Source organism: Chanos chanos, chromosome 7 (genome assembly GCF_902362185.1).
Source record: "Chanos chanos chromosome 7, fChaCha1.1, whole genome shotgun sequence".
NCBI lineage: Eukaryota > Metazoa > Chordata > Actinopteri > Gonorynchiformes > Chanidae > Chanos > Chanos chanos.
The window spans coordinates 29,798,247-29,869,966 of record NC_044501.1 but is presented as its reverse complement, the minus strand read 5'-3'; the positions used below and the strand labels follow the sequence as shown (position 1 = coordinate 29,869,966).

General features: G+C 41.6%; 3 protein-coding genes and 7 non-coding genes across 10 annotated transcripts in view; 9 read left to right on the top strand and 1 right to left on the bottom strand.

Annotated features, from left to right (window-relative positions):
- The window catches only part of cacnb2a (calcium channel, voltage-dependent, beta 2a), a 22,662-nt gene extending 20,883 nt beyond the window's left edge, over window positions 1-1,779 (top strand). Inside the window, exon 14 of the mRNA XM_030779603.1 lies at window positions 1,018-1,779. Coding sequence (XP_030635463.1) covers window positions 1,018-1,779 — 762 coding nt within the window. The remainder of the gene's footprint in view (window positions 1-1,017) is intronic.
- Window positions 1,780-5,876: 4,097 nt separating this feature from the next.
- Window positions 5,877-9,816, bottom strand: nsun6 (NOP2/Sun RNA methyltransferase 6). Its single transcript, XM_030779156.1, has 11 exons — window positions 9,742-9,816; window positions 9,323-9,478; window positions 9,100-9,194; window positions 8,264-8,370; window positions 7,890-8,043; window positions 7,719-7,800; window positions 7,323-7,442; window positions 6,944-7,088; window positions 6,595-6,743; window positions 6,285-6,410; window positions 5,877-6,059 (listed from the first exon to the last, which is right to left on the bottom strand). The coding sequence occupies exons 1-11, from the start codon at window positions 9,814-9,816 to the stop codon at window positions 5,877-5,879; spliced, it is 1,392 nt and encodes a 463-aa protein (XP_030635016.1).
- A 2,250-nt stretch (window positions 9,817-12,066) lies between these two features.
- On the top strand, window positions 12,067-19,898 carry arl8 (ADP-ribosylation factor-like 8). Its single transcript, XM_030780247.1, has 6 exons — window positions 12,067-12,618; window positions 16,495-16,555; window positions 16,839-16,986; window positions 17,881-17,964; window positions 18,151-18,302; window positions 18,508-19,898. The coding sequence occupies exons 1-6, from the start codon at window positions 12,573-12,575 to the stop codon at window positions 18,554-18,556; spliced, it is 540 nt and encodes a 179-aa protein (XP_030636107.1). The 5' UTR covers window positions 12,067-12,572; the 3' UTR covers window positions 18,557-19,898.
- Window positions 19,899-25,222: 5,324 nt separating this feature from the next.
- trnal-aag (transfer RNA leucine (anticodon AAG)) lies at window positions 25,223-25,304 on the top strand. The gene has a single exon. It is a non-coding gene; the product is annotated as a tRNA-Leu (tRNA).
- A 1,636-nt stretch (window positions 25,305-26,940) lies between these two features.
- On the top strand, window positions 26,941-27,022 carry trnal-aag (transfer RNA leucine (anticodon AAG)). Its single transcript has one exon. It is a non-coding gene; the product is annotated as a tRNA-Leu (tRNA).
- A 1,028-nt stretch (window positions 27,023-28,050) lies between these two features.
- trnal-uag (transfer RNA leucine (anticodon UAG)) lies at window positions 28,051-28,132 on the top strand. Its single transcript has one exon. It is a non-coding gene; the product is annotated as a tRNA-Leu (tRNA).
- A 9,266-nt stretch (window positions 28,133-37,398) lies between these two features.
- Window positions 37,399-37,480, top strand: trnal-aag (transfer RNA leucine (anticodon AAG)). Its single transcript has one exon. It is a non-coding gene; the product is annotated as a tRNA-Leu (tRNA).
- A 522-nt stretch (window positions 37,481-38,002) lies between these two features.
- trnal-uag (transfer RNA leucine (anticodon UAG)) lies at window positions 38,003-38,084 on the top strand. Its single transcript has one exon. It is a non-coding gene; the product is annotated as a tRNA-Leu (tRNA).
- A 26,044-nt stretch (window positions 38,085-64,128) lies between these two features.
- Window positions 64,129-64,210, top strand: trnal-aag (transfer RNA leucine (anticodon AAG)). Its single transcript has one exon. It is a non-coding gene; the product is annotated as a tRNA-Leu (tRNA).
- A 479-nt stretch (window positions 64,211-64,689) lies between these two features.
- Window positions 64,690-64,771, top strand: trnal-uag (transfer RNA leucine (anticodon UAG)). Its single transcript has one exon. It is a non-coding gene; the product is annotated as a tRNA-Leu (tRNA).
- Window positions 64,772-71,720: the final 6,949 nt, after the last annotated feature.

Below are 71,720 nucleotides of genomic sequence, written 5' to 3'. Positions count from 1 at the left end.
AGGGAGAGAGAGAGAGTCGTCTCCACAGGAGAAATAGACAGAAATAGAGAAGTGAATAAAGACTGTCTCTTGGTGAGGAAGATCAAAGCGGAGGAATGAGAAAAAAAAAAAGGAGAGAGAAGAAGGGGAGGGAAGAAAGGCCCGGAATGGAGAGCGTAACGGATACTACTAGCAGCATGTAGACTTGGAAAATGTGTCTGGGTGTGTGTGTGTGTGTGTGTACATTTAAGCTGTTCGAACACACAGAACCATGATGCTTACTTCAGCATGTGTTTGTGTGAATTTGATTTACAACATACTGAATTTTATAATCATAATTTTAACCAGTGAAGCACCCAGGACTGACATTTGCTAAATTACTGATATATTTGATGATGTGATCATTTTTCTGTCATGAATGTCTGTCAGACTGATGGAGCTACTTGTCCTGATGAGTAGCTTAAACCATGGTGAGTGTGTGTGAGAGAGAAAGAGGGAGAGAGAAACAGAAAGAGAGAGAGAATACCCAACACACTCTATTCAACCGTAATTTCTCATGAAAGGTCGTTGTAAGGTCAAGTGATTCAAATTTGTGGTTGAGTATGAGTGTTGTTGGCCAGACTGTTCTCTGCTCTCTTGGGAAGGTTTGAGTTTCAGTGTGTTTTTTTTTTCTGTGGCATTGCAGTGGTTTGTATTAATGAGAACCTCAAATTCATTTTTTGAATTTAAGCTTCAGGATCTGAAGACTTCCAAGAAGCAGAGAATTTTCTTGAAGATTTTTCTTTTTGTTTTTGCAGGGGGACATTTGCATGAGTTTGTTTGTGTGTGTGTTTGACAGACAGAGGGGGGAATCTGATTGGCTTTGACATGCTGTGTTTTTTTTTAAAGTGGTTGAAGTGACATGTTTGTTCGCCCATCTGATTTACCACGTTTGTGTGTGTTTTTGCTCCGTTTTCACATATTTAAGCGTGTTTTTCTATAACTCCACTAACACTCCTGCCTGCCTGTCTGTGTCTGTGTGTGTGTGTGGCTAACCAGGGCTCAGGGGGTGAGCAGAGAGCCGACAGGTCGTTAGGCGAGAGGAAGACTTCGCAAGAAGATCATCACCACCGACACCATCATCATCATCATCACCAACAACACCAACAGCAACACCAACACAGCGTGGAACAGGCAGACGAGGAGGAGGAAGAGGAGGGCGGCGAGGAAGAGGGGCCAGGGGCGGACGAAGAGCAGCGGCCTTTACGGACGGAACGGAGATCGCAGCACACTCACCACCGCTCTTCCTCCACACGGACTGACCACCACAACCACCACCATCATCATCATCATCATCACCACCATCACAACAGGACCGCGCGCACCATCTCCCGACAAGAGACGGTGGAGAGCAGAGACTCTGCGTACACGGAGCCGCGGGCCGGACACGCCCACGCGCCTCCGCCCTCGTCCCGCCAGCACCGCGCCCAGGAGGAGGAGGAGGAGGAGGAGGACGACGACGAGGAGGACGAGGAAGAGGAGGAGGCGGACGAAGAGCAGCCTCTTCGTCACAACCATCATCATCATCACCACCATCAGCGCGGGGAAGACGGAGGGGGCGGGCACCAGCGGGCGAGGGAGAGAGAGCACGACCATAACGAGAGGAACAGACAGCGAGGCAGCGTGCATCAGCACAGGGCTCAGAGAGACCATCATCATCATCATCACTATGACAGGCAGAGGTCCACTGAGGGAGAGGGCGCGGCCAAGAGGAGGGGAGAGACGGGAGAGTGGGCCAGAGAGCCTTACATCCACCAATGAGACGCGTTGACTCATGCACATACACATACACATACACACACACACACACACACACACAGACACACACACAGACACACAGACATACACACGCGCACAGACATACACGCACACACTCACACACTCACAGACACACACACAGACACACACACACTCACACACACACGCACACACACACACTCACACACACACACACACACACACACACACAGGCATACACACACTCATATGTGTAAGCCTACAATTATAGAAGCCTAAAAGTGTGCATACATACACTCACAAGCCTCCAAACCCAGACACACATACACACACACACACAAACACATATGAGCCTAAAACACACAGTGCATTCTTACAGTCATAAACCTACAAAGAAGCACACATAAACACGTGCGCGCGCACACACACACACACACACACACACACACACGTAACTCCACAAAACATACAAAACACACAACTCTGTCATCCAGTGTCCTCTCACTCGCGCACCCTGAAACACGCACAGGTTCATCAGTAACATGTTTAACATAACACACACACGCACACACACACGGACATCTCACACGCCCATTTTAAACACACACACACATACATTCCTTGTGCTGCTATCCTCTCTTTTCCTGGACCATGGTAACTATGCCTCCTTTGTAAGGACTAGTGTTTTTAAGGATTACTACTACATTGGTGTAAATACACACACACACACACACACACATACCACAAACACACATGTGAATCCATACGTAGCTACAATGCAGGTTTTTTCTGTCTGTGTGTGTGTGGAGTCTGGATGTTCTACAGAAAAAAGGACTACGTCAGTTCGTTTCAAAACATGAAAGCTGCGAATCAACCTCTGTGGAGTACTGCTGTTTTTTTCCCCTTTAATCTATTCGGTTTCTTTTTTCTTTTTCTTTTTTTTTTCTATTTTTACTTTCATTTTGTTCTGCTTGCTCAAAATGATCCACGTTTGCAATTCTGACTACTGTTTCGGGGGTCGATTTAAGGGATTAGGTAGTTTTAGGATGTTAACGGGGCTTTTTTTTTTTGGCTTGCGTTTTTTGTTGTTGTTGTTGTTGCTGTTGTTTTTAGAAATGTGGGTTTGTGATTTATTGTTTCTTTCCAAGATGCCTCTGGTTGCACAAATCAGTCTGGCCTTACATACAGGACAAAAAGGAACACAACACAAGCTCCATTTTCAACATTAGTTTCACCTGGAACGTTTTGGTACATGTTCGGTTTGCTCACACTTGTGACGGTCAAAATATAAACATCTAAACAATCTATTTCTGCTGGATTTCCAGCGTTCAGAAATGTTCACTTTGTCTTTATATGCTATTAACTCCATCTTCTTCTGTCTTTTAAAATGTGTTTTTATTATGTTAACATGCTGTTAGCTCTGTCTTCTAATGTCCAGAAGCATTTTTGTAACATTTGTTTGTTGACGAACCTCATTTTGAATATGCTGAAATGTTTTGGTCCTACAGACACTGGTCTCTGCTCTGAGAAAACAAACAAAAAAAAAAACTTTTACCTCCGCCACTTTTGACTTGTTATGAACTCACGATGGAAAAACGTCAGCCAAAATGACTTCTACAAACCCAATCTCACACACACACACACACACATTCAGTCACTCTCACAGTCTCACACACACACACACTAAAGGCCTGACCTTACCCGACTGTTAGCCAGACCTCACGAGCATTAATGATTGTTAATAGCAGGTTTACGGTAGCTTTGTGACACTGGGTCTGGATTGTTCTCTGCCTTACGGGCAGTTTTAGTTCACGTGGGCCCGTCCTCCGTGCAATGTGTGTGTGTGTACCTCTTCACGTAAACTTGCGCATGCCCGTGCGTCTTTCTGTGTGTGTGTGTTTCCACAGAGTGCTATGAGTTCTGAAGGCCAGTTTTGGATAGATTTCTTTTGAGAATGAACTCAGACTGTTTGTTCAGAAAACTTCCTGTCTTATGTAAGCTTTGTCCAGCCATTCACAGTCCCCCCCCCCCCCCCCCCCCAACACCCCCATCCCCCCCCCCCAACACACGCACACACACACACACACACACACACCTCCCCCACCCCTATGCTTCACAAATGATCCATTTTTCATTTAAACACAGATTTTTACAACTTTTCATTCATCAACGTGCTTCAAGTTTAGCACAATACATTTGTAAAACCTGTAAATTAAGTTTGTACATATATGTATAAAAAAGATTCAAAATAATAAACTAAAAAAATTATATGGAGACTAAGAATTGTGAGATCAAATTGAGATGTATTCTTTTTCTGTTGTTTTTTTTTGTTTTCTAACATCTTGCTGTTGCTGTGCTTGGTGAGAGAGATTGGACCTGTACAGTAAAATCCTGTGAATTGTAATGCATTTTGGTGTAATGACAGAGTGAGGGTGAGTGAGTGAGAAAGAGAGAGAGTAGGAGAGAGAATGAGAGAGAGACCAAGACCGTGTGCTCTGTTCTTTTCTCTTTTTTTACTTGGTGGGGGGAGTTAAAAGCATGAGAAATGAAGACAACTGAAGGTCTGGAAATAGAATCTTCAAAATCATTCCAGAATGTCCCAGGTGGGGAGGCCCGCCCCTTTAAGTCGTCATGACAACGTGAATGACAGCAGCAGAGAGCGTAGATGGGACTAAATTTGGCATAGTTCTTCCTCTACCCACGCGTCTGGACGCACAAACAGATGACACACACACACGCACACACACATACATTCTGTGCAATTACAGCAACTTTTCCCAAGTCTCTGGAGCCCTCAGTTCATCTCCATTAATAGTACTACTACAAACGCAACACCCACCTCATATAAACCTTCAATACCACCATATATTAATTACACTATAGCATGAAAAAAAAAGAAAAGACACAACTCGGAAAACCACTACAGTTTATAATGAAGATCTCTGCTTTATCTCGGAAATATGTGTTGCTGTAAACATTGGTATCTGATTGCTGTATTTTTGGTTGATTAATTTGCAGTTGCTCAGAGCATTTGCGCTCAGATCGCTAGCTTTCTAACAGAGAGCTTGATTTGTTTACCACATGCTTTAGTAACTTCTGTGCAAAGCTTCAGTTCTGTTTCTTTCAGGTTATATAGTCTGAGAGCAGATTCTTAATATTAATGAATGTTTATGCCATTATTACACATTTGGATAATACACTGAAAACACTCATTTTAGAATAGATGTGCAGTAGTCAACAAAAATGTATGTCTGATTGGCTAAAATGGTTTCCACTGAGGTGTTTCAAAAAAACAAACAAACAAAAAAAAAAAAAGACATTTTTTTTATTAAAAACACTGGACAGTTTTATTATGCCAACACTTTAAAAGGTAGAAAAGAATGAATTTAAGGTTGTCTGTTTATGTGAGAGAAAATACAGACGTGAGTTCATTTTCGTCATCCTACAACACGGTAAATTGTTAATATTCTCCAGAGCTGTGTGTGTGTGTGTGTGTATGTGTGTATGGCAGTAAATCGTATTTGAGTGAATGTGTTTATGTGAGAGAAAATTCAGACATGAGTTTGTTTTTGTCATCCTAGAACACGGTAAATTGTTAATATTCTCCAGTTGTGTGTGTGTGTGTGTATGTGTGCGTTTGTGGCAGTAAATCATGTTTGAGTGTGTGTGTGTGTGTGTGTGTGTGTGTGTGTGGTGGTAAATTGTTAATACTCTCCTGCCCTCTGCTTGTAAGCTACTTCCTGCTCTTTACCCAAGGAGCATGCAAACCCGGCGTCACCATAGCAGCTGTGCCGTCAGTGTTGTTATGGCGACGGTAGCAGAGCTGCATACAGAAACATTCTCCTTTCTTTTTTTTTTTTTGCCTCATTCACTATCTCTCACTCTCCTCTCCTTGCTTCATTCTCTTTTTTCCCCTCCCTCTCTCTCTGTTTCCCACAATGCTCTCTGTCCTTCCTCTGTTTACATAGTCAGTGGTCCTGTGTACACACAGGGCTTTGTTGGAGAAGGATCTGTGTTCAAGAGTAGGTGAGTGTTTAAGGAGGAGAGCTATGCAGATGTATGTGTGTGTCTGAAGAATATTTGAGTTTGTGTGTGTGTGTCTCTGTGTGTGTGTGTGTGTGTTATGTCTTGCTAAATTTGGCTATGAAAAACCCAATAGTGTCACTGTTTGCCTGACACGGAAAGTTCTGGTAGGGGTTTTTCACTGCCTCCCATCTAAGTTCCGGACGGAACCTTTGTAGGAGGCGGCGCTGGTCACATGACAAGCCTGCTCCCGGCATTCCTTCTGATCCTAGATGAGGTTCCTGGGAAAAAGTAAAATAAAGATGCAAAGATTCCCTCCACTGTTTTCTTAGGTTTTTTTTTTTTTCTTATCCCATCAAATCTTCACATTGTGTTTTTTATGCTTTTTTAAAAAAAGGTGTGACACAGTTATTTTCCTGTCCTCTTTATAGATAACATTATAAAGGCAGCTGTGAGAATTAAGCAGGAGTCGTGAAATGTGTGTGTGTGTGTGTGTGTGTGGTTACCTGAGGCTCCAGTTTCAAGCAGGGAAATGTTTTCAAGGCCCAGGCCACTTGCTCTTCATTCTCTGCGAGTGTCACAGTGCAAGTGCTGTACACCAACACTCCGCCTCTCTTTAACAGACGCACCGCCTACACCACGCGCGCACGCACGCACACACACACACGCAGAGCACACACACTGATACAAACTCACACAGTACCAGCTATCTAGTACACATAACTAAGTCAGGGGCACCATCTATTGGTCATGAATGTCAAGTGTCCAGACACAGTGTGAAGATAATGAAGAGTGTGTGTGTGTGTGTGGACATACTGTAGTTAGTAGTTTTCTCTGTAATGGCTGATATGAACAGACTTCTTTTAGACTCCAGGTGATGGCCATGTTTGGTCTCTGGCCCAGGCCACTACAGGGAGCGTCTAACAAAACCCGATCAAAGCTCTCCTCAGGAAACGGGGGTTCGTCTACAAAACAAAACAACTCGGGGTAAAGCCCCTGTATACCATTATTCTAAAACCACACCAACTGCACATTAAATGCCCCAAGTATAATTGATAATGGGAGCAGAGTTTGAGCATGCTACGACATGAGCCAAAATGGTGCTTACTTCTCCTGCAAGTAATATTCCATTTGAGCCAAAATGGCTTCTGTGAGCGCGCCATACCTGCAGCTTCCTGGTCAGGCTTTGTGCTTACAGCCTGAATGCTGTTGTAACAGTGAACTCTGATGCAGTCTAATTTCAGGATTTCTGCATTCTGGCAAATTTTCTCCACTTTAGACTTGATCTTGTCCAGAGCCACTACTTCTCCCTGCAGATGCAGAGGGTTAAGACAGAGGGCTAAAAATCAATGTAACAGTGCCCTCTACTGGACAACATGAGATGAACAGTACTGCATCTTTCCTGTGAGAGTGACATGACCCTCTCCAGTCCCTTGAATCCAGTCAACTGTCCAGTCACAACAGATAATAGTGGCCCTGTGGGAACTTACAGACATTACTGCAGAATGATTCAACTGCGTCAAATTCAGACACTCATCTCTGACCTGGTTTCCCATGAGGGCAGCAATGTGTGTGGTCTTGCCTCCCGGGGCTGCACACATATCCAGAATTCGCTCTCCTGGCTGAGGACCCAAAATATGCCCCACCAGAACTGACGGCAGGTTCTACATATAAAACACACACACACACACACACACGAAAAGAATAAAAAAAAAAAAGATTTTGAGAAGCAGAGTAGAAGATTTTAAAAACTTCAGTAGCTTTAAGTTTACTTAACTGGCCCTACGTGTGTTTTCAAATTAATGTTTTTTGAAATGTATATCTCCCAAAAGTCAAAGAATCACTATTCAACCAATCATAAGTTTTGCAGTGTCCAAAGAGTTATCATGTTTCCTTAAAACACTGAATGGAAACAAATACTAGAAGACTATAGGACATACCTGGAGGAACACCTTATCCAGTAACACCCCATCAAAGGAGGGGCTTGCATACAATGGTTCAGTCATTTTAATAGCCACGCCCCTTGGAAACAGTGAAAAGGTCTCATATCAGTTGTATATCCTAACTTGATCACAAGTGTCAGTTTCAGTGGCTGGTATGGTCCATCTTACCTAACAGGACCTTCTGAACAGAATATATCTGAGCGGTCCATCACAGAGACTCCATTTCCCAGAAACACTTTCTTTCCATGAAACTCTTTGGCTCCTCGTGTGCATTTTCCTTCTACATCCGAAAACACAGAGACCAAATCACCTGTCTTCATGTCTGAGGAAAACACACACATACAATCACCCACAAATTGAGAACAAAGAAAGAGAACAAACAACTATTAAAAAACAGCGGTTCAAACTGTATTAACATGCAGCTGTTACCTGTTTCTGAGAAACAAATGATGAGTGACTTTATGTCTTGACTAATGTCATGGTAGTAACTGGTTTATGCTCTGACTGTATTTGGGGGAATTGTGTGTGTATTGTAGCCTTACATTTGGGTGTGCTGAGAACTCCAGGGGCAAAGACATGAGCCCCTCTGAGAACCGCACTGCCACACTGTGCACCAACTATGACCTCTGCTTTTAACACACTCACACTCCTGCAAAGAGGAACAACAACAACAACAACAACAACAACAACAACGATAATGCACCTTTTATATAATGACAGTGGTTTAAAGAGATTTATAACAGTATAAAACAGTGGGAAAGGTAACATCAGCGTCAAGATCATGTATCAAAATAGAAGTTATAAAGTCAACAGAACTGAACATGACAAGGAGGCTTTAAACTGGTTAAAACAATGCATTAATAAAATGTGAGACTGAAAAGATCTTGTGCTGCTCCATCAAAAGGCTAACAGACTCTGTCTTCTCTTAACTGATAAAGGAGAAAGTTCCAGAATTGAAGAGTATGCTGTACATGACTTCACACCTCTATACAATGGGTTACTACCGTTACTGTCTGATGATGTATATGTTGTTTTTTCCCCTTTACAGACTGTTAAGAGTGAAAGCCACATACACAGACACTGTGTACAATTGTACAAATATACAATTCCAGCATATAACCACATTCACAGAGCAGTACATGTGGGAATTCAGACCCTGTAACTATTACATTCATGAGATTCAAGTGCAAGTTGGCTTTGGATGTTATTCTATCTGGGCTGTTGGAGTTTTCTTCTACTGACAACTATAGTGTCTGCCAAAACAGGGTTTAACAGCAGAAGTGGGAGATTATATAATATATCTGCAGACTGTGTATGTGTGTTTTGAGGTCAAAAATGTTTAGCAGTTTGGAACAAATAGCCAGCATTCCAAGCATACCTGGGGCCAACCACCGTCAGAAGCAGAACATCTGGAATCCGCGGATGAGGGTAAACAGGGACCAGGACGGCATCTTCATGAAAATCACTCGTCTGCTACCAGGACGCATGTGACAGTACAGAACAACAGTGCTTCATACAATCTACCGTTACACAGACAGTTGAGTAATAAAAGGCATTCACGCTCCCTCCGTCTCTCACACACATCACAGTTGTTCACTGACCTGTGAGAGGTGCTGTTTGAGCTGGTGCTGGACGTCCTGCAGAGGGAACAGGTGTGTGCTGGCCCTGACACAGGTGAAGGAGGGTGGGTGAGACAGACAGGTGAGCAAATTCTCAAAAGCCCTGTCAGCCTCCTCCTCTCCTACCTCTGCCACAAGCTGAAACAGAGAGGGGGAAAAGGGCAACAAAAGAAGAAGGGTGGGGTGAGAGAGACTAATGTCTTCCAACGGTCACAAATTGCACTGTTTTGTATGAGAGTACATTCAAATGAAATGGGAAGCATACGTTTGGATAATGCTTAGAGTTAAGCAATGCAACACAGTTTGGCAAAAGTGGATATGGAGTTGTCTTGTGCGTTTCTTTTGCCGTTTAGTGTATTTTTTCATTCATTACGAGAATTGGAATTTTCAGAAAGGTGTACCTCTTTGTTTGTGTAGACATTCCGGAGGTATTCTCGGACGTCAGGTTTTAAAGAGATCTGGGCATAAACCGACATCTCCGCATTTCTTGGGTAGTTTCTCCTACGAGAAGACACAAAGGAAATGAAAGAGCATTTTGTCTTTCTCTCATGACACTGGTAGCAGGTGACTGCAATCCGCCCGTACTATAGATATATACATAGTTAAACACAGAGAATAAGCCGCAAGACTGCAGGTTTACGCAGCGGTCTTTGTAAACATGTGTAGCACGTGTACTTGGAATTGCTAGTTTGCCAGTTAGCTTTTTAGCTACTTACTAAGCGTCACCGGGGTACTTCATTGCTTCACACGCAATGTCCTCACACATTAGTGTTTAAGAAGGTTTAAGGAAAAGAAAGAAAAGTTTATTCCTTGGAGTTGCTGCATTAATAGTCGCCTCCAAAATCAATGACATGCCTAGCAGCACAGAAGAACTTCCTGATACGTCATCGGAGGAATTAGTTTGAGTAGCGCAGGGATTTGTAGTTTTGTTGTAGTTTTAGTCAGCACTCGGCCCTTGAAACTGTAGGGAGGGGCAAAGGGTGGGCTAAAGCAGACGGTAGTGACGATGCTGTGGGGGTGCTGATGGCTCAATGTTAAATTCACTTTGTTTAAAAGCTCGAGGGGTAGTTGAGAAAAATAATTTGGGTTGAAAAGGTTTAGCTGACCAAAAAAGCTTAGGAATCTCTGGTTTAAAGAGAGATAAGTGAATACCAGATTTACATTTACATCACATCATACCACATTTACATTAAACCACATGCAGCACACCAGTACCATGTTAATATTTACCGATTTACCACTGAGTATATGGACAATCGGATAATGTTGTACATGTTCGGAACATGTTGACTATATTTATTTTAACTTTGTAAAGGCTGCATGGTGAGATAAACTGGAAAGCAAATAAATCTTCAGTAGAGACGCTCTCCGAATTGACACATGGGATGAAGAAACAATGATCCAACTAGCACTTACTCCACAAACAAATGAATACGTCATCTAACGAAATACCACACCCTACAGAAAAAGATACATACGTAAGACCATATCTGATGAGAGACCATATCTCTTTCTGAAAAATTCGACACATACTATAGAGCAGGGGTCTCAAACTCCGGTCCTGGAGGGCCGGGGTCCTGCTGATTTTTGTTTTACCTGTTGATTTTCACCTTGAAAACAGGTGTGGACACTCTTCAGCCAATCAGAGATTTTATTTAGTTGGTCTACAAGAAAAACAGCAGGACCCCGGCCCTCCAGGACCGGAGTTTGAGACCCCTGCTATAGAGCATGTATAAGACATATCATCAAGTCATATTAATCCTTAGGTGTGTGTCCAGTGTCGCCGTTAGGTGTCGCACTTTCGTGGTTTGTGTCATGTTCAACTTTATGTCGTATTAAAATGATATAGATGTGCAAAACATTACCCTAGCTGTGTTTACAGTATTACACATTTACAAGACAAATACAGGGTGGTTCCTCTGAGGTCACAGGTAATACAACTGCATATGACGAGAAGTTCATTTCCTTCGTTGGGATATGTTAGAAGTTATTACACATCTCAGGTAACATGAAGATACATTAAATGTATATTAATAATTTAGCAAATAACCTGTAAAGCGTAGTAATATCATTCTAGTCACGGCAGGCAATACCATCTACAATTACCCATTTTCATTCACGACGAACATGAACACGAAAGATTTACAATAAATAGTTTGTCATAAGGGACCAGTTGAGCTACATTTTAATTGCCAGTTAATTTCATGTTTATGCATGGAAATCGCTCCTTTAGTAAAGATTTCGTGCAGTAAATCAACTTTCCTCAAGTTTTACATATTTCCAAACGAATAACTATAACCAGCATTCACCTCGGGGTTTCATTTTATATGGCCTCTCCTGGCAAAACAGAGGGGGTAGGGGTCTTAACTCATAAATTTCATCTGATCTCATCTTAAAATTATCTCACAACATCAATGAAAACTAAACGAACTCTTCGTCTTCTTTAGCTTTCAACGAAACCTGTGAACATTCAGGTAGACCTTTAATCATTGTGCCTATCAGACATCCCTTCTGGCGCCGACAGGCGCCTTTCTCGAAGATACAAAACTGCAAACATTGCCAAACGTATGTGAACAAAAATGAATATACCGATGTCACACCTTAGACCACTTCGCCTGCCGGCTTGTTCGTGGAACGTCTACGTCATCAGTGCCTGTAATCTGAGACTGATGGGGGATGGTTGTGTTGCACGAAGTGACTAGAGTACAGCAGCACGACGGGTTCGTGCGAGTAGCAGATGGAATGAGACTGGCCTTGTTGACAATTCACGTTTAAGGAGTTGTGCGGCGTTAAAAACGGCATTCTCTCCTGACAGGTCATTAATGTGGAGGTCACTCGTCAGTAGTAAAATGAGTAGTTAGAAAATGGTAATGTTGTAGATAAAACATCAACTCTGCAGAGCCACGAAAGGGAATGTTCAGTATAACGGAATTCATGGATTGAAGAGGAGACCGTGCTCCAGCAATTCCATGAATCCTTGCGTGTGTTGAGATTTGGCTTTTCTCAGACAAAGAACTGATACTGGAGGTTCCAGTGAGTCGCTCGGACGGGCTGCTTGATTAAGAAGGCCCTTTATGGAGCAAACTAACGTTAGCCGGTTGAGGAAAATAGGATTTAGGTGACCGAGCCTTTGTGGGAAAACTAACGGGATAGCAGAGGAAGATTGTTGGCCGCCCCGGTCGTTCAAACTGTCAGGTCTCGTTTTCTTAAAGGATTTGAAGCAACACACACCATGGGTCTTATATTTGCAAAACTCTGGAGTTTCTTTTGTAATCAAGGTAAGCAGATTTCAACATTTTCAATTATTCGTCAATCTCTACCGCCTTCTGGGCGACTGATCCTGTTAGCTCGAATTAGCATGCTGAACAGCATATGTGTTAGCTAACCATCACATTGACGCGTACCACTTGATCCGTCTGTTTTCGTTATAACTAATCTGTCTTTGGCACGAAACCTGTCATTTGGGTCATAACAAAATGCACAGCTAGCTCACGGTGCTGTGTGTAAGTTACAGTTGCAAAGCTAATCAAGTTAGCCAGCCCATAAGGTTACAGAGGTAGTCCACCTTCTCTAACCAGTTGTGCTACAAATTGGACATTCCAGCCGCGTCGGAATGTCCATCATACTCGTTTTTGGCGACTTTTATTTATTTTCATTTATTTACATGTGTTTTTCATATTTATACATTTCAAATATATATATATATATATATTTAAGTCAAGATTGTTTCTCTTCGAAAGCAAACAGACTTGTCTTCGAAGAGTCTGGTTTATATGTGGAGGCTTGTCGGCCAGCTGTCAAGCAAACTGCTTACGGGTTAATTTCTCTTAATGAAGCCCAAGTCAAGACGTCCTCGCTTCATTTGCGTTTTTACTGCAGCGCATATAGCGTTGACTTTGTCTAGCGTTGACTTAAGTTACTTAAGTTGATTGATGATAAACAAACGAAGATTCCAGGTGAGATAACCCAGGCTGTTTGGTTGTTTTCAGCACTTTTCAAACAGTAAAAACAACTTGTTAAATTATACATAGCTAAGCGTTAACCTGTTTCAGTTGCATAGTGACAGATATTGTCGAGGTTTGTAACTGCAAGAACGGGCAGGCAAAGCAAATTTTGTCTTGTTAGGGTTGAGCTAACATTGCTCACAATGTGACCGTTTCCACCTCGTTTTTGACACTACGTTAACGAACTTCCACTATCAAACGAATTGGATCTATTAATAGCCTTTTATCAACAATTTCAGCAAGGATATTACCGGGTAAGAGCATTTTTTAAACACTGGCCTGGGAAAACTGCGACAGATGTTCGCCCGCTCAATAGGTCGGTCAATGGGGTGTCCTAACCGCACGCTATAGTGGAGATAGAGCTCGTGTCCACACCTCCTGTGCTTTTGTTGTTTCGGGACAGACACGAGGTTATTCTTACTCAAAGAATGTGACAGACGGACTGATGCCAGGGGTGCGGGGTGGACCAGAGAACAAAAGACGTGTGAGGTAGCCGTTTTTTCCCCCTCTACTGTTGTATTACCCTCCCCGTTTGCGGACGACCTTTCAATATGTATGACGTGGGCCTCCCATAGAGACCCGCACACCAGCTACCGTATGTTGCTAAACAGATCAGTGTACACAGCGATCACTCAAAGACAAGGCCACGCTACCTGTTGCACAACCTGTACACGTGGTCTAATTGTTACGAAGGTTTCCACAGTGATCACTGACCGCGCGTCAGTAAGGGACTTTGAAAACCCTCTAACTTTTGCGGTTTTAGTGTAGGTGGTAGAGTGGAGCGAGACAAAGGAACAGCCTTTTCCAGTCTTTCCAAACGGAATCTCCTGATCCTTGGAATGTCAGCCAGATGTCTCTTCAAGAACAGTCGTTCACAGTGGGAGTCAGTAGGAATGCTCTCTCTCTTCCTCTGTCCCTCTCTCTCCGGCAAGATATTACAAAGGCAATATAGCCTGAAAACATGCATTTATTGTTATAGGATAAGATTCTGTGTCAAGATTGTTCACACTCCTGATATCAACAAGCCACAGATTCAGTCCTGTGTGTGTCTGAGACACCCTGTCAGCTCAGCACAGCTGATGATGATAATATCATCTCCCGTGAATGACTGAATTAATGGTATTATTTTTTTGACAGTACTCTGGCTGTGAATCATCACACCTGCTGTGGGTGTTCCCTCAGGCGGACTGAAATGCCATGTTTAGGCACCTCCCCGGCAGGCGGGTTCCAGCAAAAAAAAAAAACCCACAGGGATTGTGCTTATGCTCCCTGGCAGTGTTCCTGAAAAGTCTAGAACACAGGGATTACTAATCCCATCCTTCCTCCTAATTCCCTGGATTACTGTCTCCTTAATTAAACACTCACTCACTCACTCACTCACTCTCTCTCTCTGTCTTTCTCCCTGTCACTCACACTCTCTCTCTCTCTCTCTGTCTGCCTTATTTCTCATTCACACACATACACACAGATGCCAAATGGCATCTGGTCAGAAGCAGTTTCCTTACAAAACCCCTCCAGTCTCATCTCCTGTATTGATCCAATCTCAGTTGTGCTGAATCAGACCGCTGAGCGCCTGATAGTGGGAGAATCCCTCAGGGATAAGGATTGCGTTCCCGCTCTAAACCCTGGGACACTACCTGCTTTTCCCAGTTCGTAATTCAGTGTCAGATCAGGAACGCTGGAGGCCTCTTTGTTATCCTTTTGTCCGATCTGTCTGCGTACCAAAGAGTAAAAGGAGGAGGAAGAAAGTCTGCGGAAGAGAGAGAGCGAGAGAGTAATATAAAGAGTGCGGGGGAAGGTTTTAACATAGTGGTTTGATCCACAGCTGGTGAATTCAAAACTTGATCATGTGGGTGGCAGTGTGTTTACTTTTGTGGTAGAAAATGTGTCTTTGTTGTGTTGGATTCAGCGTGTGTGTGTGTGTGCGCGCATGGATGAATGACAGGATGAATTCAAAGCCTTTGTGAAGGATATTGGCCTCACAGGAAGTAATTACAGTGTAACATCCTGAGTTGCGCTGCAGGAGTGCACTGATGTCAGAACATGGTGTCACAGTTGTCAGAGTGGACTTCCTTCCTTTTCTGTCCAATGAAACCCACTGAGTTCTGAGGTGCAAAAGTCAAAGCACTCACAGCACACACAAACACACACAAACACACAGGCCTGTATGTTGATCTATTGAGAGTGGTCTGCTGAGTTCTACTTTACCCAATGTAAAGAAAACGAATCTACTGAGTTTCTGTTTTACCAATTAAAGCAATAGCCTATATCTTATAAAAAGCACCTACGCTTCTGAGGTCCGGCAGAGAATTTGTCTTTCTGTATTTGTGAGGACCGTCCATCCACATTTATTATAGGAAAACTGTATACACACACACACACACACACACACACACACTTGTTCTCTTTCAGGTTTCCTCACAGTCACCTGTCAGCTTTGATCCTGTTTGTGTTCCCCCACATACCTCATTTAACTGACACAAGAGTGTTACCATCTAAAGAGTGAAAGAGAAAGAGTGTGAGTGTGCGTTTGTGCCTGTGTGTGTGTGTGCGCGTGTGTGTGCATGTGCGTGTGTGCTTTTCCCATCAGACACTTGATGGTGAACTGTGTTGAAAGAGCTGAGCGTTTTGGACCGGGCTAATGGATCCCGCAGGGCCTGGGGATCTCCGGATCACTAATGAGCTTTGTGTGAGGATGGGGAAGGAAGTTCGTCTCGCTCCCAGTTAGAGAGAAGAACCCCTCTGTTCTCTCACTGTCTGAGGGGAACTATGAGAAAAAAAAAAAAAAAAAACTAATATACTTGAAGCATTTGTGTTCAAGCCTCTTTTTATATTTATATACACACTGGTCACATTTCCTCTCATAACTTATCTTTGAGCAGTGGTTTATTGTTCTCCTCTAAGTATGTTATGACATCTGTATGTTTCTGGAGCTAAATTGGGACATGTTTGTCATGTCCAAACATCCATTGATGACCTTCTGATGTATATAAACACAGGGCTTGGATCTGTTCCATAGGATAGCTAATATAGCTGTGCAACCAGTGGTCACTGCTGAAGAGATGCATCCTGGTCTGATTAAAGGCACCTTTTACATTTTAACTCATGTTTTTTTTGTTTGTTTGTTTCTTTTTTTTTCTCCAAACGTAGAACACAAGGTGATCATTGTAGGCCTGGACAATGCTGGGAAAACCACCATACTCTATCAGTTGTAAGTAATACATTCTTTACATATCTTTTGTTCTAGAAAAATCCCTCTCCCTCCCCCGATAAGACATTTCCCCTCTTAACGCTTCATACATGAGTGGAAACTTTCCGACACCACCCCCAGTGCGATGATATCTCTGGTACATCTGGTTGTCTGTCCTGTCATCTTCCTTTAGAGAGTTTTCCCCACCTGTGCCAAGTCACTGAAGCTGTGTTGAGTTTGATTAAAAGGTATTAGAGAAGTGATGTGGAGATATGACTGGCGTCTCGTGTCCAATTGCCTGCAGTCTCATGAACGAGGTGGTCCACACGTCTCCGACCATTGGCAGTAACGTGGAGGAGATCGTCGTGAAAAACACGCATTTCCTCATGTGGGACATCGGTGGACAAGAGAACCTCCGTGCCTCCTGGAACACGTACTACTCCAACACGGAGGTAAACTCCAAATAAGGTTTACATTAGTTTAGACAAGGCTACAAAGACTGCACCTCCAACACTGAAGGGACGCAGCCCAGTCCAACACCAGCTGTCGGATAACGTTTGAATAAGGTTGTTTGGATGTAGTCCGGTTCATGCACCTCCGTTCCGCTATTGAGAGAACACTCCGATTATTAAATGATGAAACACTGAACACAAATAGCTAACTTTTTAACTTAGTTTAACTCTGTCAGCCAATTTTGGTTAAGAAGTCATTTGTGGTTGTTGACAAAGCCGTAAGCATATGTGAGTGACAGGCTGTGACAGAATTAGCCGTGTAAGGTCGGTGTTAGTCACTTTAACTCTGACTCCATTGTGTGGGGCTGACATACGACCTGAACAGAAGTTGAACCCTTGTGGTAATTCCTGCAGAGCCCAGCTGCTGGTGTGTGTCTGTGTGTATGATATATATATTTTAGTGTGTGTGTGTCTTGTTTTCTGTGTGTTTGTGCATACAATATATATATATTCTGTGTGTGTCTGTGTGTGTGTGTTTTGTCAAAGGTCAGGGGCCGTCAGAGAGGCCCCCTGTGAAAGGGGAGGGTCATAGTTGTCATTCTGTGGTGGGGGAAGGGGGTTGTGAAAGAGAGAAAAGGGTAGTGGATAAAAGGGTGTGTTTTTGTGCTCTGTTCCACACCAGAGCACCTCTCGCTCTCTCTCTCTCTCTCTCACACACACACACACACACACACACACACAAAAGCGATTCCCTTTCTGAATTTATCCCCTACCTTTCTCAGTGTGTGTGTCTGTTGACAGAAGCTGGACTGCCCTTATAGCAAAACAGTGACAATCAAGTCTTCAATCTTGTTACTCTAACTCTAACACTGTGTATGTGTGTGTGTGATGCAGTTTATCATCCTGGTGGTAGACAGCACAGACAGAGAGAGACTGGCTATCTCTAAAGAGGAGCTCTACAGAATGCTGGCTCATGAGGTAAGACTTTATTTACACTACACACACTCTCTCCCTCTCTCTCTCTTTCTGTCTCTCTCTCTCATGACCGTTCTCTCACACCTACACAGTCACACAAACATGCCAAACGAAATTCATAGCTGGTTAAAATATTGTAATAACAAAAACAGTATAAAATACCTGTCTCAACTACTCTCTCTTTCTCAGGACCTGCGTAAAGCGGCCGTGTTGATATTTGCCAATAAGCAGGATATGAAAGGTTGTATGTCTGCTGCAGAGATCTCCAAGTACTTAACCCTCAGCTCCATAAAAGACCACCCCTGGCACATCCAGTCCTGTTGTGCCCTCACTGGAGAGGGGTAAGAGACACACACGCACACACTCTCTCTCTCTCTCTTTCAGTGCTTAGCTCAACTCCTCTTACTATTAGTTGTGGAACATACTTGTTCCTCCAGTGTTAAAATTTGAATGGGGTTTTATGACTATTCTCTGCCTTTCTTTCGTGTATTACCTTTCCCTGTTCACACTACATTATCTTAACTCCTTTACATATCCATATTTCAGACTCTGCCAGGGCTTGGAGTGGATGACCTCAAGGGCGGGCCTCAGATAGCCCCTCCCTCCCAACCAATGGACTGACTGACAGCCTGTTCCACCAATCTGGTGGTGCTATGGTCATAACTAACTGGCTGCATCTCCTTTAGCCCTTGGGGTTTTTTTATTTTATTTTTTTCTTTTTACCTGATCAATACTGGCCTCTGCAGCGGGCCCATCTGGACAGCTACCTCATCTCAGTTAGACTGACTGCTTAATTGGAACTGCTTTATCAGACAGCACCTGATACTGGATCACCTGGACTGGTCCAAGAATGGATACAGCATCACCATCTGAAGTATTAACTGCACACGCACAGACACACGCGTTTGTGTGTGTGTGTGTGTTTGAGAGGGAGGGAGAGAGAGAGAGTGTTTTGTTAATTGTCTTTGAATTGATTTTGGGCTGTTTATTGTGTTGAGGTCTAACCCTACGGTCACAAAGCATTAGCACAGTAAATGTTGGGTGAGTGTTAGATGAGGTATTTAACTGGATTGACTGGACATGAGTTCAACTGGTTTTCACCATAGTTAATGACATGGTTTATAGGGCATCAGTCCTGAAGATGTCAGAATGGCACGTAAGGAGCTTAGAGGGATATTTCCATATTCAGGCTTAATTAATTACGTGAGTACTTCGTGCTTCTTAAGTGCCTGGAGTACCTACAACCACTATATGTCACAAACATATCATAATTAAATACATTACATATCATGTGCCGTGCCTCAGATCTCCCGTACAGTAGGGGCCACTGTGTTACACACAAGCCTGGTCTTCTACCCTCTACCAGCTGCATTTTGCCAAGAGAGGAACTCTATGTACCTTTGTAGAGCACAGACCAAGACGTTTTTTTTTTTTTTTTTTTTGATGTGGTCAAGGGGAATTAATCATCTATAATCAATACATGTAATTTGAAATATTGTTATTGATGGGTCATATAATATCTTCATGCGGTTGCTTGGCTTTTGGCTCTCGTGTTGTATGTTGTATGCACTCGGTTCAGGCCTGGATATTTGGTGCTGTGCTAAAGGGAGCGGGTAAATGTTTTTATTTTGTTTATACGTGTTTTTTTTTTTTTTAAAGTTTGATTATAATATTAGACATGGCGTGACAGATTACGCAGTTAGGAGTTCAGTCGGCTGCAGCTGCTTTGTTTGGGGCTCTCTTTTGCTCTAGTCACATTATAGAAAGCATCAGTGACCACTCTGCCAATGGGGATGTGTGTGTGTGTGTGTGTGTGTGTGTGCATAGGCAGGCGGTTAATTGCTGTTTCCTGCTATTGTTACCTGTTCTGTTTTAAAGCAGACATTGTTTGTTGAAATCCTGCGGAGAACGGAAACGACATCATCTGTGTGTGTGTGTGTGTGTGTGTGTGTGTGTGTGTGTGTGTGGGGTGCTGGGTGTGTGTATTCCACCAGCTCAGTTAGGAGGAAATGATCAGAATGGTGGCTGCGTGTTTGGCAAAGTGATGGAATATTTCAGAGAAACTCAGTGATTAAGCTAACAGTGTTGGACACGGTCTTCAGTTTTTTGTTGTTGCTTTTTTCATGTTTTAGTTTCTTTCTTTGTTTCACTTTTTTTTTTTTTTTTTTTGGAACACGAGTTTGTAATCCGTTTCAGATTTTTATGCAGTCTAAACAGGTCACTGCTCTGTGGTTTAAAACACACACACACACATACACACACCAGGGCAAGGTATGCAGAGCAGTCCTCTGGGTGCCACCATATTTCAAGCTGACCGTCTTAGTGTGCATGTGGGTGTCAGTTTTATTATTGTGTGTGCAGATATGGGAAGGGAGTCTAGAAATGTGGATATCTCTGCTCTACCATATCTCTCTCCTACCTGCTCTACCAGACGAAGCACCGGGGGGGGGGGGGGGGGGGGGCTCACCGTCAGGTTCTCATGCTTTTCCCACAAAGCAACTCTATAAATCAGTGTCTGACACGTTGCACAGGCCTGGACAGGTGAATTTCAAGGCGCTAATATTAGATTCCTTTATATCTTGCAGCAGTAGCAGTATTGTATTCGGCGTTATGGTCTGCTATGTTTTAATCTCGGTTCTTATGCTTCTGGTACTTGGAGCTCTGTAAGGAACCTGATGATAGCACCATGAAACTCAGCTGTTGAGACCGGTGGAATGCGTCAACGCTGATCCACAGAAACACTCTGGGGCACGCACACAAAGCTGACAAAGTTTCATATGAGCGAACGCGTTACTTTTCATTTTACGGGCTTTTACATGTTCAGTCAACACAAAAAGGTCAGATGATTTCTTTTTTAATGCATGAAAGGAGAGGGGAAAATGGCCTTCTTTGTTTGTTCTAGTTTTATTTCGGACGATGTCCTCGGTCAATTTAAAAAATGGTGTTTATTTACGAACGCACAACAGCAGTTTGATACAGTACAGTGTAAGATGTTTGATACGATACAGTGTAAGATGACCATCCATCTATTTGTGTGTACCCAGTGGCTAAGTAATATCGGCTAAACTGCGAGAGATTCTGTGAGAAGTTGGTTTTAAGGATTTGGATCTGTATGATGGAAAAAGTGGGCTTTCAGATGCAGTAGAGATGCCACAAAGATGGGCTCATGAAACACCAGCTTTTGGGCCAAGTTGCTAGGAGTGAATTTTCCTGGTTAAAACTCGTAAGACGTGAACAAGAACTACAGCTCTGTCAATTTTAACTGAAACGGAATAAATTTATTTCAGGTTTCATAAATCTGTATTTTTTTTTTAATAAAAGCTTTTATTTTGAAATGCGAACTGGCTTGTGTTGATTCTTCAGACGCGTTCCGTTTAGTTGGACTGTGTGAAATGCGACTTTTTTTTAAGATGACACACAGATGATTGGAAACAATTCAGTCTTAGATTTATGGTGCTCAGTCATTCTGAGCAAAACATGACGGAAAAATTGATGGAGAAACAGGTGAAAGTACATATAAAAAGGGATAAAGACGACAAGGCCGGACTCACTTTTTTACAGTTTATTTCATCATGTAGCATCCTAATTCCTTTCAGAAAACCAGGGGTAAAATTACAGCAGGGGAAAAAAATATGAGGAAACCATCCTGTTATTCTGCACTGATCAACGCCTGTTTGCCTTTGTGCACTGTTTGCAGACACACGCGTACAACTTTTTTTTTGGTCTTCTTTGCCTCCCAGCTCAGGGTGTCCCTTTATATACCTCACACCAAACAGGATCGGCTCCCCAAGTGCAAACTGACTCAGGGCAGATATGCACACCCGCTGTGTCAGGGATTAAGAATGTTCAAAATTGCACGATAGCGCACGCTCTCCTAATTTCACTCTTGCTGTTTCACCCGCAGCTTCCTCCTCCATCCTGAGTTAAGGTGACTTGAACTGAGCTTTGGAACACCTGATTCAAATTATAACTCATAAAATCACATGAAGGCAGGTGAGTCGACTTCAAACCAGCGCACAAAACGGGAACAGAGCGGGAAACCAAACCCTAGGACTCTACTTTAAACCGCTGCCAAGTACAATTCGAAATTATCTAAATACGTCAGCTAATTAATGAAGTCAGTGAGTTCTGGGTTAAAGGAAAGAATTCAGTCGTTTAGCGTCTCCTGCTGACTCAGTGTGAGGATTGGAGAATGTGGTGTCAGAAAAGAAACGAGTGCCAAACTTCGTAGTCACGAAAATATAAAGGAAGAGGAGGACATATGAAAGGAATTAAAATATCTCAGCGCAGCGGTTAATGATTAGGACAATAGCCTAAATAAATAAATAAAAAACACACCGTTATTCTGTTTAGTGAATTGGCTCTAAGAATCTCATGGTTTATGATCACAGACACACTTATGTACACTGTAAACTGGAGAAACGTGTTCAGAGCTGACTGTGAAAGTTTGTGTTTCTGACGAATTTGTAAGAGAAATGGTCTCACCGCTGTGTGTTTACATGTGTAGGCTATATGAGACCTAGAAAGAACGTTTCAGGACCGTTAATTGTATAAAATGCGGAAATATCGTGCTTTTTCAAAATCATCTTTCATGTGCAATGCAGTGTGTAAACAAACGTGCAGTGTCATGTATCGTGAGCTGTTTGGTGTTTTTGTGTCAGTTTAGCGCATGGTTGTCTTACGTATTTGGCTCCATGCCCTTCTCAGATAAAGGGCAGTGAGGTACAATTTGACCTCTCACGTCCAGTCTACCGAGTAACTTACACACAGATACACACACAGAGGCGAGAGTTGACCTTACGGTCACTATACACATAAACTCTCTCTCTCTCTCTCTCTGTATGTATGTGCTTAGACTGTTGGTGTCAATTGATTCATTCAGAACTAGCTGACTGTAATGACTTCCCATTTTGGCCAGTAGGGGGAGACATTGATCCGTAAGAATGTGGAGAAAGGTTGAGGAGCTGTATTCATTGCTGGGGGCAATGGAGGTCCAATTGCCCTTTTTATGAGGGTAAGAAGAGGCTGACCCCTCTCTCACACTCTGTGTCTGTGTGGCTGGAGCACTTTCTCTCACACACACACACAGACTTTTATAGCTCTCTCTCCCTCTCCTGACCCCATGCTACCAAGGTGAGGTGATGTGTGTGTATTTCAAATAGTGGTGTGTGGAGACGTGGAGGGAGTGCTTTTCCCCAGAGCTATTAAACCTGCCTTCTGTCAATCATCAATTCAGTGTGTGTGTTTGTTGTCACTGTCTCCCTGTCTCTCTCTCTCTCTCATATATCTGTGTGTGTGTGTGTGTGTGTGTGTGTGTGTGTGTGTGTGTGTGTGTGTGTGTGTGTGTGTGTGTGAAAAATGGGATGCTGTGCTTCATTGTCCAACTCTACGATATCATCAATCACTTCTGTGCTTTCGCCTTCACTTGCAGACCTCAGACAACCAGAAAAAGGCACAGACAGACAGAAAGAGAGAGCGAGAGAGAGAGAGAGAGAATGAAAGAGAGAGGAAGGAAGGAAGGAAAAACAGACTCTACAAGTGAGCAGACAAAGAGAGATAAAGGTCTGCAGAAAGAAGCTCCTTTATTTTTATCTGTTCTATTACTCTAATGCATTTAATATGTTTTGATTCAACATCATTCTCATATTTCTGATAAGATGTACTAGAGTGTTTGTTGATGGTGTTGTAGTGTGTGTGTGTGTGTGTGTGTGTTGAAGTCTTTAAGTTTGAGTTTTTTTTATGTATGTTGAAGTGCTGTGGAGCTGGGTTAAGATGCACTGAATCGATTAGCATTGATCTGATCTGAGTTTCCCTTCACCTCAAGCTAAGCTTAGGACAGGTCAGGTTTTGATTGCTATGTAGATAATGGTTTGATTGTGTAGGCAGAGACCAAGCTGACATCATTTTATTTGCTGTTGTGTAGAGTAATTTTTGCACATTGCAGAAAAATATGCTGTGTGTGTGTGTGTGCGTGTGCGTGTGTGCGTGTGTTTGAAGTGACATAAGAGGGTTACGTTACTTCACTGATGACTAATAAGGTGACAGCTAGATATTGTGGAGATGTCTTAATTACAAGGGCATTAAAATGACAAACAATGAATAATCTTTAAAAGTGTGTGTGTGTGTGTGTGTGTGTTTAACAGAGAGGGAGAGGGAGGAGATACTTATTGTTCTGGGCGTTCACCAAGGTCATTAGTAAAATATCAATATAAAGTATAATTGGCCACCTGTTTTGTCTGTTGGAAAATAAATCAACTTAAATCTCTCAGAAAAAGGCTGAGAAGCAGATTGTGTGGAGCTAATAAATGAAGGAAATATTCTTCATAATTGACAATATTCCTTCACTCGATCACTGGAATATGAGTATGTAATTATGCCCATTTGTTTTATATGACCGTGTAAACAAGCAGACTGGAGTTCAAATTGTGCTCAGATCATGTGTTAAATCAAGCCAACCCTCGCCCCCCCCACAGACAGATGCACCAACAACATAAGTTCAGAGCTATTAGACTGTTCATCTCCAATCTGCTACACTCACATATAAGTGTTGTTTTGACCTTTATTGCATACAGTTGTTCTGTTTCAAGGCTGTCATGCTGGAGGGAAGAGGAGGGGCATAGGACAGACCAGAACTGGATGTGACCTTAACTCTGGAGTAACTTGTGCCTCACACAAAGACAGCAACCGGACGAGAGGCAGAGTCCTACGAGCCAACAGTTGCCTACTATTAAATCAACATCTCTGTGTGCCCTGAAACAAGGATTCCAACCTTTTTGGCTCCTGTGATGGAACCCTAACCTGCTTAGGTCCTAACATTTTTAGTTCTGGGCTCCACAGACAGAAGGAGTGACAGACGTAATTCACTACAAACATGGTGTTTTGTTTTCTTCTCTCACAAACAAAAGCATTACAGGATGCCTCTCCTGCAAAGCAAGGCCCAAGCAGTGGAACTCTACCATCTGTCAGAAACTGCAATCTCCAGCTCCTCAGAGAATGTTAACAGCAATCATCCATGTGTGTGGTTGAATCCAGACAGGGGATAGTAATGTCATCTGGAGTGGACAAATGGATTGTGAAACATAGGTTCCTGCCCTAGTATCCTGGAACAATATCTGAGAGTGAAGTTGCACAGATTTCCACTCACCTGTGATCATCACACCTGCTTACTCTTCAGTTTGACTCTAATATCTCTGAACATTGGTGTGTATGATGTTTGAGATGTCAGGATCTTTTTGAGCGATCCATGACCTTATTGCTTTAAGGTAGTGTGGCCGAGCGGTCTAAGGCGCTGGATTAAGGCTCCAGTCTCTTCGGGGGCGTGGGTTCGAATCCCACCGCTGCCAGAGGCATTATGGTATTTCTTTCGTACTTGAATGGCAACGGTCCTGAAATGGAACGCTACGCGAGATGTCCTGACAGACTATGGCGGTGTCCCAAATGGCATACTACATACTAGTCTCATACTGATCTTGACGTAAAAGTAGCATGCAGCGCATGAAAAATAACTTTGTCGGCTACTACATCCGATGATGCAACGCATTGATTTCTGCATATTTTAGTGTAATGAGTCTTCATATGTTTTCTTACAGAGATACTTTTGATAGATGTTTGTTCTAGTCATGTACTATACTGTATAGTAGGATGGGGAGTAGTGTGCAGTACACAGTGTACACTGGGCCAGTATGCAGTACACTAGTATGGCATTACATACACAGCCTATATGAAGCCTACCCATCCAACAAAGGGCGTGTGTGGAGATGGCAGTAAGCTGCATTTTGGAAGTGTCTTTAAACCAGTGTTAATTTGGTCAACAGAATTTGAGATGTCGAGGACCTCTTACTGACTGTCTTAAGGACGAGGGTGTGTTGTCACCGATACACAAATGCAACCTGATAGACACAGACTTTGACAAGTAATTTACTTCACAATTAAAGCAAATGCCACGCTGGTGACGAAAAATGGTTTACAAGAGCCCCTTCTGTACACACCACTGCTGATTTCAAGAGGTACACTATGGGCCTCCACTGACCAGGGAAAAATATCACTACACTTATCACTACCATTACGACATTCATTTATGTCATTTTAAATTGCACCCTGAATTGGAGTATAGGTAGGACGCAGGTAGGTCAAACTACAGTGCCATCTAGATGTTAAATCTCAAGAGCTGACAATCTACAAATCAGATCTTTTGAGCGAAGTCATGGCATTAATGATATTCAAAGGCAACCCGGTAGAGACGGACTTTGACATGAAATTGACCTCTTCCACAATTAAAGAAAACGTTGATAGTTGTGTTGGGAGGGACACCACCACTAACTAGAGTCAATAGTGCTGGAGAGTCAAACTTATACTTAGAGGATCAGTCTTGCACTGGCTGGAGAGGGCAGGTGGATGTCTGTACATATTACAGCTGACCAAGTTACATTTCTCAAATAAATGATAGAAAATAAGATCACTAAAAATCTGAGGACAGCATTTTAAAAGAAACTGGCAATTGCATAATTTAAATTGTTTCACAAACGACATTGCATCCCATATGACTTAAGTTCATAATCACAAAAATGATCCAAATTCAAGCGATCACTCCAAGGAGAGCGTCTTCAACATTTGAAATAAACCCTTAACAGTTTTTCATGATACGTTATCTTTCATTGGCATGCTTGTTTCCTGCTGTTGTTAACCAAGTGATACATGGGGTCATGTGGTGGAATTAGACATTTGTAATGTCTCTTGTTGGCACAAAAGAGTCCAACGTTACTTGGCAGTTCATTACTATGGTACTACTAGTGCTGCTCCTCAATATATCCAGCTATCTGAGCTACGATAGATTGATACCAGTACATATAACTATAGTGCCATCTACTTGTTACTCCCGAAACTGCACAAAGCTATCTAAATTAAACTAATATCCCAACCATTGCTGCCACCAAAATCTTTGACAGCCTGTCAGACGTTGCCCTTAAAAGACATTTTCAGGGTAGCGTGGCCGAGCGGTCTAAGGCGCTGGATTAAGGCTCCAGTCTCTTCGGGGGCGTGGGTTCGAATCCCACCGCTGCCAATTTGTTTGTTCTTCCTCACACTTTGTCACAGAAGTCTCCCAAGTGTTATGAGAATGAAAGCTGTCTGTGATGTCCAAAAAGGGTTGCCCATCTAGCTGAACGTGTGTGTTCATAAGCAGCTGCATGTTTCCTTCTCTAAGGAAATTTATGTTGCTGTGTTTTTAACCTGCCAAGCCCTGGAGCTAAATCAGAGACTTTAAGCTTGATATTGAAAGAAACAAAATCGGCATGAAAAATGAAAAATAGAACATTGGCATTGAAACACCTGTGTTGAAATTAACTTTGGGCCCTAAAAAGATGTTTTGACGCTTTTTCGACGTTTATTCTGATGTGCTTTTCAATGACTAATCATTTTTTTGTTTCTTCAAAAACACGCCTGGAGAGTTCATGCATTCACTGCGTCATGTAGCCTAGTAGGACAGACTACTGCGCGTGTCTATCTAACCACAGCTAAACTAACATGAACTAGCTACAGTAGGCGTTAGCCTTGCTCCAACTGGGCATCTACCAGATGGCACAAAGTAAAAAGTTAGCTTTATGCCATCCCCGTTTATTTGGGGACAACAAAAACCAAAAACACATACTTATGGTTTAGGTTGTCTATCCCAGAAGTACACTCGGTGAAGTCGAAACGTAGACGATTACAGTCGGAGCTGTTTTCAGTGCCTATGCTCTATTTTTACTTTAGTTTTCCTTAACCAATGCTGAGTTTTTTATTTCAATGCCAAACTTAAAGTCTCTGATTTAGCCACATACCAAGCTATCTTAGAGTTACAAGTTTACATACATAAAATGCAAGAAGGCTGGACTACAATACCTGACACTACTTTGTTGACAAAGCAAAAAAACTCACCTTTGGCGTTCAGTCTGTAGTGTACGTCACATCTGTTTTTCATCTGTTTGACAAACTTGGTAAGAATTAACGCCACTTGTCAAAACAATGAGCAGAACATCTGGACGACCTCGGGAGTGTTAAAAATCTTTGACTTTCATTGAGAAATCGTCCTTTACAGCCAATAGAAGAAAAGGTAGTGTGGCCGAGTGGTCTAAGGCGCTGGATTTAGGCTCCAGTCTCTATGGGGGCGTGGGTTCGAATCCCACCACTGCCAAATGCATTATCCTATTTCTCCTGTCATCTCCTAAACATTATGGTTTCTGCAGTTAGAACTAAAAGCTCCCTACTAGCTCCTTTCCGCTGGTTTGGCGCCAGTTCTGCTTTGGTGTCTTATGAGAACCGCCCTGCATTCGCACGGGTTTGGGATCCGAACGTTAAATAGCGAAAGTTGGAGTACTTTCCGTGGGGAAAAAATCATGGCAGACAGAACACAATTTTTATAAATTTACTTTTATGCTAGGCTTCCACACAGCGAAACACCTCGCAAATTTCACCCCACCACATTTCACTCTGGGGGCAAAATTCACGAAAACAGCAAGCCTGTCACCTAGCTCAAAAGTATAAGTGCTTAAATGAAGGTCTACAGTGGTCTATTTGAACCAGCCAGAGCCACTGAAAGAGTTTTTTCGACCACTCTGGCTTCGCTCTACCCATCTACACTCAGGTAACATGAACAAGAACCCATGTGGTCATTCGGCACAAAGATGCCGGTCGACACGCTTGTTTGCCTTTCAGCCCCTTTTAACAAGTTTGCGAGACCAAGCATTCGGAACGAACTTGTACCCGCCTATTTCATCAACGTCAGAATGTCCACAGTGCACTCGCCGTTCTCAGTGTGAACGTACATTTAGGCCATGCCCACATCGTGGGTGAAAACAATGCTGCATTTTCCATTGATTTGCACTGTACAGCTCTTTATTGTCTTAAAACTAAAATCGCAACCATGCTACAAAGCTGTTGCATAGTGGGTTGAACAGCAAATAAGATAACTAACCCTGATTTAAGCTTTTGCAGGATTCCAACAACGCAAACCGGAGCCAAAAAGACGTAATAGTTAGCTTAAAGCTATTAACAGACAGGAGGGCTCCCTAGCCACGGGGACTTTGTGCTCCACCTACCCAGATAGAATGTCATGACAACGAAATTAACGCTAATAGTAGTGCCAGTAATATGTAATACTAGGCTTACACTTGAACATTTGATATTGTATGACAATAAGTTCATACAACATTGATTCAGATTGAGGAGCTCAAACTGCAATCTCATATGAGAAAGGCAGCTTTATATTTTGGGCTCCCCCCAAAAGAGGTAGGAATGCAATGAAGACTAAAAGTTGAAGCACCAATAGGAAAAGTCAAGGATACAGCACAATGTTAATGGTCAAATAAGCCAGCATCAAAGACACGTAAAAGTGTTTTTGTTACACAGAAATGTTGTGTTCTGTAAATAAATGAACCATTTCATTGAAGTTAATTATGAAATTATAAAATTAAACAACTTAAATTATACTAGTGCAACTGCATTATTAAGTTATTTCTTTATTGTTTCAGGTTTACAAATTGGCCTTTGAACTGGCTAGTTATTATAAATTGACATTTACTTCTCAATGGACAGAAAATGGCATGACAAGTGAAAGTTGGATGCTAGACAACCACTCCTCCCATGTGCAGAGGTGGACAAAGTACACAACTCCATTATTTGAGTCAAAGTATAGATACTCCTGGTCAGTGGTGGAGGAAGTACTCAAACACTGTACTTAAGTAAAAGTACAAATAAACAGACAAAAATGTACTCTAGTAAAAGTAAAAGTACCACATTAACCTTTTTACTTGAGTAAAAGTAAGTAAGTACCTGCTTTTAAATATACTTAAAGTATTAAAAGTAAAAGTATTTGCTGAATGTATTCCCTAATGCAATGGTCTACAATATCATTGTGTGCCTACTGTATGTATATTTTGTTTAAAACATCAATAGTATAGGCTGTGCCATTTTAATTAACAATGCTGCAGATGATGCTACTGATAACACTGGCAGACAATCTCTTATCAATTATTTGAAAGGTTATTGTTTTTATTGTGTTTACCCTCTGTGACACAGTTCACAGAGGAATCAGAATCATTCCACACTTGGAATCAGAATTTCAGGGGTGACCTGCAGAGTTAAATGCCATTAAGCAAAATAAGAGAGGACTGATTATACCTTTGAAAGTTTTTATTTAACTGTAAATAAACCAAACACTGCAGTAAACACATTCAAGTCAAAGTTGTCTGCCTGAAAAAAAGGGGCATTAAACACACCTAACAAAGGAATAGGCACTGATCCTAACACAGGATTTCAACATATTATCTATTACAAAATTTATACTTTTGTGAGACGTCTGTTCTTACAGGAGATGGAAATTTGGTTTGGCTCAATATAAGCATGCCAAGTGGGGTTGACAGTCTGACTTTTAAATTCCATTTTATTGTAATTAAGACAAAGGTATCTTTAAAGTAATTACTACGATGTTAATCCTGTCATTCTATAATACCAACTAATTTTAAACCTTAACTCTGAAGGAGCACAGGGCTAAAGAGCCCCTAGCCACACAAGCAACATAAGCACCGCTGTTCCCGGGATCTAGCATCCAAGCAAACACCCAGGACCAAGACTACATTGCGTTAGCAACATGCATGTGGTACTTGCCAGTTAACGCTAGTTTATAATTATTTAATCATGTTTACTTGTTGCTATGGTGCATTTGAACAAGACTCTAGCTGAGGTTACATAACACTTCACTAACCTAAATTAATTTAACATGCAAAAGTCAGGTAGCGTTAAGCAACCTAACTTACCTCAATATGTTTCTTCAAACTTGACGGCGAATTTTTGAAAGCTAGTATCTCGTGTTTTCGAGGGAGACCAAGATGGCACCGGAATCTCCATGAATCATTTTTAGAACCGGTTATCTCAAACAACTCTTAAATAAGGCCATGGGTGGCGCATGTCTAATGGCCGAATCTCCTTGCTGGCCTCTCTCGAATCCATTTTGGGTGTTTTATCACCGGTTAGTGGTGCTGCTGATGCTGCTGCTGCGGGCGCGCCCCGCTCGTGTTGAAGGAGGGTCTAACATTACCTGCCCGCTTTGATTGGTTCAGTAGACCAATTCCCCTCTCGCCATTGATTACTTTAAAACTAACAAACAAACAAAAAAACGCAATGTGACTGTAACGTGTAACGCAACGCATTGTAGAAATGTAGTGGATTAGAAAGTATAGATACTTGCTGTAAAATGTAGTGGAGTAAAAGTCAAAAGTACCCACAACTAAATCTACTTAAGTAAAGTACAGATACATGAAAAATGTGCTTAAGTACAGTAACGAAGTACATTCCACCACTGCTCCTGGTCAAATATTACTCCACTAGTAAGTGAAAGTTGTTCAGCCGAATTTTTACTTGAGTTAAAGTACTGGAGCACTTGCCTTTAAAAATACTTAAGTATTCAAAAGTACATTTTCTTTTTAATGTCAGCACATTGTTGTATTGTTGCCACAATGCATTTACACAACCTAATGACTCTGAAACAACCTACTGAACGCACTGACTTGTTTGTAGAACCTGTAGGATAAAAAGCTTGTGCAATATGCTACAAAGCCTATAGAAACACAGTTGAATCGACAAAAGTACAGCCATTTTTGTTTTCATTTTTTTTATTTAACACCCCCAGTTGTCAGCAGGCTGCAGCAGAGCCCCATCATGGTCAGGAAGAGGGTCCTTAATGTAACTAAGGCCTAAATCAGAAACAATGACAGTTTTTTAATTATTATCTTTTTCATCATCGTTGTCATGATCATCATGATTAAGCAAGTCAGTAAACAAGTATACAAGTTCAGTATTTAAAAAAGCAGAAATGAGAACCGACCATAGAACATTACGTTTTTTTTTCTTACCTAGTTTGAGGACGTCTTTATCTCTGGTCCAGGATGTTTTGAACTTTGGATTAAGAATGGCTGCAGCAACCAGCTCTGGGTCAGACATCATTTCCCCAAACCGTTTCTTCAAACCATCTTGCAGGACATCAACTAGTGGCTTGCAGAATCGCAGTGACACTCTTTGTTTTCCCAAGCTTGGCGATCAGGGTGGTGATTGTAGGGAGCAGCCATCCCATCTGAATGTTAGATTCTCCCAGTAGTATGTTTTTCACCTTAGCAACTGAACTCATTGTGGTGGTATATTCACCCAAAAAGGCAATGTCAGCTGGACTGTACCTAACACACACAAAAGAAAACAAAACATTTTTTCCAATTCTTCCATATAGAACCACCATTCAGGCATATTTAATCTAACAGACCGGTTATTTCAGATTATACAGGATGTTATGTGATTATTCCTTGTCCTTTGGACAAATCATGCACAAAGGTTCAGAACTAGAGCTAGCAGGGTAAGTGATTAGTGTAATAAATCTAACCATTACAACTTTTTTCAGTCACAGGACTTCAAAAAGGTAAGTACTATGATTCGTTGGAAACCTTTCTACAGGTTCAGCGTAGAGGAACTGTAAGTATTAGTACTGTAGGTAATGAATCAGAAAGAGAACACACACCCATTCAGACATTCACTACTTACATGGGAACACTGAGTGCAGCACAGACAGCTCTAACAGCCCCCTCTCCTTGGTCTTTGAGTACTCTCACGAGGCGCTCCACAGCCAAATAAAAGGAGTTCCATCTTGTTGCATTAAGCTGTACCAGCTGAAGTTTGCAGTGCTCTTCAACCACCTCTGCAGCAGTAGTGGACCTTGCAGTCTTATTCCAGAGAGTCTGAGACTTCGAGATGGCTGACCTCGACAACTTCTTGTAGGCCTGTGTCCTATTTGCATTACTGGCATCCTCTGTAGAAACCAAACTTAGCAAATGGCAAGCACACCGATGATGCTTCGGCAGTTGGTACTGAAGGCCATCATCTTCAGCCATAATGTCTTCAACACTGATGAACTCCGCTTCCATCTCCTCATTATCAGGCCCATCATTTTGCTTTTCTTCTTCCTCGGTTACCTCTTCAGCAGTAACATTGTTGTTTTCATCTTCTTCAAACACACAAAATGCTTTCATGAAGTTTAAGCCATTATCAGTTGTGGTTCTGACTATTTTCTCACGGATTTCATACTCTGAGTGCATGTTATTCATCGCACATGCCAAGGCATCGAATGTATGAGTGCCCTTCAACTGCCTGCACGCAAGACCAACAAAATGCCTCTTAAAACTGCTGGGATCCAGCCAATGTGCTGTACCTCCAATAAAACTCCTTCTCCTTGCAGTCCAGTGTAACGGAGTTAGAAAATGAAGTAAATATTTATTATCATTTTGCTATATAAATTTCATAGAGTTAAGCATAAAGAAATGGTGTTTAAGAGCCCCCTAGTGGTGTGTGATTTGCCGCAGATTGTTTAATTTTGGTCCCTCCGAGTTGCCGTACCCCAGTAGAAGAATTCCTCTTGCTGCGGGTACGTTAATGCATTTCTCCTCATTTCATTTTTAATAAGAATTTGAGAAATAATATGTTATAATCTAAAAACTTCACTGCACTTTGACCATTGGTTATACTAGCAAATATATTGAAGATAAAAGTAATGTTTTGTTAGATAGTTACAAGTTCATGGGCGTTTTTCATTTTACAATTTAGTGTGTAGTTAACTGGCGCCAAATTTTTGTTCCGACCGTTCGCTTTGCTAGTATAATGAGTGATTGATTTTGTCTTATAGTGCATGTGTTTTATGTTCTCTCCCCCTTTTGTCTACTCAAGGTCTGCGGTAGTCACACGCCATTGTCTTTTTGAAGAAATTAAAATTTTCTGTTAATTGCCTTCCAGGTACGTTTCATGTATATAGTTTCTTTACATTTTTGTAACATGCTAACGAATGTATCAAGCTAGTATAGGCTGGTAATAAGAGTGTTTCTGTGTTTTATAAAAAAAAAAAATGTTTCTTCTGTATTCTGGCATTGAAGTTGTGGATTGAGTGGAGTGTATGATTGTCGTTGTCGTTCGGTATGTGTGTGTGGGAAAACGCCCCAGTAGAAGAATTCCTCTTGCTGCGAGTCTGCGGTAGTCACACACCATTGTCTTTTTGAAGAAATTAAAATTTTCTGTTAATTGCCTTCCAGAATTAAATACAGATTGAACCAGTCTCGTGTTCGCTTCCATTTCTTGGAGGAGAAGAGATCCGTTACACCAGCAATCAGTTGTTGTGGCAATGTATGCAGTCTTCCTCATTGCTTCTTTCATTTGCTCCTTCATCACTGCCGTGGCTTTATTAATCTTGTGCGGCGCAGTGGTTCGAGATAGGACACTGCAGTTTGGCTGTAGATCTTGGATAAGGCTTTGGAATGACGGCTGTCCAACAAGAGAGAAGAGCTGGAGACTCTGAACTATAAAGCTGAGTACTGCATTGTCAACACTCTTCTGAGAGACTTGCTTTGTTTCTTCAAGCCTCATCTGTTTGATATTTGAGGAAGATGTCCCAGCCTCAGCTTTTCTCTTGCAGGCAGTTGTAGTCAGTTCACTATATTTCTTCAGGTGACATCCATGCTTCCTCTATAAAAGACAGTTATATTTAACTGTATTACTTCAGTTAAATAGTCTGTAGGTTAACTCAGATTGGTGATAAAAGGATAAACACTTCATGTTGTAGGCTAGCTGAAATGTGAAACAGTTGGATGACCCTCACTTACCCCCTCCCCCTAACCTTTTTTTTTTTTTTTTTAAACTAGGGCTGCGTCCTACATGCATCCACTGCCCTTGCGTGACGTTACTAATAGTACTGTGTTTATTTGACAAAATTAAAACATATATTTCTGAAAGGACAGCAACATTAACTCAGCATTTTCGCTAGCTAACTATTAGTATGTGTCAGCAGTGGATTCACACAGGACCCGGTTACCCGTTCACGTGCTGTGTTAGCAGCACTTGGGGTCTGACTCTGTCACCATATTCGTCACACGTTCACAAACATATTACTCGCAATTTTCAAGTCGCATCACAGCGAATATGATTGTATAAATGAGCAGTGAGCACTACATCACAGCCACCTACAAAAAAAAACTAGCATGTGAACACTTACGGGAGCAAGTTAGCTTGAAGACCGGTTGAGACATAACATCGGTCCAATTTTTATGGATTTGCCCGCCAAGTCGTGTTATTGATCAATAACACGACTTGGCGGGCAAATCCATAAAAATTCATTAAAAAGTCATTTGACCAACCAAAGCATAAAATCTGCAACCACAACAAGCAGAGACAACTTTGTTTAAAATGTTTACTGGATTTAAACAAATGTTTACATACCTCGACATGCTTTTTCTCAGATTGGACGGCGAATTTTTGAAGGCATTGATGTGCAGCAAACAGAGCAAACATTTAAAACGATACGAATCCTTCCTCATTTCAGAAATCTCAAACATGGACTCCACATATGGCCATGGATGCTCTGGGGAGGAACCTGTATTTTTATTTTCATCTTTATCTTCTGTAGTAGTACTCATCATTACAACTGCCAAGTTCAACTGTTCAAAAAATGCAGCACGCACTGAATTTGACTGACAGCGTAGGAATAATTTACTGTGATTGGTTTTTCCCTGTGGCGAACACAATATGGCCTATCGCATTTTAGAAAAGAAAATTTGTCCGCTGACTTCAAAGTGATGCCTCCAAGTAACGAGTAACGACAACCTTCATAGAAATGTAATGGAGTCCAAAGTACAGTATTTGTCTTTCAAATGTAGTGGAGTAAAAGTGATAAGTTTCCAAAAAAAGTGATACTCAAGTAAAGTACAGATATCGAAAAATATACTTAAGTACAGTACTGAAGTAAATGTACGTCGCTGCTGTCCACCCCTGCCCATGTTCCAGTTGAGGCAGTTGATATCCGTCAGGAAAAAGGGGTGGTTCTCTTGTCATTTCCACCACACTGCACACACCATCTGCAACCACTGGATAAAACCGTTTACGGACCTCTGAAAAGTCACCTGAACAATGAGATGGACAAGTGGCACCGGCAGCACCCAGGAACTACAGTCACCATCTATGACCTGCCAGAGACAGCGAACAACATCTTGCTGCTGGCAGCATCCCCTCAGAACGTAAAGCACGGATTTCGCTGCACTGGAATCTGGCCATGTAATGGAGAAGTCCTCAGTGAAGACAGCTTTCTCCCAGCTTCGGTGAACAACAAACCCCCTCCTGCCGCATCTCCTCCTGACCCATCCACTGCCTCATCTCCATTTCCCCCCAGGCCATCCACTTCTGCATCGCCCCCGGGCCAACCACCTCTGCTCTATATGTCCCATCCCTGGCTCTTCCTGTGCCAAAAATGCCCATTAATTCAGAGGGTCATGAGGAAGTAAACCTCACTTTAGCTCTTGTTCTTCAAGAGGAAGAAAGTCACCACTGAAGTAAGCGAAATTAATTCATTTCACTTCTAGTAGTGTATGCCCATCAAATTTTGAAGATGAAATACTGATGCCTGTGTGTGTGTGTGTGTGTGTGTATTGATGTTCAGCAGGAGTATGTTCCAGATTTCTTACCAGAAATCCTAAGGCCATACCCCAAAGCTGGTCCCCAGAGGGCCAGTTGCCAACGGCGGAGGACAAGGGTCAGTGATATTCTCATGAAACACCTGTAAAGGAAGCCCTTGAGGGGGAAAAAAAGCGTTCCTTAAAGTTGAAACGGAAAATCTTACCTGAACAAAAGAGGGGAGGAAAAAGGCAAAAACAGAAAAGTACAGAGGACACTCAGTGTCTTGTCTGTGACGAATGGTATTCAAGGTCCCGGCCAGGGGAGCAATGGATTTCTTACTCCATCTGTGGCATGTGGTTGCATGTAGAATGCATGGATTGAGGCCACAACTACATTTGCCACTACTGTGAGTGACTGAGGTGACTAAATGAGAAAGTGACTGAATGACGTTATTTGTTTGGTTTTTATTAGGCTACTGTTATTGTTTGTATTACATATGTAGTTGTGCCACCTTCTGTGTTATTATTGCTGTTTGCAATTGCTGTTCAATGTTTTACAAATTCACTATTTTTAACTGTTGCTCAAAAAAATAAAATGATGAACTGACATTAAATATTTTGTAGGTCATTTTTTACATTTTACACTTGCAATGAATTGGTTAGGCAGCTTTGCAGCTTTACAGCATTACGGATGGGTGTTTCAACTGTACCTGACATGGGTGCAGTTGGAACAAAAATGCTCATTGCTTTTATGAAAAAGAGTCCAACGTTACTTGGCAGTTCATTACTACAGTACTACTAGTGCTGCTCCTGAATATATCCAGCTATCTGAGCTACGATAGAGTGATACCGGTACATATAACTATAGTGCCATCTACTTGTTACTCCCGAAACTGCACAAAGCTATCTAAATTAAACTAATATCCCAACCATTGCTGCCACCAAAATCTTTGACAGTATATGAAACCGTGCCCTTACGATACACTTTCAGGGTAGCGTGGCCGAGCGGTCTAAGGCGCTGGATTAAGGCTCCAGTCTCTTCGGTGGCGTGGGTTCGAATCCCACCGCTGCCAATTTGTTATCCTAATTCTTCCTCACACTTTGTCACAGAAGTCTCCCAAGTGTTATGACAATGACAGCTGTCTGTGATGTCCAAAAAGGGTTACCCATCTAGCTGAAGGTGTGTGTTCACAGGTAGTTGCATATTTCCCTCTCTTAGGAAATTTGTGTAGTTGTGTTTTTAACCTGCCAAGCTATCTTAGAGTTACAAGATTACATACATGAAACTCAAGGAGGCTGGACTACACTACATGACACCCCTGACAACAGAGGTGCTACTTTGCTGATAAAGCAGAAAACTCTAATAATGACAATGAAGAAAATTACGGGTATTTCCATTCACCTGTGGCTTTCAGTTTGTAGTGCTCATCACACGTTTTTCACACTGAATGTCTTTGTTTTGACACACTAGGTAAGAAGTAACACCACTCATCAAAACAATGAGCAGAAAGTCTCCAAGCTGTGTCTGGACGACCTCGAGAATGCGAAAAATCTTTGACGTTTGCTGAGACATTGTCCTTAACAGCTAAAAGAGAGGTAGTGTGGCCGAGTGGTCTAAGGCGCTGGATTTAGGCTCCAGTCTCTTCGGGGGCGTGGGTTCAAATCCCACCACTGCCAAATACATTATTCTATTTCTCTGACATCTCCAAAATTATGGTTTCTGAAGTTGGAACAAAAGGCTCCTTAAGATGTCCTGTCAGACCTGAGGGCTGTACTATGAAGTGAAGTAACTGGCGTATCGAGGTAACTCCTGTTTAAGTTAACTCAGAGTAAGTAATATACCTCCTAATAGAAGAGTAAACCTATGGCTTTATTCTCCTACCAAAACAAAGCCATAGGACTCTTCTATTAGGAGGTTTTCTACTTAGTCTGAGTTAACCAGAAGTTACCTGGATGAGCCAGTTACCTCGCTTCGTAGTACAGGCCCCTGAAGTCCACCCATCTGTTTGAAGGTGTGCGTTACCAAAGAGGATCCTGCTTCCTCGTTTAGTCCATTGTTAGTATTACCGGGGGGCAGTTGTTGCGATGATGGCTAAGGTGACCTGTTCAATGAGTAAATTAACAGTTAGCTAACTAGACATTGTCACATTGCATTGCGCAAATTAGTGAAGGCAAATACTTTAGCATTAATGAAAAATAATATATATATTTGTTAGTGACATCTCAGGCATGACTGTGGAAACAACTGTAAACAATTCTACTGGTGTTGGCATGCAATTAACATGAATGTGACCATTATGTACTAAGTCCCTTAAGTAAAAGTTTTCTCAAAGTCCCAAAGCTTGTGATTTAATTATGCTTTATTGCATCCTTGAGAGTATGATGGGTCCAGACAGATGTAGTGGAAAACTACCAAATTTCCCTTGGATATACAGAGGTATTAAAGCAAAAAGCTGAAAGATGTGGAAATACTCAAGTAAACAAATATCTCACACTTTGGAAATACAATACGATGAGTAAAAGACTGCTACCATCCATTCCTGAATGTAACTCTAAAAACAGAGTGGGTGATTTTCCAACACTGGGTTCCAACACTTGAGTAGGCCCATTTAAATGGTCAGTAATAAATGCCTGTACCTCTTTGGACAGCCTCTGCTTCTCTTCCTCTCCCAAGGCCCTCATTGATCTCATGGTTCCTGTTGCTACTTGCTGCTGCTCTTGAGGTGAGCTTTGGTCCCTGAAGGCAGACAGACCAACAGTGTTTGTTAGTATATGAACGAGACAGTATGTCATTGAAAATATCTACAAGTCCTGTCTTAGAAAACCAGAGGTAATACAAATCGTCTGTTTTAGAAATACTTTCTGGGAATGGCTGGGAAGATATCAAAATTGCTGGCTGGGCTTAACTTTGTTACACATAGGGTGACTACAGTTTCCAAAGATGCTGATGACTTAATTAGTTCCCTACATCTGAGTGTCTAAATCTTGTTACCATATAAGCTTACATCATGCATACATTTGGTTATGACAAGGTTCTATATTGAGAAGGTATGAACAATATTATTTGATCTTACCTTATGGCCTGCACACTGCTTGTGAAGCTCTGGAGGGCACGTTTGATGAAGACTGTTTCAATGTCCTTCTTCTGCAGCTGCTGGTACATCATAGGCGCTTTCGCACCGAACAGTTCTAGGGTCTAATTCGATAGGAATTACCCCCTGTGGAGCTTCCCCTAGAACTACATCCGTTCTAGGGCCTTTTTTCTGTTTGCTTTCGCACCGCCAGTAGGAACGCTGAAATGACGTAAGCCGGCCGACGGTATAGCAGCTAAGAGCTGTTGTTTACGACTAACCAGGATAGCTGCACATTTTGAAGTATAAATTTAATGACTTTTAAGACCTTTTAAATACCTCCAAAAGGAAAAAAAGAACCATTACTGCGGCAAAAGAAATCGACAAACTAGACTACAGTATACACAATGAGTTTTATTGAATTTGAATGACAAAAATATTGATTGCACATTAGATAACCGATAACTGCCTTCTCATTAACGAAAATAAAACTGTATGGCGAAAGACCCAGTCCAATGGAAAAAATAATTTCCCAATGCATTTATGCATTTACCACCGCAGTAGCAGTGAAGCACTTGATAGGCCTAGTACTTTTCGGGTGCTAGCATAGCGCTTGTGCCTGACCCTTGCTCGCGGCATCGTGTTTTTTTTTTTTTCCTTTTTCCCCGCCGCAGCCCTAAAATCGTAAGCTGGATAAACACATTCTTATTTTACGTTAAAATGCGGATCACAGCCACACAAGCGGACACACAAGCACCTACCGAAGCAGAGGGTACGCTACCTCTTCAATGTACAAATATACACTGGACGTTGCAAAATGGTCATTGTTGGGGGATATAAAATACCGGTAAAATAAAACATAAAAACTATGTGCCCCCTCCTACAATTCCAGACATTTTGAGACATGAATATCAAAAGCTAAATGAAATACGTTCTAAGACTTTATATTTTGCACTGATCTTTAAAAATGGTGGTTGCAATCGTCGTATACCTGCGTCCGGACCAATGGCTGTACACCTACGTCACAAGGTTCCTATTGCGCTGCGAAAGTATCTACCCTGAAGTAGGAGCTAAAAAAGCCCCTCAAAACAGCGTTCCAAGAACTATGATCGTTCTAAGTTCCTGCGAACACGCGAAAAAGGGGGTACTTTCTCCAACAGTTCTAAGAACTATGGAAAAGTTCCTCCGGTGCGAAAGCGCCTCAAGTCAGCGTGAGGCATGATTTGATGAAATAGCTGCAGGAAAAACTGGAAGTTGCAGCATCCTCAGGTAATGCCACTCAAATTGGAAAAGAAAACTGTCACTGCTGGGATGTGAGAAGTGGCTTGCTGCATAATTAAATTCAGCTGGTGTGTGTAGCAATGCACATAATGGGCATTTTTGTAATGTTCACGCACCTTTTGCTGCACACCAGACTGCTCTCAGCCTCATCACACTGGCCCCGTCTTATGCTTGCGTGATGAGATTACCTTTGTCATTATCGGTAAAAACACTGTTCAGTCTCTCCAAAATCGCCCTGGCAGTCGAATCAGCCGTTGCATCCATGATAGAGACGAATTCAAAGAAACACTCTTGTGCAGCATGGTTCCCATCGATGTATCTCAACACAAGCACCAACTGAGTCTGTGTAGAAACGTCCGTAGTCTCATCTGCTTGGATTGCTGTGAATCTAGCTGACTTCACCTCCTCCATGATATGTTCCCTGGTGACTGATAGCATGCAATCCAATAGCTAATTTTGCACAGTCTTTGACGTGCCCTTGAAGACTGTGGCAGTTTTCAAGTGCTCCTCAAACACCTCATCTAGCGACACCACTAAATCGACCAGTCCATGAAAAATCCGAGGGTTGCTGGAGCCCTCACTTTCATCTTTGCCTTGCAAGGCTAACTCGAACACTCCACAATACTTCATACAGTCGATAAGTTGTGCAAGAATGTAGTGGTTCCTGCTCACCTCATCGCTGCGACGATGTACAGCTATCTTGTAGCTCTCGTCCAATTGCGTGGCAATGCTGACCCTCCCAAAAGTGGAAAGTTTCAGGCAACTGCCCATATCCAGCCTCGATGTTTCATGCTTTTTCACTTTCTCCGAGAGACGATGCATGTTGGTGACACTTGTAGTTGTCCATGCTGTGTCCGTGCCGCCATCAGGATGGAACAGAATGCAGGGGTAGCAGAACAAAGTGTTAGCTGCTTCACAGCCTGCTAGCCACGTTTTCCGCTCATACCAGCTCCACGAAAATCCCCGGTTACATGACTTCCCCCCCTTTGTAGATACTTGCTTGATGTTTGAAGTTGGTCTGAGTGGTCCTAATTCTTTAGTTGCCAAGTTATCCTGATTGCTACGATGACTGAATGGTATTTCTCTTAAAGAAAGAATCAAGTTTCTCTTAACTGAGCTAACATTAGCCATGTTGACCTTGAAAATGTCGCTGGCTGCCCTGGCGACCCTTACACCATGTTATGTATGACAAAAGCACGTTAGTGCAAGCCCCCCGGAACCCATACATTTTGCATTACAGTGCATGCATTTTGAAAAAAATTGCCTTAACATGAGTCTATCAGAGCAATCTGGGCGATTTTCAGTCAGACTGAAATCGCCCGAAAGGGGTAGTACGCCACGGAACACAACTTGGCGCTGATTGGACTATGATATTCAGCAGCAGGACAAACTGTCTAGCACAGTCACACAGCTAGCGTAACACTGTGTAGAATGTTATAGAAAAATTCCCTCCCTTTCCCCCTTTGGTGGTGCGTCACCCGATCGCCGCAAGGAACAAACCGTCCCTGCGTGGATCAGTGAAGAAACACAAAAAGTATTAGTGTCACTCAGAACTGCAGAATATTTACATCACATCAATTTGTCAGTAACAGGAATAAGAGAAAGTAAATCACATAAATCTTTATGAAATAAATATAACAGCAATAGAATGAAACATCCAAAAAGGAGAATGGGTGATATGGTGCGTTCCATTTGAACTCGGAAGTTAGAATTTCCAAGTTCCCACTCGGAAATGTCAGCGGGAACACCTTCTGAAGTCAGATTTCCAACTTGGAAAGTCGGAGGAACCTCACCAACCCCAACTTCAAAATCCAAGATGGCTGCCCCCAGTATTGAAGTAGTGAAAGCTGTAGTAGTTTACTGTTTATTGGCAGTTCTGTCTTAGTTGTGTCTCATTAAATCAGTCAGACACACAGTACAACCGTGGACATGTTGCAATGGCGTTTGTATTCGTAAAATACCGCTTAATGTGTTGTTATCAGCTGGGATTGCTAACAATGGCTAACAACAGCTAACCTAGCTAAAACAGTTTTCCGACTTGTTGTTTGGGAATGCGGGCAACTCGGGCGTGACGTCATTCCCAGCTCCGAGTTCTGACTTCCAAGGCAAACTGAACGCACCAATAATCTTCAACAATGGACCAGATATTTAAATACAAATGCTAACTGCTCAGTTATACATCTTCCTCCTGCATACTGTAAGGCACATACACAACAACAAGCATGCCCTCAAACACGCACTCATGCGTGCACCCATTCACATGTCACGCTAACAACATCCGTACACTGGCAGGCAACTCAACAGAAAATGTGAAAAATGAAGCAACATTTATCAAATCCTTGCCAAAAACACTTTTTTGCAACACGAACCAACATCTCTATGTGTTACAGATCATTACAAATGTGACATTAACATTGACGGACCCGTTTCACTGTGTTAAGTGAGGCTGTGTTCGAAAAGTCCACTTGTCCACTCACTCACTATACAGTGTTTGCTACATAGAACACTCACTAGGGGGATAAGGGCATACAGCTGTTGATACATTTCGGACACCATTTGGATGTTACACTGCTACATAATTATGCGCTGGATATTCATAATTATTATCTCTGTTGAATAAACAAACGCCAGAATATCTGCACCACATGTGTGAGGCCATGGACACCAACATTGCTATTTTTTGGGGAAAGTACATGTTGTAATTGACAAATCTCTTCGCAACGTTGAAATAAAACTTTAGATAACAAATCTGTGCACAGTACACGTAACTTAATTTACAACATTGGCGGTACTACATCCAGCTACGCAAGCATGATGGGGACTGCAGCTGTAACTATGTTATTGTACACCAAATTTCAGTATATGAATTGTGAATTAATGTTGCCCATGCAAAGCAATCAAATACATTAACGGTACCCCTGCCAATGTTGTGTAGCTCACATGCAAGTATTTCATAAGCAAGCTATTTAACGTTGTATATTTTAACGTACTTAACGTACTACAGTTTAGACTGAGCAACTAAAACAACTAAACAATAACAACAACTAATGTTTCTCAAATGTGGTTCTAGTTGTTGTTTCAATGATAATAGCTGAAATCCTGCTGCTGAGGCAGAGGAGGAGACAAGTCACTGCACAGGCGAGATGTCTAAGGAGTATTATGCTTACCAGGTACTGCCAACGGGTAAAAAATCATGTGAATCATGTGCTAATGTGAACAGCTAACCTGTGGTGTTAACGGGACGAACTCATTCAGTAGTAGGGTAGGGGTGTCCCCAACTAAGAATTTATATAGTTGTCTCTGATTCAACAAGTCTTGCCTATCGTCAACTAATAGTCACATTTTTTTGGTTTGTTTCTTTGTTTCCCACTGTAGGTGACGAGACTGAGGGAACAGGAGTGCGGTATGGCAGCTTCTATTGCCTTTATTTTCTTTCCCAACAGGAACACTGAAAACATGCCACTTTTTCAGTTGCGGCTCTACTACAACTGCTATTTCCCCTTCAACCTTCCCAACATGGCTGCCATATAGATGGAATGGAATGATCCTTGTTTCATAACCACATTTTGCGACGATTTGACTGTGAGATTGGCAGTCGAATCAGACTCCTTAGATTGAATTGTCGAATAGTTGACTATTCGGGTTCACCCCTATAGTAGAGTGACCATACGTCCTTTGTCCTTTTGCTACACTTAAGAAATATTCTGCAAGCTCCAAAGCTGCCATGGAGTGTCCTGGAGTGTTTCCATGATTTGAGATTATTTGGTCCCCGACAGCATTCTTCCAGTCCCTAAATCCTTCCCTCTGGAACGTGGTGTTTGACCCTTTCTGTTTTTTGAAAAATATACATACACGACAGTATGCTGCATCCTCAGGGATACCCACTCCTCATTACATCTAAGAAGCCTTTTTTCAAACTGGCTTTGTGGATATTTATATTGCTCCCTGGTCCATCTATTATTAAGTATGCTCTGCTTTTCTTCATTGGAGTGGTGATTCCTGCATTTATAATTTGCAGGGTCAGAGGCTGCAGAGCATACAGGACCGTCTGACCGGGGCACTTGTCTGTCTCTCACTTGGGAAGGCCCTTCCCCTGTTATCTCCCTCTCCTCTCCTCCTGACTCTCTCTCTTCAAATGACTGCTCTCCTGTCTCCGAAAAGTCTAAAAAAAAATGACAAGTCTGAATAACTGATCCATAATTGATATTATTTGACAAAAGGTTATGTTAGGGTCAAGCTTATGAAAAAAATAATAAATGCATCATGAGATTAATTATCCATCTGTCGTTTCTTACAATACAAAGGATTGTATAGTTATAACTGTTAATATAAACGATTACATTGATTTACCCCTATAATAATGAATACATTATTGTTTACATTGTTTATCATGGTTGCTACAATGGTTATCTTAAATGAGAGTAATATTTCTCCAACACATCCAACATAACATCAGTAGAATAGTCAGGTTAGCTGCATCTCCATTGAATTTCAGCATAAAATTGTCAGTGAAAGTTAGCATCTCATTATTAGCAGTAGCAGCCCTACTTTATCTGTACTAGTCTGTAGCCTGCTGACCCATTTTACTTTCCCACCTTCCCTCTTTCTCTTTCCCTGTAGCTCCACCTCTGTTACCTTCCCAAACGTGAATTTTGTTTGCTTTAGTCTGACTGACATCATCTTTATTTGAGTGAATAAAAGACAGCAGCCATTTCTCAATATGCGTTCTTCTCTGTACTTGCATTCTCGTGGACTTGTGAAACGTCATCAGTCACGGCCGAAGTACTGTCCCAATTTGAAGTTCACATCTAGCCAAGAACAGATCGAATACCTGGATGTGTTCTTGATTCGTGGGTTTAATCAAGGTTGCATCAGGAGGTGACTTGTGTGGACTTGGGGAGTCAAGTTTCCCAGAATGCATTTCACCCAAATTTCACAAAAGTGGCCGCAATGGCGGCAGACGAGCTACCACATAACTATAAGTCTTGTATTATGACTGTTGTTCTGTCACCAAATGTAGTTTTAAAGATTTTTCAGGCAAGAAATTAATATTTTAGAATTCGAATATTGGTTGGTAGCGTCTCCTTGAAAGTCCTGAATGTTCGGAGATGTGACATCTACTAGTAGACTGAGCTTGCCGGCGAGAATGCTGCTGTTTCAAATGCAGTTTGAGCATACTGCATCCTCCCGTGTCAACGGGAGTCCAGACTCCCGAGTTGCTTGTCCAAACTCCCTACACCCTCCTTGATCAAAAAGTTTTTTGAAGATGAGTTCAGTGAGATTTACCTCTGGCACATGCACCCACTTGTGTGTGTGTTCAATCACACCTTCAGGAGATCGAAAGGGAGAACAATTCAGTTGTGGAAATGAAGAACATTTTGAACAAAGTTCACACCATGCTTCTTGAATGCAAGACCAACAACTTCATGTCCCTTAAAGTCAAGGGATTATTGGCACAAAAGTCACAAGGATGGATTTGGTAAGAGGTGTGACCATTTCAGTGCTCAAGGACAGGGTCTGTACAGTTCATGCCTGGAGTACCTGGAGAAATGGATGGCAACCATGGAGGAGTTCTTTCCTTTCATGTGGCTGGATCTGAGTGCGACACCTGACTGGAATGACATAGAAGCCTGAGAGAAGCGAATTTACAATTATCATCTCAGCTGGGCATGGATGGTGGTGGAGAACGCCTTCAGGAGACTAAAGGGGAGGTGGAGGATACTAATGAAGAGAAATGACACCAGCTTGGAGAAGCTTGAGAACATTGTCATCGCCTACTGTGTGCTCCACAACTTGTGTGAGTCATCAGGAGAACCCTTCAATGATGAACTGCCACTGAGAGAGGATCCAGAGCACCACCAGATCACCACTTGAGATCCCAACTGAGGATGCCTCAGTTTGTTTTATGCTTAAAGATACAATCTTGATGTCAGTTTAACCCTTACATGGCTGCTATTTAGAGTTTTTATATTCACAGAAATACAATAATACAATATAATACAATAAGATACAAATATAAATGTCTCAAAAGTACCCTTTTTAATTTGGCTCATTTTTTAATGCTCTTTACACTGTATTGAGCACTGAAAAATTCAGAGTGGGATCTTTTATTTTGAGGTTCAGCCCATTCTGTGAGAGGCAGGGGGAGGAGGGGTAGCACTCCTCATGCCACTGTAGCACCCCCTGTGATGGTACCTGTTAGTGTATCAAAGAGGTGAAGGTAAAGGTAAGCTAAAAAGGCTTTGCTGTTTTTTATTTATTGATTGTGTCTGGACTAGTGACGTGACTTATAAACGATTAATCGTTAAATGTTAAGGAATTTACTAAACGACAAGGAAAACATTAAATGTTTAATCGGCTATAATAGGCTTAAATGCGGAAAAAGTGTCCAGGTATCGAACAAAGTTACCGGAAAAGTTGCACCGGAGGCGTGATGTGACAATCAGTTCTTATGATGTTGATGTATTGTTGCCATACAGTGAAATATGGCTGTTTTAATGTTTACTTTATTATTTGTTAATGTAATGTTTAGTTTATTATTAGTAATTGGTTATGTTTATTGTCTGGCTCATTAAGTCTAAAATAACAATGCTAGTTCTTCAATATCTATGCCAGCGTATCTATGGTTATACTACAGTGTCAGTGACAAGTTTGTGTCAGTCCAGCCAGGCCTTTTTCATTTAAAATTTGAATGTAATTTTAATTTAAATTTAATTTTTTTGTAGTCACGGTAAAAAAAGAGACTATTTAAATTAATTTAATTTAGACAGTTAAAAAATATTAATAAATGTTAAGTAGCCTCTATATGTGGGCCTAACAACACTATTCCTAGTCTGTACTGTGTTTCAATATATTGTTGCGAATTTCAGAAAAATCTGAGATGTCATGGACATTTTCTGTCTCAATTCAACATCAAGGCTAAGCAGTTCATTAAAAGGTAGACCTGCGTGTTAACCAGGATGAGGTGTCTGTTTGTGTGTGTATGTCACTGTGGATGTGGAGTGTGTATGACTGTTGTCTGAGAACAGCCTACATGAGTGTTTTGATCTGACTCCTCTCCTGCTGATGTTGATGAAGCGCTTTCATTCACAGCATCCATCCTTTCCTCCTCCGCAATTGACTCGTCCCCATCTTCATCCTGCTTTCCCCCCAGCTCCTCATCAGCCATAGCCAGGGAGTCTTTGCCCGCTCAGTCGTATCCACCTGAGAGCTCAACGCTTGGCGTGTCCCTCATGACAGAGTCCACAATATTGAAGAACGGACAAGTGATCCTCGCCACCCCAGAGGATGCATTATTGTCCTTGACCTCTTTGTATTCCTTTTTACGTTTTTTTGAGCTTTTGTTTGAGTTGTTCCGGCATCCTGCTAAAACCTGCCTCAGCTAGCTTCGCTGACAGATGATGGAAAACCTTTCTGTTGCGGCATGTTCCATCTAGTTTCTCTTGAATGGACTTTTCTGACCACAAACTCAGGAACAATGTTTCATTTCCGCCTGCGACCAATTTGATCTCTTTAGATTTTTTAACTAATTTCCAGACATATTAATGTTGTTTTACGTTAGCTAGTTTGCTCGATACCTTTAAGGTCTGAATGTTGCCGGTTTCAATTAGTAATAGTTACAAGTTAAACATAAAGCATGCATGTACTGTAATGACATGATGAAGAAGTCGTGTAACTGGACAACAAAAACATGGTTTGCTTTAGCCCCATTTCACACTGGCACATTTTAGCCCCATATTTAGTAAAATTTCAGGTGATAACCCCACAAACTCAGGCCTAACTCTGCTCTGGAGCAGGGCCAGCAAGCCCTAGGCTAAAGTCGGGGTTAGCCCACTTTGGAATGTTCCAGGATTGTGCCAGTATGATAGTGTTCTTAGCCTGGGGCTAACAGCTTCCTTAGCCTGGGGCTAAGTAGGTTCTCAGAATGCTTTTAGCCCTGAGCTACGTGCAGTGTGAAAAGCCCTTAAATGTTTTAAAAGGGTACATGGAAAATGAAAGCCTAACAGTGTAATATAAACAAATTAATATTTCACTTTTAACATCAACTTCATGGTTGCCAGTGCGCTTCAGTTGTGTGTACTCATGTTCAATGTAAACCTGAATGTTCAAATAACTTAATTCTATTAAGCTGTGTAAAATTAAAATGTCCTTATTAATTCTACTGACTTAACATTTTGAGTTATAACACTTAATCCAATCTCGAGTTATGTAAACTAAAAACTTTTGATTAATTTCAAATCACTTTTGGATTAAGTAATATGAACTCCAGATTATTAAGACAGTGTAACTCACTATAAACTTCCAACGTCTGACGTCAGCGCTGCAAATGCATTATGGAGCACCTCTGCTTACATTCGACCTAGCGAACTTCTGGGAAGGTATGCAGTCCTCTCAGCCGTCGTCAGCCAAGTAGGCAGCCACTTTGAATAGACATCTACGACGAGCAGGTGGTGTTGCTTATTCAGTTCAGCGAAATCAACATGTATTCTTTCCCATGGTGCTGTAGCGCATAACCAAGGATGGAGAGATCTAAGTCTAAGATCTAGGTTTGGCACAAACTTTGGCCATCCTGACAATGTCAGATAAAGGACTTTTGAAAGGACTGGGTCATGTCTTGTCTCTTCTGCGATGTCTTTTGCAGGTATGGGCAGCTCATCAACCTGCAACACCCAAAATGCTCCTCCGTCCTCTTCACTTTCAGTGTCATCCTTGTATGGGAGACATGACAATGCATCCGCGATGGTGTGGTCACTGGACCGTCTGCACTGAATGTCATAATCAAATGCCAGCAAGACCAAAGCCCAGCCTGGCATGCGAAGTGCAGCCAGAGTTTGAGCTGCAGATTTGAGACCTAGGATTGTCAGAAGTGGTTTGTGATCTGTCAACAACACAAGCAGCGATTGAAAAGAGAACAAGAACGATCACTACAGCCGTCATTACAAATACTTTGCATTTGGTGCAGTGCTTGGCTGAGAAGCCAATGGTGCGATAATGGTGAGATAAATATAGTGTCGTGGCGATCATCAATTGGCTTTGGGTAGCTGGGACTTCCTCTGGAGGATCTAGGTGCGGTGGGTTGTCCGTGTCTGGGTGGGCGGGCGGAAAAAAGCAACATTTTCAGATGACAGTTTATCTCCTCCTATGCATAATGTGGCCTGCAAAAGAAAACAGTCTCTCTCACATGGCACTGTTGAGGCAGGTGTAGCCAAGTACCTTATGCAATATGGGTCAGCTTACCATGGGCACCTGTGTGTGCCAACCACCACTGTAGTTGACATGCCTCTATGCTGACACTGGGCTCTGTCTGCCCTATACCTGTCTAGAGTTTTGTCTGTAGACAGTGCCTCATCATCAGAGTCTTGCTCTGACTCCATCAGTAAGAGGACCATCTCCTTCTTTGGTGGCTCTGGTTCCATTTTCCTCTCTGGAGGGCTGTGATGCAGGTTCTCTGTCCTTCAGCATCTCACTCAGCTTCCACCACATCTCTTCCCTCTGCTCTGGGTGCACACACCTGAGGTCCTTCAATCTTGGATCTAGAGCTGTTGCTACTTTTTGCCATGACAGGTTTGTGCTCTCCTTTCATCTGTAGTTACTAGCTAGTTCAGCGACAGGCTGTGCTCAATGCTCAGTCAGCCTGTGTGTCACACGGTTGCGTCCTCCAATTAGGGCGGGGTTCACAATGTTTACGTTGTCATTTATTAGTTTAGAGTTTAGTTTATTGGCTTGAGTGTGGATTAGAAACTGAATGCTACTTTTAAACTGATTTTCTTTTCAGTGATGTTTATGGTTATACATGTTTATTGCAGAGTTTATGAAAATCATAAACCAGAATTACATTTAAGTGTTCATAATTATTGTAAAAGTTTAATATCCGAAAATTGGAAGTGTAATTAAAACAAAGACAGGATTATTACGCCTTCTTCCACTTTTATTGGAATACAAATACAAATAACTTTGCTGCCTCAACAAATAGAGATACAAATACACATCCTTAATACATTCATAAATATGTCTATCATACTAAATTCATCTGAATAAACAATAAACATATTAGACTAAGACGTGAAATATGAAAGTTACAATAAGACAAAAGGGAGAATGCCTTTACTTTCTTATTCTCTCTCTCTCTCTCTCTCTCTCTCTCTCTCTCTCTCTCTCTCTCCCCCTCCAAACATTACTGTAGCTATTATTACCTTCAGCAAACACTAATGTTTGTCTAATCTGGATGAAGTGTCTACATTTAAAAAGGATCTGCTCCCCAAGTAGTGCTAATTGACTCAGGACAGATATGCACACCCGCCCTGTCAGGGATCAAGGACTTTCAAAAGTGCAGGATAGCACACGCTCTCCTAATTTCAGCCTTACTTTTCACCCTGGGCTTCAAGAATGTGGTGTCAGAAAAGAAACAAGTGCCAAACTTCGTAGTCACGAAAATATAAAGGAAGAGGAGGACATATGAAAGGAATTAAAATATCTCAGCGCAGCGGTTAATGATTAGGAGAATATATAAAAAAAAAACACCCAAAAAACATGCCGTTATTCTGTTTAGTAAATTGGCTCTAAGAATCTCATGGTTTATGATCACAGACACACTTATGTACACTGTAAACTGGAGAGGCATGTTCAGAGCTGACTGTGTGTGTGTTTCTAACGAATTCGTACCGCTAGTCACACAAACTGTGTGTTTACATGTCTATGTGAGACAGAAATAGAACTTTTCAGGACCATTAAGTTTCTTAAATGCGGAAACATTGTGCATATTGTAAAATGTTCTTTCATGTCCAGTAGCCTACAGTGTGTGAACAAACAAGCAGTGTCATGTATCATGAGTCGTTTGATTGCTGTTTTTGTGTCAGTTTGGCGCATGGTTGTATTATGTGTTTGGCTTCATGTTTTTTCTCAGTCAAAGGGCAGTAAAGTACAATCTGACCTCTCACGTCCAGTCTACCGAGTCACTTAGCAACACACACACACACACACAGAGAGGCAAGAGTTGACCTTACAGTATCTATACACATAAATGCTCTCTCTCTCTCTCTCGCTCTCTCAGACATGCTTAGCTTCACACAGGCTCTTCACTCAAACAGTTCTTTACAAATTGTTCTCAGAACCTAAAGGTGATCTGCTGAATAGGACACATTCTTTGTTTTGTAGAGGTTTTGTGTTGTATGGCTTAGAGAGAGAGAGAGCAATCTCTCCAGTGATCAGCGATTGTGCATTAGCGATTGTGTCAGTCGATTCATTCAGAACTAGCTGACTGTAATGACTTCCCATTTTGGCCAGTAGGGGGAAACATTGCTCCATGACAATGTGGCAAGAGGTTGAGGAGCTGTATTCTTTGCTGGGGGCAATGGAGGTCCAATTGCCCTTTTTATTAGAGTAAGAAGAGGCTGCCCTCTCTCTCACACTCTGTGTCTGTGTGGCTGAAGCACTTTAACACACACACACACACACACACACACACATATACACAAATGCGCGCGCGCGCACACACACACACACACAGAATTTTATAGCTCTCTCTCCTTCTCCTGACCCCATGCTACCAAGGTGAGGTGATGTGTGTGTATTTCAAATAGTGGTGTGTGGAGACATGGAGGGAGTGCTTTTCCCCAGAGCTATTAAACCTGCCTTCTGTCAGTCATCTGACAAACACACACACACACACACTCAGTGTGTGTGTGTGGTCACTGTCTCCCTGTCTCTTTCTCTCTCTCTGTCCTCATGGACAACCATCAGCTATACAGACCACGAATGATGTCTCTCTCTCTCGCACTCTCTCTCTCTCTCATATCTATATGTGTGTGTGTGTGTGTGAAAAATGGGATGCTGTGCTTCATTGTCCAGCTCTACGATATCATCAATCACTTCTGTGCTATCGCCTTCACTTGCAGACCTCAGAACACCAGAAAGAGGCACAGACAGACAGAGAGAGAGAGAGAGAGAGAGACAATGAAAGAGAGAGGAAGGAAGGAAAGAAAAACAGACTCTACAAGTGAGCAGACAAAGAGAGATAAAGGTCTGCAGAAATAAGCTCCTTTATTTTTATCTGTTATATTACTCTAATGCATTTAATATGTTTTGATTCAACATAATTCTCATATTTCTGATTAGATGTACTAGAGTGTTTGTTGATGGTGTTATGGTGTGTGTGTGTGTGTGTGTGTGCGTGTGTGCTGAAGTCTTTAAGTCTGAGTTTTTTTTATGTATGTTGAAGTGCTGTGGAGCTGGGTTAAGATGCACTGAATCGATTAGCATTGATCTGATCTGAGTTTCCCTTCACCTCAAGCTAAGCTGAGGTCAGGTCAGGTTTTGATTGCTATGTAGATAATGGTTTGTGTTGGCAGAGACCAAGCTGACATCATTTTATTTGCTGTTGTGTAGAGTAATTTTTGCACATTGTAGAAAAATATGCTGTGTGTGTGTGTGTGCGTGTGCGTGTGTGCGTGTGTTTGAGGTGACATAAGAGGGTTCCATTACTTCACTGATGACTAACAAGGTGACAGCTTGATATTGTGGAGAGGTCTTAATTACAAGGGCATTAAAATGACGAACACTGAATAATCTTTAAAAGTGTGTGCGTGTGTATGTCCGTGTGCGTGTGTGTATGTGTGTGCGTGTGTGCTTAACAGAGAGGGAGAGGGTGGGTGGAGAAACTTATTGTTTTGTGCATTCAGCAAGGTCATTAGTAAAATGTCATGCCTAATTGGCCACCTGTTTTGTTAGCAGGAAAATAAATTGACTTAAATCTCTCAGAAAAGGGCCGAGAAGCAGCTGGTCTTCTTTGAAATAAATAAACAAACAAACAAATAAATAAATAAACAAATAAATAAATAAACGAATTAATTAATGGGAAAAATGTAGGGGAATAAACAGCATTGGAAGAACAAATGACAGTCTGACAGGCCTGCTGGATTGTGTGGAGCTAATAAATGAAGGAAATATTCTTCATAATTGACAATATTTCTTCACTCGATCACTGGAATATGAGTATGTAATTATGCCCATTTGTTTTATATGACCGTGTAAACAAGCAGACTGGAGTTCAAATTGTGCTCAGATCATGTGTTAAATCAAGCCAACCCTCGCCCCCCCCCCAGACAGATGCACCAACAACATAAGTTCAGAGCTATTAGACTGTTCATCTCCAATCTGCTACACTCACATATAAGTGTTGTTTTGACCTTTATTGCATACAGTTGTTCTGTTTCAAGGCTGTCATGCTGGAGGGAAGAGGAGAGGCATAGGACAGACCAGAACTGGATGTGACCTTAACTCTGGAGTAACTTAACTAGTATTAAATGAACCTCCCTGTATGTAGCTTATTTTATGACTTATTTTGTTATTTATTATTGTTATATTGATTCTCTGTTACTTTACCTGTATGTAGCTTTAGACTTTTTCTTTTCTTATTTCATTTTGTACTGATATTTAGCTTTAAGTTTGCACAGTTGTTCGCGGAGCTGCGGCAATTAATTTCACTGTTGTTGTACTTGTACAATCAAGCATGTTACAACTAAATCTCTTGAATCTTGAATCTTTAGCATCTCTGGGTGAACATCTCTGAAGCTAGGATTTAAACCTTTTTGGCTCCTGTGATGGAACCCTGACCTGCTTAGGTCCTAACATTTTTGGTTCTGGGCTCCACAGACAGTAGGAGTGACAGATGTAATTCACTACAAACATGGTGTTTTGTTTTCTTCTCTCACAAACAAAAGCATTACAGGATGCCTCTCCTGCAAAGCAAGGCCCAAGCAGTGGAACTCTACCATCTGTCAGAAACTGCAATCCCCAGCTCCTCAGAAAATGTTAACAGCAATCATCCATGTGTGTGGTTGAATCCAGACAGGGGATAGTAATGTCAATCTGGAGTGGACAAATGAAACAGGATGTCCACACCTGAGTTCCTGCCCTAGTATCCTGGAACAATATCTGAGAGTGAAATTGCACAGATTTCTGCTCACCTGTGGTCATCACACCTGCTTCCTCTTCAGTTTGATTCTAATATCTCCAAACTCTGGCGTCTGATGTTTGTGATGTCAGGGTGTTTCTGAACGGTCCATGAAGTCGTTATCTTATGGTAGCATGGCCGAGCAGGCTGGGGAACAATAGTCTGAGAGAGAGTTCATGTCTTTAATGAAGGGTTACTTGTTTTGCTGCTATTCAGCAATGAAGAACACCGTATGGAACAATTCGTCTGTTTATTTAGTAGCCTCGACTCAGACGCTATTAAGCTAAGATACAGTAGGCCATGCCTTGCAATCAATGTATTATGCTAACGCTTGGGGAAACAGCACAAAAACAGAATAGTGCAACACTGTTCACTTTGTTGTAGCCCATGGTGGCTCGTGCAAAATCTTGTTGTCTACATGAGTGTCTGTCCTTTTTGAAACGTGCACTAAATAAGAAAACGTTATCTCTTAGTCTATGATATGGATGCCATCATTATACAGGCCAAAGTTAGCGGTTTGCGGGTCGGGTCGGGTCGGGTTCGGGTGGTTGATTAATGCATATTTCTGCAGGTTGGGCAGTGCGGGTTGGCTCTCACAACGGGTTGAGTGGGTGTGGGTATTAAAAAACCCTTAACCGCGCATCGCTAACAGCTACTGTTCTGTCGCACAACAGGGTGCACGTGGACTTTGGAAACATGTTTGATGGATGCAAACAAAAGTGTGACCCTGCCTTGACCCATCTCATAAAAAAAAATGCTTTAACTATGGTTCAACAAAGAAACTGCAATCACGTCAAAAGTCGCGGTTAGACAATTATGAAATAATTGTTACAGGCCTAATTTTTTGTTTTATGTTTAATCAAGGAGGATAAATGGAAACTGGTTGAAATAATGACAGATTTAAAGGTAAAATTTGTCCCTCTGTTTCCAGCTTACCGGCCGACATGTCCCTACTGTACTGACGCCATCTAAAATCAGACATATTTTCCTTCCGTGACTTTTTTCCAAGTACCGTTAAGACATGCTGTTATATGAAATAATGAAATAATGCATAGGAAATAGGAAGGAGAGAGTTTTGGCAGTGATGTCCCTGAATACTAATAATGGGCCATTAACACATATAGTCTTACAGCGACCACAATCCATGTGAGTTAGAACACTATCAGTTTGGTATTTCTGTTAAAAAGTGAAACTAATACCAACAGAGCGGTGAGCATAATTACCATATGTTTTTCGTAATCATGTAAATAATGCTGTGGAAATATGATGAATTTACCACCTGAGCCTTTCTGTAATTTTTTTCGTTTGTTTGTTTGTTTTACCCAGCCTGTATTTGGAACCAGCTTTAATTTGCTCAAACATGCCTCTTTGAGATGGCTCCAGGATCAGTGGCAGGTGAAACAACCTGTGCGGTGGTGCCCTGGACCACTGCTACTAGCTGTAGCATCGGCACTGCCTGTAGCATTGGCATTGCCTGAAAACTTGGGACTGCTGACAGGAGGATGTGCAGCAACATGTGTAGGGAGGGGCCAGGCATTGGAGGTATGGCAAACAGCTGCCTCTTCATTGCTGCCCTGGGTCTGATAGGGCGTGGCCCAACAGAAACCTGCTTCTGTTTCACCTGACCTGCTGTACTCTCTGGCAGCCTGTACTGATGCTCTTGCCTCGGTTGCACAGGCTCTGCAGAGAGGGCTCTGGTCTCCAGGAGAGGCTCCTCGGCTTCAGGGAGGGGTGGAGGCAATGCAATGCCCTGGACAAGCACAGAGAGCTCCTGCCTTTTCTATCGGCTATTGTGCCACTGAACAAGGGTGTCCTGGTTCACCTGTATCAGCTGCAGCATTGTTCCCTGCATTGCCATGCTGTTTCCCAGCACAAGCTGCCTGATCGTGCGGTAGTTGTTAAGGAGCAGAGACCATCTTGACAGGGATCTCTTGCCTTTTCCTTTGGGGCTGGGGTGGATGGTGGAGAGTCTGATAAAGATGGTCTCCACCAGCTGGCAGCAGTCAGGCCACTGGGCAGGAGAGCTACTTGCTCCCAGCACTCATCTGATATTGCTCTCCACACCAGGAGTATGGGTGGGCTTCTTTGGTGTCCTGCATGAACTGGACTAAAAAATGATCAGATAAAATATAGAGAGGCACTTACCATCCCTTCATCTTCATCCAGCCAAGCAGTTTCAGTCTCTGCAGAGGGACTTTGAGGCTCTGCTTGGGCAACGTCAGGTACCAGAATGGAGGAGCCAGAGACCTGGTTAGAGTAGGCGGACTGCAGGAGGGAGGTGCTAGAGATCAGGGTGGAGGAGCCAAAAGCCACACTGGAGGTCATGATGGAGGAGCCACAGGTCCCTATTGAAGAGCTTGGAGGCTTAGGAGCCTCCAATGTGGGCTCCTCCATGAGGTCGCTCAATTCCTCATCCTCCTCCCTTTCCTCCACAAGGTATCCACAGCAGGACTGAAAATGCCAGGTGATGCTGAGTTGCACAGGGTGACAAAGACCACAGTCCATTATCGGCACACAACAGAGCCAGAGGCAGAAGCACATCACTCATGGCGATTCTAGTTTTATGAAGCAGCGGACTTGGTTACAAAGGAACTAAAGGGGAGATTCGACCAAGATGGCATGAAAACAGCAGCTCTCAGAGAGAAGGTGGTCATTAAGGCAGCCAACAAGGATCAAACAGTGAATGTAGATTCCCTTCACCTTCCCTGTGAAGCCCAAAGCCCAACTGGAGATCCAGCTGAAAATGATCGGAGACATTTTCGGTGATTCTCCCTGTAATACTGTAAAAGACATAGCCGCAAATATGTCTAAACTCCATCCAAAAACAGGGTCTGTTTTCAAAGAGGCTGAAAACCTCATGAAACTATACCTATGTCTCCCCATCTCAACTGCTTCACCGGGGAGAGCATTTTCCACTCTGTGACATCTGAAGACATGGTTACGCATAACAATGACACAGAAAAGACTAACACACCTTGCTCATGCATGTTCATGGTGATATTTTGGACAGTCTGGACACTGATGCCCTAATGAGGACCTTCGTCAGTGCCAACCTGGAGAGAAAGGCCACATTTGGAGCTCTGTGATGTAGGCGGTAAGACTGTTCTTTTTTTTTTTAATGCTGCCGCTGCGCATTCATCTTTGCAGATTGGGCTTTGGCTCACACCCAGAGAGGGAGAGAGCAAAAACAAGAGCGAGAGATGGCCTCACCACTGCCGTGAAATAAATTTATTATTTGATTTTGAAACAGCAGTCTCTGTTGTCGTTATTTAGCCTTTCAGAGGCTATTGCATGGTTAAATCAGTGAATTTCATTAAACCTACCAGCAGACCAATTTTAGGTGGCGACCTGGCAATCTGCCCCAAATATTCCTATTTCATATTATGGCTGTGATGCACAAACACATGGAAAAGGTAAGGTAGGGAATTGTTCGCATCTAGTCAAAACGCCAATATGTTGCCACGCGTGGGATTAAAAAAATACAGAAATAGGCATAGCAGGAATGATAACCTACTGTTTTACTATACATACTAAGGATTTGCCCCCTCATCCTGGTGTCGGGCCTGCTTTTGCTATATGTGTTATGTCTTTGTTTGTTTGTTTGTTTTTTAAATTCAAACATTGACAAGTTTACAGTTCATGACAGATTTGACAGATGGAAAAGCTAATGACAATACACAAGAGGAATGTACAAACCCAGTGCATTGACAATAAAGCATCTACTGTCCCCACGCCAGACCACAGACCCCTGCTGTTATTGTTCATAAACAATCAGGTCCTAAGTAAGTTGTAAAAGGACTCCAAACTTTATAAAACTGAGAAGGCTCCTCTCTCAAATAAAAGCTGAGAGCTTCGAGAGGCTTGAACACATTACTTATCCACTGTGTGATGCCAGGGGTTCTGTCGGACACCTACTTTAATTAAATGCATCTCCTAGTGCAGAAGAGGAGGATTTTCCGGCGTTTTAATGGATTTGGAGGAATATTTTGGGGATTATCTGTACCAAGAATGTATCATGAAGGAGAAATGCTCACTGTTTGACCAGTTATATCACTGATTTCTTTAAGAACATCTTTCTAGAATTTGTGAATGTGTGTACATTCTAGTAAACAGTGAAAGTCCCTTCTTTAATCTTGCACTTATTACAAAACATTGAGAGATCTGGGTTCATTTTATTCTGTCTCACTGGGGTGATATGTAGTCTATGATTTATCTTAAATTGTACTTCCTTTTCTCTGTTAGTGGTATAACAGCCAGATAGGTTGAGCCTCATATCATCCCACTCTTTATGTTCAGTTTCAACACCAGAGTCATTCTCCCATTCTGTTTTAATTTTAGCTGTATTTTCCTTCACTGTCCCAGAGAATGAAACAGAATTGTGTCACTAGTTTGGCTGAGTCCTCACTATTAATAAATATTTGCTCTAAAGAGAAGACTGCCCCACAATATTGAGACTATTTGAGAGTGGATACATCATAGTTGCATAACTGGAAGTACCGAAAAAAATTGGGTGGCCGGAATTTTCTGCCCTCTAACTGATCGAAACTCATGACTGAACCATTTTCTACAATGTCTCCCAGTGTTTTAATGCCTTTATCAGACCATACACAGAAACAGTTCTGCTCTAGACCAGGGGGGAATCTGGATTGGAGTATTAGGGGCATTAGTGGGGGCATTAGTGTTTTTTTCACAGAGGATAGCAGTAAAGTTGTGTGCTTAGTTTGTAACCAACATGTGGCTGTTTTCAAAGATTACAACTTGAGCCGTCACAATTTTCAATATAATAAGAAGAATAAGTGCACAGTGTGTTGTCTATAATTGAATCTAGTGATAAAATTAGAAATTGCGACATGACAAATTTGTTTGGCCACAAACAACAATCTGGGTAGCCCCCAGGAAAAATAATTGCCCACCCCTGCTCTAGAGGGACACACCGAACCATCTCTAAATTTTGGTGACTCTCTAGGAGAAAGATATGGGCCTCCACTGACCAGAGAAATATCGCTACACTTAAGGAGACAGGTCTATTACGAAATTCATTTTTATCATTTTAAATTGCATCCTGAATTGGAGTTTTGGTAGGATACAGGTAGGCCCAACTATAGTGTCATCTAGATGTTAAATCCAGAAATCTCTAACCAAATCTACAAATCCCTGACCTTCTTTTGAGAGCGAAGTCATGGTGTTAGCGATATACAAATATAATCCAATAGACATGGACTTTGACATGAAATTTACCTCTTCCACAATTAAAGCAAATGTTAGTAGTGGTGTTGGGAGAGACACCATTACTAACTAGAGTCGGTGGTGCTGGGAGAGACGTGTCAATCAAACTTAAACTAATAAATACTTAGAGGAGGATCGGTCACCGGAGCGGCCAGGTGGGATGTCTGTACATATTAGAGCTGACTTCAAGAGTTACATTTCTCAAAAAATGATAGAACATATAAATCATTAAAACTCTATGAGCATTTTAAAAGAAAAACTGACAATCAAGTTTAAATTCTTATGTCAACATTCATTACTTTCGTCGTTTCTGATTTTAGAATGTGATGTCACAAACCTCTCTACAACATCAAGTTCCACATAACTGTTAAATTTATAAGCACAAAAGCGACCGACTTCATCAAGTGATCACTTCAAAGAGAGCGTCTTCATAATATTTGAAACCTAAACCTTTAATAGTTTTTCGTGATACAACCCTTGTGAAAAAGAAGTATATTTAAATATGTTAGTCGTATATTGGAAGTATCCAAAGAGTAATAAAAGTATGTTTTAATTTAATGTATTTTATTTACATACACTTTAGGAATACTTTAATGTGTTTTCAAAAAGTAAGCTTTAAATAACCACATTTCTACTATTACTTTAGCACATTGTTCTGGAAGGCACTTCAATGACTGTATTTTTGACACACTGAGGTGATCTTTAAAAAAAAAAGAACTTCATTATAATGGTAACATAAGCACATTTAAATTGTGCTTTAGTGTACTCTGCTGAAGTGGACTTTGATGAAATAATTTCCTAATATGTTAAAGCTTATTTAAACAAATGTAAATGATCAATTTTAGTGTACTGCTAAAACATACATTAAGAGACAAAATATTTGCAATTTAACTTTTGCTTTTGGAGATAGATACTTATTAATCTTTTGTTTGGCTGAGGCAAATTTGAACCCAATGGCCAAACAGGATTAGGTCATATTTCTGCATTCTTTTAAATAAAGTGTTTTTGTTTAATGCATTTTTCATGTCACATACACTCAAACAACTGAATGCATTTGTAGTGCATTTTATTTGAGGCCAAGCAGGTAAAAAAAGTGGTCTTTAGGCAACAGTGCACTCAACTGCCATTATATTGTTCCTAATTTTAACATCAAAAGACAGTGGATTTGAGCAGTGATTCAGCGTACCATGACTATATATTGACACACTATTTATGTCTCTAAGTGTACTAAAGTACTCAAAGGGGAGTACTGTAGCGCAGCAGCTTTCAACCTTCCTCGGCGAATGACTGTTGCTTAGCCCCAGTTCTTCAAAAGTTAAATGGGGCATTCTCAGATTAAGACTGCTGCTAAAAAAAGAGGCACTATGCCAAAGAAAGCAAACGCAGTGTAATCACTTCAAAATGAAAGCAAACATATGTATGAACTAAAAGCACAGATATCACAAGAATATTGTTTAGAAGTGTGACTGGAATACATCTCTTAGAAATACAGTTCGTAAGATCAATAACACATTTCTGTCCTACTAAAGTGATTTTTAAATGTAATATAGACACAGATAAGTTGTACTTCAGTATATATGTATCTTTTTTTTAACACTTCTAAAAAAGTATTTCGAAAGAGTACTACAACTACACTTATTCAATATTTCTGAAGTACATAACTGTTTTTTAGCACAACTTGTGTCCCAAAATAACATATTAAAGTAGCATTTAGTGTATTTAATTTGTATTAGAATTTGATTCAAATATAACTTAAATATGCTTATGTTCAAATAAGTTGTTCCAAAGTAGTACATTTACTACACTCAGAAGTGTGATTCAAATATGGGCATTAAAAGTACACTTTTTTAAGAAAAAGTGCACTTCTCCCAAGTGCACTTTAGCACACTTTTTTCCACAAGGGAACATTACCATCCACTGATTTGATTCTAATACAATTTTATGGCCCCTCCTGGAATTGCAACCTTATCATGGTGGAGGGGTTCGTGAGCCCCTGTGATCCTGGGAGCTGTGCTGCCTGGAGCATGTAGCTCCTGGTAAGGCAGAGAGGGCCCAGGTGAGGGGCCAGTGAAAAAGCAATTCTTAAAGCCCTTATTAACAGCATGGGGTCTGGCCGGGCTCAGCCTGAATGAGCCACATTGGACCACCTTCTCGTGGGCCCATAACCTGTGAGGGGAGAAATAGGGGCCGGGTGCGATGCCACACGGGTGGCGGGTTGGGGCGAGGGCCCCGGCGGACTGGACTTATGGTACAGAAACTGGCTTTTGGTACGTGGAACGTCACCTCTCGGGGGGGGGGGGGGGGAGGAGCCAGAACTTATGCGGGAGGTGGAGCCTTACCAACTAGATACAGTTGGGCTCACTTCTACACACAGCCTTGGCTCTGGAACCAAACTCCTGGATGGGGGCTGGACTCTATCCTTCTCCGGAGTTGCCCGGGGTGAGAGGCGACAGTCAGGTGTGGGGTTGCTTGTTAGCCCCTGACTGAGTGCCGCTGTGTTGGAGTTTGTCCCGGTGAACAAAACGGTTGCCTCACTGCGACTTTGGGCCGCAGGGGGGAAATCTCTGACTGTCGTGATGGCGTACGCGCCGAATGGCAGCTTGGAGTACCCACACCTCCAGAGGAGCTTCTCCCTGATCCTGAGGAAGGTTGGGGACATGGAGTCCGAATGGACCCTGTTCAGAGCCTCCATTGTTGAAGCGGCAGCTTTGAGTTTTGGCCAGACGGTCTTCGGTGCCTGTCATGGCGGCAACCCAAGGACCCGGTGGTGGATAATTATTACAGATTTCTGGATATGTTCAGTGAAGTAAGGGTAAAACATTAGGTACTAGAAATGCATGAATAAATAAAAGTTGTGATTATTAAAGACTTCTGGACATATGTTCAGGGAAATAAGGGTAATACATGTTTCTTGCATCAGCCATAAATATGAGTGATAAGAAGAGCGATGATGGAGTCAGTCTGGCAGCTCCAGATCCTCTAATGGAGCCAGTCCAGCCCCATCACACGAGGAGGCCACCATCAGAGGACTCCTGGAGGCAATCAGAGAGTTGGAGAGCAGGGAGCATGAGGAGGGGTCATCACTATGGCAGCAGATTCCACCACTGTCCAGCCAGAACTCTTGGTGACATGTCTCCATCCTCTGTCCTCTGGAGGAAATACTGGAGTGGGGTGCAGATGAGGTTGGTCTGACTTTAAGTGCGTCAGGGGATGGAGGCGAAAACAACTTGTTTTTTCCCTGGGTACCACAGACCAATGCCCCAGAGAACATCCCCCATGAGCGGAGCCAGATCTCTGCACCTCCCCAGCCCCAAATAGAGGACAGCCAGAGTTCAGTTGTACACAACTTGGGGTCTGCTGTCAACCTGAGTGAGGAGGAAGAGAAGAGACTATACCTCCCACACTGCAGCTGCAGATCAGAGCTCCAGCTCTCTGACAGAGCAGAGAGCCTCCAGAAAGAGAAGCCGTGATAGCAGGAGGCTCTCAGATGAAAGCCCAGAGGAGAGCAACACAGAGGAATCACAAAGGAAAAGGAAGAGGAGGGACAACACAGACTGACTCAGAATGAACATTTACGTGTCAATGAACGTGATGTGATTCCTCATCTGAACCGTTATTTTAATTAAAAAAAAAAGAAACCTGACTATTCAAATAGGTTTCCAAGCCACAGTGTTTTGTACCTGGCTTATTTGCAGCTCAGAATATACTTTGGCGTAGTAGACCTTAACAACAGCAGAAGTATATTACTGGGTACTCAGAGTGTAATTTCGCTACATGTACAGCTCAAGCAAGACCGGAAGAAGCATAGTGAGCTCATTTGTGTAGCTGTGTTTTTAACCTACCAAGCTATCTAAATGGTAACTATTGTAATTTACTCTCTCATAGCAATAGTTTGAGAATAAGGAAACAACTAAAGCACAGAAAAATGTCAAGGAACTCAAAAAATGTTACTTAGTTTCATCAAATTGGCATGCTTGTTTCATACCTTTCTGTTGGGAACCAAGTGATACATGGGGTCATGTAGTGGAATTAGACATTTTTAATGTCTGTTGTCGGCACAAAAGGGTCCAGTGTTACCTATCAGCTCATTACTACTGTACTACTAGTGCTGTTCCTGAATATATCCAGGTATCTTGGCTATGAAGGAGTGATACAGGTACATATATCCATTGTTCTTACACAGTATTCCAACGGTAGCGTGGCCGAGCGGTCTAAGGCGCTGGATTAAGGCTCCAGTCTCTTCGGGGGCGTGGGTTCGAATCCCACCGCTGCCAATTTGTTATCTCAACTCTTCCTTTGTCACAGAAGTCTCCCAAGGGTTCTGGGAATGGAAGCTCTCTGCGATGTCCAAAAAGGGTTACCCATCTACCTGAAGTAGCTGCATGTCTCCTTCTCTAAGGAAACATGTATAATCATCAAGATTACATACATAAAGCGCATGCATAAACCGGACTACACTACCTGACACCCTGGCAATAGAGATGCTACTATTTCTTTGACAAAGGAGAAAAACTCAAACATGACAATGAAGAAAATTATGGGTTTTTCCAGTCACCTGTGGCTTTCAGTTTGTAGTGTTCATCACATCTGTTTTTCACACTGAATGTCTTTGCTTTGACACGCTAAGTAAGCAGTAACACTACTTGTCAAAACAACAAGCAGAATATCTCCAGGCTGTGTCTGGGCCACCTTGAAAGTATGAAAAACCTTTGACGCTCGCTCAGACTTTGTCCTTAATAACTTCTGTGTACCTGGTAGTGTGGCCGAGCGGTCTAAGGCGCTGGATTTAGGCTCCAGTCTCTTCGGGGGCGTGGGTTCGAATCCCACCACTGCCATAAGGTTTATGCTATTTCTCTAATTAACCCCAAAACGTTTTTTTCAAGTTGGAACAAAAAGCTCCCTAAGGGTCTTTTCACATATAGTCCTTTTTAAATGACCCAAACTCAGTTCTCCTAAAGTGGACCAACAGAAAAAGGACACAGTTCTTCTGGCATTCCTATTGTGAGTTCATTTGAAGGAGGACTCAGTTCTCTTTCTGGTCCACCTCAACTCTGATGGGGCCTCAGTCCTCTTTCTGTTCACATTATATGTCTTTCTATTGTTACATATGGAAGCCCTAAGATGCCATGAATTTACACGGAGTTTAGATTCCGTTTTCTCGAGTGTGTTATTTTTTTCATTTTCTCAAGATCTCGACTTATTTATATCATTATCACGAATTAACAAAACGTTGTTTTTCCATGATGATGACATAATTAATTCGTTATCGAGATCTCAAATTAGTTATGTCGTTATCTCAAAAACACAATTCACATTATTCACAAATCTCATTATGCAATTCACTGGCAGAGTGAATGGAAAAAATATTTACCCTCAATTGATGATGCAGGAATTGCTGTGACATACCCAAGACATTTCATCACAGGTACAAAGTAGGAAAGATTATGTTCACTACTGAAGAAATTATGCTTTGTTTTGATGAAGTACTGTCCTATTGCATAACAAGTCTCATCAGTTCCAGTATGGGACACACAGAAATTTTTCACAGAAAACAAACTGTCATCATTCAATACCACTGTGTACGAGTTGCATCTGATTTTCCTAGTGCAAGACTCTGAATTGATGACCTCACTATTTACTACTATTCTCCTGTAATATCTCACAGGGATCCAACTGAAAGTATGAAAGACACTGTGCATTACTAAAAAATCCTCATGGTCAATTTTTCTTTTCTTTTTGGTCTGCCAAAGTCACAACATTGCTACGACACACAATTTTCAACCTCTTTGGCAGTAAAATCGTTCAAACAAGTCTTTGCATTCAACAGTAGTGTTGCCCATGACCTTTTCTCCCAGCAATTGTAAGGCATTTTGCATCCAAAATATTTTAATAATCTGAAGAGCAACACCTTGTGACCATGTTCATGAGGTCACAGTTGTATGCTTCAAATACAAACGCAGAATGAGACCAAAGTGGACCCCGATTTCCAAAACTCCCTGTTAAATGAAGACAAAGGTGTGCATTGTAAGCCATGTTCCCCTGTTCCCATAAAGGTCTTGTATTTCTGCCACATATTGCAGCAGTAGCTCCTCAGCTTGCTGAATTTCACCTAAGCTGATTCTCTTACCAAGTAAGAGCTACACCATGGACAAGCTTAGATACTTGTCAGGCTGAATTCCCTTCAACACTGAGATGCCGTAGTATTGCAACCACATCAACCACTCATGAGCTTTCCAGAACTTTCTGTGTTTTAAAGAATGAGGTATCCTTGAAACAGTACACGTAGGTCGTATGTCCAGAGACCTCTTATCTAAAATTTGATCTGCCAATGTACCAGGGTGTCTGCTGATTCTCACTGTTTAACTACAGCCTGGACATTGTCCTAGCAATACCTAAAGGGACACTGTGCGTGTAATCTGGGACACAGGAGTTATGTTAAAATGTGAGATATGTAGTAAAATGCTCAGTCCTTTCACACCTTTAACTGGCATTCCAGATTGTAGAGCACATTCAATTTGCTCCTCAGTTTGAGCCTCCGTCTGTAACTCGCAAGATTCAAACAGGTACACGTATATAAGCCCTCCCCTTTTCAACCATCTTACCTCTCTGCAGGCAAAATGAACACCTATATTCACCATTGAATTGTTTGAAATTTTGCATTAGTGGCCTTGCTACTGAATCACACACAAGTTTCAGAGGATAAACTCTTGTGGTGTTAGTAGTGGTAGACGTTTGCCATGTGATCCCCTGAGTTTGCAGAAGTAAAATCTCCTCAGCAAAGGGTTGAAGGTCCACATTCGTGTTTGGTTTGCTATTGCCAAACCATAGCCCACACAGCTTCACATGCTTCTGTCTGTCAAATATTGGCAGTTCATTAATGATGCACTAGACAGGCCAAATTCAAATTTATAGCTAAACATAAATCAGTGTAGGGGAGTTACACATAGTAGACTATGTATTTTACACCTGCCACAGTGGTTAGATCAAGTAAATCTAACTGTTACCCGCCACTCACATGTTTTTACCTACATTTGCTAATTTGCAGCCCTGCCTCTACCCACTGAATTTATGATGTCAAACATGTTTTGAAAAACACAGATCAAGGTTCCTCACACACCACAAAGCTTGTTTTGGAGCAAAGATATTTTACCGATTTAACATATATTTTCCAGACTAACAAATATGTAAGTGCCAGCTCAGATAACGTTAACTGCGCTATTCTCTGCTAGACTAGCTAGCTAGTTCTAACTTATTTGACTGCTGTAAAAGGCCACTAGCTAGCTACTACTGCAACCACATTCATTCAGCCATTTCCTTCAACAAGCTAGACATCAAGCTAGCTATGACGCTAATGAGCACAAGTTAGCTAGCAGACAGCTATCATGTTTGTTTGCTAGCAATACCTAGTTAACAACATTAGCAACAAGTTGAGTATAACAGGTCTAACAATGTAGTATGTAACGTTAATCATAGCTTATTTCCATCTACTTCGAGTTCTACTCAGAATATTTTCTTTGGAGTCGGAGAGATGTTTTTTATAAGCAATGCCACTCATTCCTTGGCTTTGGCATTCCTTTCTTTCCCGCAAACTGTGAGGTGTCATGTGACGTGTCATTCAACCAACATTTTTTACAGTATAGTTCCGCACAAGGTCAACTCGGTGGTAGTTCCAATGATCAATAAATAGAAACTCATTTCTGGCCTTGATATAGTTGTGGATGCTTCGTCATTGTTTGCTGTGGGCGAATCATGTGTTGCTATGCAATCCAAATCTTCCAGCGGACAACTCTCTTCAGTTTCTGCAACGCAAAGTGTGCAGCCATTTATTTATTTTTTTGCTCAACAGTTAATAAGGGCAGAACTGCTCCGAAAGGTGGATGGCCAATTTTTCAAGCTGTTTTAAGAAAAACTGCAGGTGAGTTTTATTTCATAAATCATAGCATCCTATTTTCAGGTTAAGCTGAAGACTAACTAACTTTGTCCCAGTGTTGTAAATGTTATCCTTAACTGAAAAAAAAAGGCTGGCTAACAGCTAACATTAGCATTAGATTTTGGCTAGCTAATGTTAACAGTTATCCTAACATTATCATATGCTAGGTCTCTATGACTGGTTAACCTCAGGTCTCCCCACTGGAAGCCCAAGGTAGGGGGAGCCGGGGGGAATCTATCAATGAATCTCTAACCACCCCATGTATCTAGGGAACTGTGCACATGTTTTGTTATGTGACCATGAATTCACGAGGCATCCATCATTTCTATCTCGCTGTGATGGAGAAGAACACATTGGAGAAGTGGTAAGTATCTTTTTACACAAACTACTTTTTTTGCATGTCAAGGTAATTTTTCTGCATTCACCGGCCTTTCTTTAGCTGATCCATATAAACTCTGGACGAGCATAAGCAGAAACATGTTCTTGCTTGTAAGCAAGGGAGCTCATAGCTAGGCCAATCCACATTATTTTAAGATTAATGTCACTCCGTACCACCAGCCAATCTTATGTCTAGATCGCAAGGTATGTAACGTGATGATATTTAAGAAGAGGGACGAAAATTGGAATGACCAACAGAGATTACTTGATTGTAAAGCACAATTTCTAAAGTAGGTTACCCTAGATGCTGAAAATACGTTCCTGTCCCATCCCGTGCTTTGAAGGTTCCAGCTTTCCAGCTCTAGTGTCTGTGTTTTGACAGTTTTGACTGCATCAAATTTGAAGTTGTAATGCAGCATACGCTATGACATCCTGGTAACACCCACTGTCTTTAGGCTTTCTGTTTCTGTCTCAAACTGCAGGGAAATGGTACATTTAGCAGCAAGAATCAAGAAAATTTTCCCCAGGGGAGGATGCCCTTGGACCCCCCTACAGGTTTACCCTGTGCTCTTGCCCCGCAGAATTAAGGCAAGAGAATAACAGACTTCAAAAAGAAAATGACAGACTAAAAGACATGGTCATAAATAGTGAGCGTCACATCTATAAAAAAATTACAGTAATACAGTAATAAATCACTATAAGGATGATCTCTGAAATGTGTGCATGTATATTTGCAAAAAAGTTCTTAAAGTGTTTTTCTTTTTTTTTCCCCCTAGCCACTCCCCATATTTCTGAAACACTGCAAAAATTGATAGCTGGACCCAGAGCATCCCAGATGAAGTGAGTATATTCCCGCGGCTCTTCAGCCCCTCTGCAATGGCTCTCTGTAGCTTTGACCAAAGATGACACAGAAATAAATAATGGTTATTTTTGTTTCATGTTTATTTATTTTTGTTGCACAGTGGTTAATCTTTTCATAGGGAACAGTTCTTAATTTCTTTGGAAATAAAAAAAAAAAATGTTTTAATATTTCGTCCACTTAAGTATGTGTCACCTCCTGTGTAGGTGCACTTCTAGGGGCTTTTCCCTGCAGGTGGCTAACCTGCAGGGAACGGATAAATCCAAGAAAAGAAAAGTATCGGAGTAAAAAAGAGCGTTTTATTCTGCGTAGACAGATTTGTTTGCTTTCAAGAGTTTTCTGTATTGTATTTCTATAATTTCATAAATGCATTATAACTGGTAGTTTTTATATATAAAGTATAACTATATATAAAATTCTGTAAACTGTGTTATCTTTATTTTAAGGGTCGAAAAGGTTATGCGGCTTCAGAATAATTTTATTTGGTGGGAGAGGGGGCAAATGTGACTCTTTTGATAATAAAGGTTGCAGACCCCTGACCCTAAACTATAGTTTTAGGTCAATTAAGTCAGTAATTGCGTCTTATCTCAGCTTTGTGTTATACAGTGTGTAGTTTACAGATTACATTTTCAATTGAGACCCCTGGTCCTTGGGATGACACAGGAGGAAGCAACTGAGTGGCAACCAAGGTAGGTGGTCAAACTTTTCTTTTGTCTGCTCCCTTAACCAGTGGACTGCTGGACTAATGAGGACAGGGTAAATAACAGAAACACCTCTTTATAATGCAATTACAAAATTACGAAAACATTATATATCCCATTCAATACAGCCCTTAATTGTCGTTGTATAATTCACACTCTGCATAAGTCTAAAAAGAGGAAGGTTGGATGAACATGGGGGAAGAGCAGAGAGTCACTGCTAGTGTGCTAATTTAGCTACTTGTTGGCTAGTTAGCTAGACAGCTCGATTTCATGGTTAAAATTATGAAAACCATTGCTCACTAGCTAACTTCAGGTACACACTTGACATGGCAGCAAATATAATTCAATAATTCAATACAGATATGGCATACCCCCTGCTATTAGAGTAATATATACTAACTAATCAGCTAATGTTAATCTGTATGAGAAATGAATGGGGTTTTTTTTTTCTTTTCATACTGGGCAACGTTTGCGCAGTTTGCTGTCTCCCAGTCCAGTGTTTGCAAAACCAATTAGCTCATGTGAAAATTCTGTCACAAAACTATGTTGATATGTATCCTTGCACATTTTTAAGTGGGTATACAGTAAGCTTGGGCGGTGTCTAATTTTTCATACCTTCATACCTTCCTGCAATTTCACTGGGGTATACGGTATATGACAGTATCTGTAGTAAAGAAAATCAGCTGAGCTTGGTTATCTAAAGCCCTTGTCATTTTACGACTTTGTGATCAATATCGATTCCATATGCGCATTTATTTTTTCACGTTGTACAGATTACTTTTGTTTTCTTTTGTTCTATATAGTTGTGTACGAGGGGGGGAATGTTGATGGCCTAACTGGTGTCCTGTGGAATCGACTAGAGGACAAAGTATAGGTGTTTATTGTAATTAGGCTAATTGCGTATTAGACACTGTCAGTGAGTCTAAGTCGTCCGCAACGTTAGAGCAATCATATGTTATATCGCTCGGAAGCATAAGATGTCGAGACGAGTAGGCTAATACAATTTTACTATTCCTTGACTGGAACAGTTAAGTAAGGACATCCAGGTATATATTGTGGCCTATTCTCTACTAAAAAAAAAACATTTTCCTTTCTTTGTGGCAATTTCACCTTTATATCTGCAAAGTTTGTCTAAGTTTGGTTTTTGTGACGTAGCATGAAATGAAATTCACCCCTCCCACAATTAAAGCAAAAGTTAGTAGTGGTGTTGGGAGAGACACCATTACTAACTAGAGTCGGTGGTGCTGGGAGAGACGTGTCAATCAAACTTAAACTAATAAATAATTAAAGGAGGATCGGTCACCGGAGTGGCCAGGTGGGATGTCTGTACATATTAGAGCTGACTTTAAGAGTTACATTTCTCAAAAATGATTTCTCAAACATATAAATCACTAAAACTCCATGATGACTATATTTTATCAGAAAAACTGGCAGTTACGTCAAGTTTAAATTCTTTTGCCGACAGTGAATTCATTACTTTTGCCATTTCTGCTTTTAGGATGTGATGTTGCAAATAGAGCCTGACCGATACCAATTTCGATATTTGAGGATTTAATAAAATGATAACGATATATATTGGCCGATCTTCTTTTTTTTTCAGAAACCCAAAACATAAGCAAAGATTTCCCCTAACATTTGTTTTGTGTAGTTATTTAAGAGTCCTCACCAAAATAATGAGACATAATGCAGTTTAAAAATAAACTTGTTTTGTTGCCACAAATAGTACTTTGAACTAAATATATTACAGTTTTGAGAAAAGTATATATATATTGTTGGATTTTCTTGTGATTTTACAAGTAAACAAACCGGAGCAAAAGCGTGCTTGAGGAAAAGCTTTATTTGGTGGTGTCGGAATCCGGCTGCATGTCTGCTTACGCCGAAGCTTAACTCAGAGAACTGTTACCGTGATCGGCCTT

Coding starts and splice junctions, on each gene's coding strand:
- nsun6 (XM_030779156.1), bottom strand. CDS start 9,816: ATGTCGGTTTATGCCCAGATCTCTTTAAAACCTGACGTCCGAGAATAC. Junction 8,371..9,099: donor CTGACGGTGGTTGGCCCCAG/GTATGCTTGGAA, acceptor TCCTCTTTGCAG/GAGTGTGAGTGTGTTAAAAG. Junction 8,044..8,263: donor AGTTCTCAGCACACCCAAAT/GTAAGGCTACAA, acceptor TGTTTTCCTCAG/ACATGAAGACAGGTGATTTG.
- arl8 (XM_030780247.1), top strand. CDS start 12,573: ATGGGTCTTATATTTGCAAAACTCTGGAGTTTCTTTTGTAATCAAG. Junction 16,987..17,880: donor CGTACTACTCCAACACGGAG/GTAAACTCCAAA, acceptor TGTGTGATGCAG/TTTATCATCCTGGTGGTAGA. Junction 18,303..18,507: donor TGTGCCCTCACTGGAGAGGG/GTAAGAGACACA, acceptor TCCATATTTCAG/ACTCTGCCAGGGCTTGGAGT.